Source organism: Microtus oregoni, unplaced genomic scaffold, assembly GCF_018167655.1.
Source record: "Microtus oregoni isolate MIOR12 unplaced genomic scaffold, Mior012 000077F_ref0000221, whole genome shotgun sequence".
Lineage (NCBI taxonomy): Eukaryota > Metazoa > Chordata > Mammalia > Rodentia > Cricetidae > Microtus > Microtus oregoni.
In genome coordinates, this window is record NW_024544029.1 from 5,945,747 (window position 1) to 6,014,639 (window position 68,893).

The following is a 68,893-nucleotide window of genomic DNA, read 5'->3' on the forward strand; positions in this document are numbered from 1 at the left end:
GGGAGCCGGAGTCGGGGGCGGGGAACCTACACGGACCACAAAACACCCTCTACCCCCGCAAAACACCCCACAATGCCCCCACCCTAACTGTGCCCTTAGCCAAAATGGCCCTTTTCGGCGACTCCCTAACGTAATGCGCATGCTCATCTCCAATTTTTTTTTGCTCCCGCCCCCTAGCCCTGACGCATGCGTTGTCGTGAGGACGATGTTCTCTGATTGGCTGGTCCGCGATTTTGAACCGGATCTGGCGGCGCGGTTCCACACTGCCGTTATTGAGGCGTGCCGCGAGCGGACGGCAGCCCTCCTGGGGCGCGGCGGCCGGAGAGTGAGTACCTCGGGCCGGTCGGGCTTGCGGGTGCGCGAGACCGGGAGCCTCGGTAAGCCGGTCCGAGGCCACGAGCGGGCGGCCGGGAGAGGGGCTGCTCTGGGCGTTGCGTTTTGGGCCAAGTCAGGGGCGTCCTTTTGAGGCGTGGCCGGAGGGGTGTGGGTGTGGTTCCCCTGAGGTGGTCTTCGCTTCTAGCCTGGCCTGGGAGTGGCTGGGACGGAGCTCCCTGTGACCCCCTTCGGAGGAATAGGTTTTTCCGAGGGGGAAAGCACTGGTGTTTGAGAGGTCTAGGCGGCCCAGAGTTGTCTCCCACGAGATTAATTAGAGCACCCCTAGTTGTGAAGAATTGGAACGTTGCAAATTCTGAACCTTGACGGTCTCCGGTTATCTTTAGGTCCCCCTTTAATAAGAATTCATTGCCCCGCTCTCACTGACCTACCGCCCTGAAGCACGTTTCTGACGCTGCCGGATAACAGCTTAGTCACAGCTCCACCGAGAGAAAAGTTAAGGCTGTTATCCGGTAGCATCCCAGTCGTGTGTAGGAGCGTTAGTGGAGTCACCATTTATCTTCTAAAGTTCTATCACACCTAAGTTAACTGTACTCTGTGTGAGTATGTGTGACGGTGTCCTCTGTAGCCCAGGCTGGCCTTTTGTGGCCAAGGATACCTTCGCACTTCTGATCCTCCTACCTCTGGAGTGCTGGGATAACTAACGGGCATTACAGGATAATTGGGAGGTCTCTAGTGTGGTCCCTCATTTGCTGTGCTGCGGCTCGTGCATACTAGGCAGGCATGGTGTCAGCTAACTGACACACTTCCTTAAGTTCAAGTAAGATCGTCTTCTACTTAAGTCTTGAACAAAAAAATGTGTTGATTGATGAAGCTGGTGTGCGCGTCAAGCTGTGGGTTGCTGTACAGAAAGGGAATCTGCAGTATTAGGTTTCAGTCTGCTGAGTGATGATGATCTCAGCTTTCGGGTTGGTGAAAGGTGGTAGACTTTTTTTTTTCTTCTGTGTAGCCCAGGCTGTCCTGAAACTATTTATAGGCCAGGCTGGCTTTGAACTCAGATCTGCCTGCCTCTGCTGCTTCCTGAGTGCTGGGATTAAAGACATAGGCCACCACCACCACGTCCGGTTCAAAGGTAGTAGACTTGTCACTCATGCCGAAATTTCATCTGATGTCACAAGAAGGTGACTGGATCTTTAGTGGAGCTAAAGATCACCTGAGATGATTTGGCTCCGGATCTGAGACGGTCTGTCTAATTCTCCACAAATACAGGAGTTCTAGTCAGCCTTATAGAATCCTTAACATTGGCTTTTCTTTCCTTTGGGAAAACATTTTGGCAATATTTATCAAGAGCCATTTAAGACTTTTATACTATGATCCTTTAATTAAAGGCTGTTGCAAAGACTCTCTCCTTAAAGACCTGAATACTGGTCATGAGGAGGTTCACTCATCAGTGACTGTCAAGCATCTGGCAGTGTTCTAGACACCAGTGGCTCTGCAGCAAACAGACAGTAAAGTAAGCAAATATAGTCGATGGGGACAAATCTTTGCAGCAAAATAAAGCTGCCATTTCCGAAAAGTTGCAATTTTAAATATTTATTTATTTATTATACAATTTTCTGTCTGTGTGTATGCCTGCAGGCCAGAAGAGGGCACTAGACCTCATTACAGATGGTTGTGAGCCACCATGTGGTTGCTGGGAATTGAACTCAGGACCTCTGGAAGAGCAGGCAATGCTCTTAACCACTGAGCCATCTCTCCAGCCCAACTTTAAATAGGGTAGTTAGCAGAGACTTCACTGAGAAGTAAGTGCAGATTCCTGGGTGTATGTGTGTGGGGGGGGCAGAGGTAGGGGGTATGACGACAGGACAGTGCCATGCTAGAGACTGCAGGCAGAGGATAATTGAAAAGCTATTTATAATTATCTAAATCCAAAGGGAATGAAAAAAGATAGTAGCCCATCAACTCATTTTATTTATTTATTTTGTTGTTTTGTTTTGAGACAGGGTTTCTTGGTATAGACTTGGTTGTTCTGGAACTGCTCTGTGGACCAGGCTGACCTTGAACTGACACTGACCCACCTACCTCTGCCTCCTGAGTGCTGGGATTATAGGTGTGCGCCACCGCCCCGGTGCCCATCAACTCTAGTGCTTAATTGAAACAAAGTGCTGGTAATCAAGACGTGAAATTGTGTGTGCCTTGCAGTGTAGCTCTGATAGTGCATGGTGGACAAAGGGTGTAGATTGGATGGCGAGGGCCTTGTTTCACTGTTTAAAAGGTGTCATTCCCCAACGTATATTACCATTGTGAGACTGTTTCTATGTCGGCCTGAGCGTCGCAGATGACGGAGTTGATTGAGATCGTTAGGAAAAGGCTTTGGGGATTAGTGAGACTCTAGGCGTGAAGACCCAGAAGATCTAACAGGACACAGAATGCCTGTGTGCTGAACTTAAAACATCACAATTTAGTTTTCCTTTCCCTCAGTTAGTCTTCACTCATGTTGAGCTCAAGGCATTGTTTACTTTTTCTATAGTTGATTTGCTTACAGGAACAGCTGGTCTCATGGTAGAAGCTCTTCTGCCAGTTGGATGGAGCCTTTGATACGGAGCAGAAGCTGGGCATTTAGGGAAATGAATTTTTCTCAAGTGCTGTTGAATCAACGCATCCTAATGTTGAGCTTGTCTTTGGGAGTGCCTTTCTTTTTTTTTTTTAGATTTATTTATTTATTATGTATACAGTATTGTCAGTATCCTGTTTGAATGTGTGCCTGCAGGCCAGAAGAGGGCACCAGATCTCCTTGCAGATGGTTGTGAGCCACCATGTGGTTGCTGGGAATTGAACTCAGGACCTTTGGAAGAGCAGGCAGTGCTCTTAATCACTGAGCCATTTCTCCAGCCCCCTGAGTGCCTTTCTTTTTCAGCAGGAACCCTACATTGTTAATTTCTTGGGAATGTCTAGAACAGCAATGTGTATGTATAATAATGTTTTTGAAACACTTTGTTGAAACTGGGCGGTGGAGGTGCACGCCTTTAATCCTAGCACTCCAGCCGGGCGGGTGGTAGCGCACGCCTTTAATCCCAGCACTTGGGAGGCAGAGACAGGCGGATCTCTGTGAGTTTGAGACCAGCCTGGTCTACAGAGCTAGTTCCAGGACAGGCTCCAAAGCCACAGAGAAACCCTGTCTCGAAAAACCAAAAAAAAAAAAAAAAAAAAAAAAATCCCGAGCACTCTGGAGGCAGAGGCAGGTGAGTTCGAGGCCAGCCTGGGCTACAAGAGTTAGTTCCAGGACAGGCTCCAAAAGCTACAGAGAAACCCTTTCTCGAAAAACAACAACAACAACAAAACACTTTTGAAAAGAAAAGAAAAACCCAAGCAATCTGCCATTGCTTTGTTTTATACTATATAATTCTCTTGATGCATCTAAAATACTTGATATATAGTTTTCTTAATAATGTTTGTAGGATGGGTATAGATGCTTTTTCTAGGATACCCTGCAGAAAAACCCGTAATGGTCTGTTGTTCTGAAGGACTGTCTGTCTCTTTGCTGGGTGATTGAAATTAAATTGGGGCCTCAAAGCAATAACAGCAAGCTGAGACTCTTTTCTCCTGGTGTTGCCAAATTGCTCCCTTAGGGATATGCACAGACCGGGACTCTAACTCAGTGACTCTCCACCTCGGGGCTCCCCATCAATAACAGCTGAGATTCCGGGCACCTTTTTGTTTAAAGTGCTACATAAACTGATTTCCTCGTTCCACACACGGGCTGTTGCCGCATTCTCAAAGGCAGTAGCCTCTGCCGTGGGAAGTGACAGCTGCTTTACAGCTGAGAGCTGCGCTCTGCTATACGACTGTTGTGTCCCTTCACATTAGTGCGTCTCCTAGCCCTGAAGCTAAATAATAAAGGGGAGGGCATAAACAGGAGGGTGGAAGTGTGGCCCAGCAGGAAAATTAAAATCATTCTCAGTCGACACTGAGAAGGACAAGGAGGCCTTACCGCTCCAAGTTACAATTGACTGAGGTATTGAGAGCTAGTAGTGATGCAAAGGGATAATTTCGTCACTTAGAAATAATTCCTGAGAGTCACTTCTGCAGGATGTTAGGATATAAGACTCCCAGCATATAAAGAGGAGTATATTTTGCTAGAACCAGATTTTATTTCTCTTAAGCAAACCTGTATTATAGGGGAGAAGAATGAACTTTCTTCAGAACTAAGAGCCTCATTGAGAACAGCTTGTTTGACCCTGTCAGAAGTTTGTCATCTTTTTCGGCCTGTATTCTAGCTGATGTCTGTGTTTACACACATAGACACATGAGTCTGCTTTGTGTGACTGTCAGGATTCGCAGGTGTCTGAGAAGATCTTTGGCATATATGGTCGATACTTTTCTGACACTTCAGTGTGTTAGGGTGGAAAGAAAATAGACTTTGGACTCAACACCTGCTTTTCATTGTGCACTCAGTATTTAGTCACTTCATGGTTCTGAGTCTAAATTGTCTATAAAATGGCAGCTTAGTTAATTAGATTCATAGAAGGAAGAATGTGAAACGTCAAGTTTAGTACTCAATTCACAGCAAAGGCATATATTACATATCATGTAGCACTATTTTAAAAAATAGTCTGTTTCTGAATCTCGTGATGCCTCATGTGGAGACAGTCTAGATGACTTAAGGGGAATCACTCTTTCAGAACCTAATTAACAGCCATCAGACCCCAAACAACACAGTGCACTTTGTATTTCCATAAGCTGTATTTGTTTGTATTTTGGAGACAGTGCTGTGTAGCCATGGCTGTCTTGGAACTCATTCTGTAGACCAGGATGGCCTCGAATTCACAGAGATCTGCCTGCCTCTGCCTCTCCCTCCCTAGTGCTCAGACTAATAGAATGAAAGGTATGTGTCCTCACGCCTGGCCCAGTGTCTTGGTTTTTGGACAGGGTCTCACTGAGACCTGGGGGTGAGCTCTGAGTACTGTTGCTTCCCCAGGGCTAAGATTCTAAGTGCACATCACCTGGTCATCTTAGAATTTCTCTTTTTATATCTTGTGTGTGGGGGGTGCACATGTACCACAGCATGTGTGTGTTTAACTTCATATTTGTCTGTGGGATTGAACTGGGGTTGTTAAGCTTACACAGCAGGGTCCTTGTCCTCTGAGCCACCTTGGTGGCCTGCACATAGGTTTTTACATGGTGCGGGGACCAGACTCAGGTTCTCATGTGGGTGTAGCAAGCACTTTATGGATGGAGTTATCTCTTTATGCCTGAATAATCGTTTATTTCTCAGGGTTTAGAAAGTCCAAGATGAAAGTGCCGTGGGATTGCTTGCTAAGGATTTCCTTTCTTTCCTTTTTTTTTTTTTTTTTTGGTTTTTCGAGACAGGGTTTCTCTGTTGCTTTAGAGCCTGTTCTGGAGCCAGTCATATAGACCAGGCTGGTCTCGAACTCACAGAGATCCGCCTGCCTCTGCCTCCCGAGTGCTGGGATTAAAGGCGTGCGCCACCACCTGCCGGCCCTTTCTATCCTTGATGACGCCTTTTTGTGACCTTGTGGCAGAAGAGCAATAGGGCCACCTACTTCCTTCAGGCCCCTCTTGCATGAGGACACTAGTACCTTAACATTCTAGTCCTGCTGCAGAGGGAATTCAGTTTCAACATCCATTTTGGAGGGACACAACCAAATCATAGAGGGAGTCAGGTCAGGTCATATTGTCATTGAAGATAACATTTTTGGTGGTTGTGCTTTGAGACAAAGCCCTGCCGTATTCCCCCTTGGCCTGGAACTCTAGTGCTTTTATCTCTAGTGCTGAGCTTGCTACACAAAGCACCACGCCTGCTTAAAATGAAGTTTTTGCCTGGTGTAGTGGTGCACACCTTTAATTTCAGAGGCAGATCTCTGGGTTTCCAGTCCAGGTCTCAAAAACAAGACTGCCCCCCACCCACCGTTTTCAGTATCATAATTGCTGCAGAATCCTGAACCCTTTAGAAGTTTTTATGTTCTGAGTTGCAGGATATACTTATGATGCTGAGATAGGAGAGCTCAATATTCAGTGTTACAGTTGCTGACTAGTGGCCACTGTTTTTACCGGGAGCCAGAGATCATCATTTGAATCAATCCCGAATGTTCTTCCCTGCTTCTGTTCTGCTGCACTGTGTGTGGACCTCTCCATGACTTCCACATCCTTCCTGCTGGCCGTAATGCCACTCTTACTTTGTTCTACTCTGGGGGAAGATGTTTATAATAAGTCAGTTAGTCTGGTTGCTTAGCAGCTTGCCACAGTTAGTTGCTTGGAACCAGATACATTGTTGCCAATTGAAGAGCATGTTCCAGCCCTCTTCAGGTTACACTGCAGACACACTTGGAATTGATAGATTTTTTTTTATAGCAGTTGTTTCATGACTACAAATGAGTATTTCTATACTGTTTAATAGAAAATATTTTTATGCTCATATATTCCTTTTCTGTGAGGTTTTGCTTGTTCTTTTTTTATTTTTTTACTGTCATAGCTTGCAGTACAATCTTACAAATATTTGCAAAATCACTAAAAACTCAAAATAGAGTTCTGAAGTTTTTATTTAGATCATAGAGTAACTACCTGGACAGAGCATCAGGGGTGAGAGGAATGTGAGGGTCTTCTGATGTGTTTTTAAGAATATTTCATTTTTAGGTGAAAGTGACTATTTTCTTCCCTTGATAATTTTTGTCACATTTAGTAAATGGCTTTCCTGATGACTAAAGAAGAACTTATTTTCCTAATCCATTCCTTGTTGAAGTCTATTTGGGGAACAGAGAGCTGCCTAGAAGGCTGGCCTGAGTTTTTAATGCTATGTTAGCAGGTCTCTGGGAGGAAGCACAAAGCCTGAGATTGTCTATACAGAGCACACAACAAATGGCTTTTGCTTTGCCCTTGTCCCTGGGAAGGTGCTGCATTGTCTCTGGCGCAGGGTGGGATAACATAGTCCTTCGCCTGCACTCAGTATAAATTTCCTCTACACAGTCCCTGCATGCATTCCAGCAGAGAACCGCACACTACAGAAATAATTCTTACGCTGCTGAGCTGGCGGTTTCCCACTTAATCTCTGTGTGATGTCACCTGTGCCATTGGTGGAATGTGCTGACCATTCCTGCCTTTTAAGAGACAGTTGTGACAGGGTATTAGCTAAAAGTGAGGTCAAAATAAACAGTTCAAGTTACATTATAGGTTTTCAAAGTCTGAAAGATTATAAAGTAGCAAAAAAATGTTAAATTAGATTTAAAGAACCACATTGGTTTGTGGTATTTATAGTCCACTGATATGCTCCTTCTTACTGAAAACAATTAGCACCAGAATCATTATAAGGAGTGGGCATTGGCATAGAAGTAAACAAAGGTGTATGTTGTCAGTGGTCCAATGGTTTTCTAGTTCATAAGTAAGCATTAAACATTGCAGCTTTGGTCTGGCACATGCTTGTAATTCCAGCACTTGGAATGCTGAGACAGCAAGATTGTGAGTTCAAGGCCAGCTTGGGTAACTAACTAGTAAGACCTCGTCTCAGAAAATAAACAGCAGGGGCGGGGGAGAGGCAAAAAATGAAACAAAACAAAAACACTAACTTTTTTAAAATACAGATTAGGGTCACAAAATTGTTGGTTTAAGATTCTTGAAATGGGAGCCAGGTGGTGGTGGTACGCACCTTTAATCCCAGCACTTGGAAAGCAGAGATAGGTGGATCTTCCATGACAGTTAGGGCTGTTACACAAAAAATCCTATCTTGAGCCGGGCGGTGGTGGTGCACGCCTTTAATCCTAGCACTTGGGAGGCAGAGGCAGGCGGACCTCTGTGAGTTCGAGACCAGCCTGGTCTACAAGAGCTAGTTCCAGGACAGGGTCCAAAACCACAGAGAAACCCTGTCTCGAAAAAACCAAACCAAACAAAACAAAACAAAAAAACCCTATCTTGAAAAACAACAAAACAAATAAACAAAAATCTTGAAATGGTGGCTTACCAATAGGAGAGTCCAGGTATTGGTAGATTGTTACTGAATTTTCTGTAAGGGGGAGAAGGCAGCTTCCTTAATGTATATTTGATTTCTTGGCAGAAGATGGATACTACAATGGTGAATTTGTGGACTCTGTTTGAGCAGCTTGTGCGCCGGTTGGAGATTATCAATGAAGGAAATGAAAGCAGTAAGTCATTCTGATCTGGTCTCTGGAGGATGGGGAGGGAGGACGGGTGAGATAAGAAGGAAACCAATCAGATTTCAGCGTTTGGTTTGTATGATGCTGACTGAAATGTATGAGATCTGAAAGTTGGTGTTCTTTCAGTTTCCCTAAGAAGACAGTGCTGGCCAAAGGGTGCTGAGCACTCGTTTCAAAGGACCATTAAAATTTATTCTATGTAACTCATTTTTATTTTTTTAGTTTTTTGAGACAGGGTTTCTCTGTGTAACAGTCCTGACTATCCTGGAACTAACTCTGTAGACCAGGCTCAAACTCACTGAGATTCACCTGCCTCTGCCTTCTAAGTGCTAGGGTTAAAGGTGTGCACCACTACCATCCAGCTATATTACTCTTAAAAAAAAATCCTGTGTATGTGGGTACCTATGGATGCCAGAAGAGGGCACAGGGACTTCTGGAGCTGCAGTTACTGGTGGCTGAGAGCTGTCTGACATGGTGCTGGAAATGAGCGCAGGCCTTCTTTACCACTGAGCCATCCATCGTGGTATTTTTTTTTTAAAGATTTATTTATTTATTATATATACAACATTGCTTCCATGTGTGCCTGCAGGCCAGAAGAGGGTACCTGATCTCATTACAGATGGTTGTGAACCACCATGTGGTTGCTGGGAATTGAACTCAGGACCTCCGGAAGAGCAGTCAGTGCTCTTATCATCTGAGCCATCTCTCCAGCCCCTCCATCGTGGTTTTTAAGTGAACTTTACCCAACTAGCTTGTTTGCTCACTTTCTTGCTTACCAAGGGTCTCTTTCCATAGAATAGTTGGTATTAATTATCAATTTCTTATTGATTCCATGAGTGTGTTGGTTTTTTGTTTTCCCTTTTTAAGAGGGTAGGTCTCATACTGTAGCCCAGACAACTGAAGTTGCAGCAATCCTCTTACCTCAGATTCCTGACTACAGGCACAAAGCTACCTCATGCAGATCTGCTCTTCATGCTTCCAGACAAGCTCGCCTCCAGTTCACTAGCCCAGACCTGCCTAAAATTCTGTTCTTCCTGCCTCAGCCTCCCAAGTTCTGCTGGTGTTGGAACTTACTGTGTAGACCAGGCTGGCTTTGAATTTACAGAGATCTGCCTGACTCTGCCTCCTGAGTTCTGGGATTAAAGGTGTGTGCCACCACTGCCCAGCTCTAAGATAACTTTCATAGTGCCCTACTTTCTAAAATTGGTCTGCTACTAACATAAGTTCCCTTATGACTCAATTTCTTTCTTTCCCCTCATCTCCCTGACTGTCCTGGAACTCTCTCTGTAGACCAGGCTGGTCTTGAACTCAGAGATCCACTGACCCCTGGCTCCCAAGTGTTGGGATTAAGATGCATGCCACCACACCCAGCTGACTGGGTTCTTTTGAATGAATTGGTATACCAAGTTGGAAGTTCATTCAGATTTAAAATTGCTTGTATGTTGTACATTTCTGTACATGGTTTAAATTTGTATAGGAAAAAATGCCCTCTCTACCTAAAAATCTGCTGACTTTATGTGAATGTGGCTTAGTTTTATCTGTAAACAGGGTTTGACCAGCAGTAGCCACAGCTTGGCATCTTCCAGTATGTTGCTGGTGGAGAATGATGCTTGTATATAGGTTGAAGTTAGCTCAGGAATTGAAGGCACTTGTGTGTATTGTAGAGTGGTCTTCACCAGCAGCGGGGGATAAAATGAATGCTGCTGGGGAGTGATTCTGTCATTGCAGATGTTTGAGCAGAGTCCCCTTTCTGCTTCAAGAGCTTGTGTGATCATTTCTGCTTTTACACTAGAGTATTTACTTCCCCTCAAGGCATTGTTAAACAGCAAAAGCAATTGGCTCTTTATTTTCTGATCAATATTTGTATAATTATTACTGAATGGAATTACAGGTCTTAGATATCTGTAATATTAATCTACATCTACTAGAGCGTATTGTAGCAGTTGTACTTGAATTTGCTGTGTAACTCTGGTTCAGCAATGTGTGACTGTAAAGGAGGCTGTTTTTGTTTTATGTGACTGTCCTGGTGTGTGACGGCTGCCCCAAAGGTATCCCTCTTTGATTGCTTTCTGTTCATGGGCTTTCAGCGTTTGTGGCATCCAGAGCTAGCTGACTAATGAGTTATACTCCATAGCAGATGCCCTGGGTAAGCCAGGACTGTGCAGCCTATTGGATCAGGCATTGCTTCCCTCTCAGGTCTTATCCAAAGTGACAGAACAGGTTTGTGCCTGGTCATGTTCAGATATGTTTGACTATAGTCTAGCAAGACTTTATATTTGGGATGAAGCTAACTAACTATAGGCCTGTTTGTTTGAGCAGTTGTAGTTTTGCTGCTTGGATTATTGAAGTTTTTACCTGTTCTCAGTTGAATTCATCCAGGTTGTGAAGGACTTCGAAGATTTCCGGAAGAAATGTCAAAGAACCAACCAGGAGCTGGAGAAATTCAAAGATCTGTTATTGAAAGCAGAGACCGGGCGGAGCACTCTGGACGTTAAGCTGAAGCATGCGCGTAATCAAGTAGATGTAGAGATCAAACGGAGACAGCGAGCTGAGGCTGAGTGTGCAAAGCTGGTGTGTACGCCTGGACTGTTAGGCTGATGATGGGCTTGGGAGACATCATTTGATAATGTTTCTCTTTATCAAATATACCCAGTTCCCCTCCACATAAACAACTGAATTGTTTGACATATTGCCTGTTATTAGAGATGAAACTGCAGCTGTGACCTCTGTTTTTTCAGCTTGAAATTAATACTTATTTTCTCCTTTAGATTTGAAACTGTTTTTCACTAGACATATTTCAAATGAGAGGTATAACAAAATGGCCAAGAATGTAGTACAGTTGGTAAAATGCTTGCCTGACATGCACAAGGTCCTGGGCTCCAACACTCCAAAAAAATTTTTTTTTAAGAATTAAAATGAGGGAGAATAATAATGAAATTCTAGAATCCTTATCAATCACAATTTATTTGCTATTCTGCAGAGGTGGGTGGGCATCTTTTGAGACAGGGTTCTACTGTACAACTCCTGATGGGCTGAAGCTCAAGGATGATCCTCCTGTCTCTGCTCTGAATACTGGGCTTAGAGTTGTGTGCCACCATGCCCATCCTATATTGTTTATTATAAATGCCTAGAATATTGTTCTCCTTTTATGAATTGGTGGCACTGGCCTGCTGTCATCGATACAGGCAAGGCAACTCTAATGCTTTATCATTGCTCTCTAACTCAGGATAAAGGGCTAGACGTAGTTAGTGAGTTGAACAATGTGACTGGCATACGACATTATACTTTTGATGTGGCATGAGGGGTCTGGTGCAAAGGAGAGCTTTAGCTGAGGGGACTAAGCCATCTTAGCTCTGTTAGATGCCTCAGTGAGCCTAAATTGCCTGCATTGCAGCTTTGTATCTATTTTAATGTATTTAGTTCCATTATTTAGAAAAACATGTGACTGCTTTGATCTATAAGAAAGGCCAATAATTGTACTGATAAAAACAACACTTGAAGTATTTTTGCTATGAGAAATCTATTTTGGAACTCTTATTCTATATCACTGTCCTTTTGATTAGCAGTTTGATCTAAAAATCTTATAACAGAGACCCCCTATTCTATATGGAGCTGATTTTACTCATCAGAAACCAGCCACAGCCTGGGCTTGATGTAAATTAATCTATTGTTGTCATGCCTTCCTGAAGGCCCATTTGCATAATGTTGTATTTTAATGCCGTCTGTCTGTCCTATAAATTTAAGTGAAGCTTTCTTCCCTGACTAGTTATGATGCTTTACTCTGCTTTGGTCTGTAGGAACAACAGATTCAGCTGATTCGAGATATACTCATGTGTGACACATCTGGCAGCATTCAGCTAAGTGAGGAACAAAAATCAGCTCTAGCTTTCCTCAACCGAGGCCAAGCACCCAGTGGCAACTCTGCGAACAATAGGTGGGGAGCTGCATCTGTTGTCATCTGATCACAAGCGGCACAGCTGTCAGAAGTCCTGTCATCTGACCTTAAATGTACTGCTTCTGGGATGTGTGCTGAACAAAGCAAAAGAGCCTCAGGAGTAGGGCGGTGGCGGGGCACATAGCCGCCCCCATTTGCTTTCATTATTTTTTTAAACTTTCCTTAGGATGTTGTTTCACCAAGGGTGCAGTTTTGATGTTGGTGTTAAATTGCACATCAATAACTGATCCTGTACATTGCGGAGAATGCTGAGGTGAAAGTAGGAGCTCAGCAGTGCTCACAGTGTTTGTTCTCCAGAGAGCTGCTGGGAGCCATAGTGTCACTGAAATAGTTTCAGCCAGGCTTTGCGTGGAATACTCCCAGTACAATAAGTAGGAAAAGACTTAGACTCTCAGGGTTATTTGTTTTGTTGGCTGTTGGTCCATGAGGAATCTTGTTTGGTAAGATAGGGTCTTAGGGTATAGCCCTGGCTAGCCTTCATTTATTGTTTATACTGAGCTGCCCTTGAATTCATAGAGATCTACCTTTCTCTTCCTCCTGAATGCTGGGTTAAAGCTATGATGCTCCTATGTCCAGCTCACATGGAATCTGTATAATTAAGAAGATATGGGAACTTTATTTATTTTTTTAAAAGTTTTAAAAAATTATGCGTGAGTATGAGGTAAGCATGTGTGCAGGGTGCACATGAAAACCAGAAAAGAATAGTTATAATAATAGTTGGTCCCCCGGAATGAGAGCTGTAAAAGATTGTAAGCCGCCTGATATTGGTAGTGTGAGGTCTTAATCGCTGAGCTATCTCTCACCCCCGGCCCCTGTTTTTTGAGGTAGAGTCTTACATATCCCAGGCTGGCCTTGAATTCTTTAGCTTGTGCCTCTCAAGTGCTACAGTTATTTCATGGACCACTGTATTCAGCTTAGACTTAATGTCTTAAAAAGTCAGTGCTGGGGGCTGGGAATGTAGCTCAGATAGTAGAGTACTTGTATAGGATGGTTCAGTTCTCAGTGCTTTGTAAACTGGACATGGATGTGCACATCTGTAATCCCAGTGTTTGGGGAGTAGGGGCAGAGAGTCAGATGTTCAAGGTCATCTCCAGTTACCGGAAGTTCATGGGACAGCCTTGTCGCAGAAAAAATATCAAACCAAAAGCCCAGTACTGTGTAATCTTCACTTGTAGGAAATCTCAGACTCAATTGGAATCAAATTGAACCTCAGTCTGCTTCTTTGTAGTATACACTCAGCAAGAAAAACCCCATATGACACTCACTTGCTGCTGCACTCACAGTGCTCCATGGAAATGGTGCAGAGCAGCTCACTGCAGCTATGGCTTCAGCTTGTGCTTGTCTGTAAACTCGCTCATGTTACCTGACCAGTGGGACTTTTCAGGGTACTGGTGGCTTTTATGTTTTATGGCGTCTCTGTCTAACACTGTGTTATTGTTTTTAATCCAGACTATCAACCATTGATGAATCTGGTTCCATTTTATCAGATATCAGCTTTGACAAGACTGATGAATCACTGGTAATAAACATTTGATCTCTAGAGTTTCTGCTTTTGTTAATCTGCCCTGTAGGAGCATCCCTGCTCCTCTCCTTTATGATTCTTTCATTGATGATTTGTTACAGATTTCGAACTGGCAATTTAAATTATAAACTCACACAAGCTATAAGACACTGGCTTAAATATTCATTTTCTGGAAGAATGTGAAATTCAGGATTTGCTGTGAAGTTGAATTTATCTGAAGTGTCTTAACTTGTTAAAACCCTAGCTAGAGGTAAAAGTTAGCAAGATTGACCAGGCAAGGTGTTTTAATTTTTGAGATTGGATCTCACTATGTAGTTGTAGCTGCCCTGGAGCTTGCTATGTAGATGCAGGTAAGGTTTATTTGCTGCTCCTGAAGTGAATGGATTTGTACTTTATTACCAGCATAGTTTGTTTTTTTGAGGGAAGCTTAGCCATCCTTCATGTATTAGAAGGAAACTAAAGTCCTTGGGCTAGAGCCAGAAGGATAGAATTTAAATTTCTTTGCATCATATTATTCTTTGATGAAGCAATGGTTGCTGTCTAAACTTGTTACCTTGCTTTTGTCAGTAGCAGAACTGGTGAAATTTCTGAATAAATGGTAATGTTTCAAAAACCTACTGACATTTGGTCTCTAATGTTCAGGAGACTGGCAGTCCACTGGCAGTCCATCGTTTCCATGGGAGGCTGGAGCCTAGGAAACAAACCAAAGCACAGGAAGTTGTTAGTGTTTGGGTTTTGATGGCAAAGCAAGTAGCAAGTGTAAAAACTCATAGTCAGTGTTTAACCAGAGAAGCAAATGTCCATTTTAAGGATATAAATATTGGGAAGCCACCTTTTGAAATAAAGAATTATATAGAGTAGGTCTGGGGTATATAATCAAGCACATCAGGTGAGTTTCTAGGAAAACCTCTACTGTGATAGCTGTTATAATTCGAGCTGATCAACCAGTAGCTGAATTATTTGATCATAACTGGGGAAATTCAATTCATGTTGCGCTGCTGTTCATTGTATGTGCTGCTTTCAGATACTGTGTTTTTAGGGGTAACCAGGATAAGGGAAGTACAGGTAGACACCAAAATGATTGCCGTGGTTACAGTAATGGAAGTGAAACTAGTCTGTAGTAAAAAGCATAGACTTCAAAGGTAAATTGTATTTAGGGTCAAGAAAGAGTGATATTGAGGGTTAAAAACATAAACTAGCTTCTTAGGGCCTGTTGGATGGAATATCCAGTTAGACAGTAGCAGTCACGTAGGGCAAGAGTCACATCTGACGTGGTCAGTACAGTGTCTTGTATTCTCTAGGTTCTAAAACTAATTAGAAGAATAATCAGGAATAAAGGACCAGGTGCCTGAAATATCACGACAGGGGTTGGTTCTCTGACCTTTTCCTGTCTCTGTGGCATTGGTTCCTGATTCTGTTACTGTGGCTTCAATATTTGAAGGAAGCCTGCTAACTGGAGCTTTGGAGCAAACTTCAAAGATCGTCCAAATTTCCCTCTCCTGGGGTTTTAAGTTAGGTAGTCTGACTTATTGATGTAAATTTATTTGTGTGGGATTTATGAGCGACCTAAGCAAAGAAAGAATAACATGGTCTAATTTCCAACAGGACTGGGATTCTTCTTTGGTGAAGAATTTCAAAATGAAGAGACGAGAAAAGAGGGTATGTCTGTGTTTTCCTTGCCTTCCTGGGTGGGGCTTGAACCCATGCTCCCATGCACACTAGGCAAGTGCTCTCTCTATAGCCACTGTCACTCTTGTAACACATTCACTAAGTTCTCAGGATGTCCTTGACTTACTGTGTAGTAAAGCCTTAAATACTCCTGCCTCCGCCTTCTAAGTGGTTGTTGGGATTATAAATTTATGCCATTAGGCTCAGATGTTTTACAGTTTATAAAATAAGAGTTTTTGCCAGGTGTGGTAGTGCATGTATTTAATTCCAGCACTTGGGAGGCAGAGGCAAGCGGATCTCTGAGTCCAGGACAGCGAGGGTTACACAGAGAAACACTGTCTTCCAAAAACAATTTTTCCCCCTGGCATTATGTCCCACAGTTGTGATAATAACACTAAGGAGATTGAGTCAGAAAGGTCATGAATTTGAGGCCATTCTGGGCTATTTATCAAGTTTGAGTCCAGGTTAAACTATATTGTGATATCCTATTTAAAACAAACAAAACAAAAGCAGGGCTGGAGAGATGGCTTGCAGTGAAGAGCACTTAGCTGCTTTTGTAGAGGATCTGGATGGTGTTTCCAGGTGGTTACTCCTAAATGTGTGCCACTCCAGTTTCAGGGGATCCAGTGCCTTCTTATAGCCTCCTTGGGCATCAGTCTTACATGTAGTGTTCACATATATGCATAGGCTACTCATAATATAAAAATAAATATTAGAAGAAAAACCAACCAAACAAAAACCTAAGAGTAATAGTTTTTCTTTTGGGAAATTTAGATATAAAACTATATTTCTGGCACATCTTTAGACATTGTTAACCAAAAAGCACAAAATGTAGGTCAGCTGTGGTGGGGCATGCTTTTAATCCCAGCACTTGGGAGGTAGGGACAGGTGGATTTCTGAATTAGAGCCCAGCCTGGTCTACAGAGTTTCAGGACAGCTAGGGTTACATAGAGAAATCCTGTTTCAAAACAATCACAAAACACAAAAGGATTAATGCTACTGGGGCAATACTTCTTTTATTTAAATTTTTTTCCTTTTTTTAAAAATTTATTTTATGTACATTGATGTCTTGCCTGCGTGTATGTCTGTGTGAAGGTGTTGGGTCCCCTGGAACTGGAGTTAACAGACAGCTGTGAGCTGCCATGTGGGTACTGGGAATTGAACCCTGGTCCTCTGGAAGAACAGTCAGTGCTCTTAACCACTGAGCCATCTCTCCAGTCCCTAATTAAAAATTTTTATTTATTGCTATTATTGTGTGTGAGGAGAGGGGGAGAAAAAGCACAGGCACGTGCATATCTCAGTGTATGTGTATTGGTTCTTTCCAAGCCACTGTAGGTTCTGAGAATTGAACTGAGATCGTCAGGCTTGCACAGTAAGCAACTTTACCCACTGAGCCATCTCATCAGTCCTGCAGGGGCCATAGTGATACTGCTTAAAGTAGTGACACAGGGCAAGAGTCTACTTTATTTCACGAGTCTGGGCTAGATCTCCATATAGTAGAAGAGAATATGTTTGGATTATTTTTGAGTTGTCATGTGAATTTTTATGCAGGACTTTTATGCTCTATTATAAGCTTCAGATGCAATGTGTATATAATGGGATATGGAAATCTTATCTGGGCTGACATGCTTAGGGTATTTGATGTGTTTCCAAAGACTTCGTGTCCTTAGATAGGATTATAGTTCCTCTCTTTCTGATGTTGTCTCCAAAGCTTGTCTCTTTTCTATAGCACTGAGAGCATTTTTGTGTTTGTTTAACAAACAGGCATGATAATGCGCATTGCTATTTGTTGTAGCCCTGGTTTTTAGGACTTGCATGTAGTTGCTGATAGGACTGTTGTGTTTTCTGAGCTTCAGTTCTACTTGAAACTAAAGTTTTGGTCTTTACTCCCTCTTCTAGCGCTCCAACAGTCGGCAGTTCATTGATGGCCCTCCTGGGCCTGTAAAGAAAACCTGTTCCATTGGCTCTACAGTAGACCAGGTAAGAGGAGTCAGAGCCAGAGAACTGTGACCCTAAATGTACCAGGGATTAGTGGCTTTGCAAGGTAAAACGACAGTCAGTATTGATGCAATGTTATTTTGAGAGAAGTTGAGTGTTTTTCTATGTAGTAAGATCCTCTCTTGTCCATGTCAATGGGCTTTGATTAGGAGCAATCAGTGTCAGCCAGGTGGTGGTGGCGCACACCTTTAGTCCTAGCACTCGGGGGCAGAAGCAGGTGGATCTCGTGAGTTTGAGGCCAGCCTGGTCTACACAGCAAGTTCCAGGCCTTTAATCTTAGCACTCTGGAGGCAGAGACAGCCAGGACTACATAGAGAGATCCCGTCTCAAACAAGAAAAAGATGAGAACTTTCAGCTATAGGTTTGATTGTATTTTGCTGTCCCCCTGCAGTGTTTAAGATTTTGACTTAAGGGCTTAGGACTGGAATAAGTCCTAACTCGGGATTTGGGGATTTTTAGCTACTGGAAAATGCCTATATAGAAACAAAGTTAGTTTATCTTTCATTGTGGCTTCTGTTTCAGGCAAATGAATCAATAGTTGCAAAAACTACAGTGACTGTTCCAGGTGATGGTGGACCCATAGAAGCTGTGTCTACGATTGAGACATTGCCATCTTGGACCAGGAGTCGGGGGAAATCAGGTCTGATGGATTTGTGACTAGTGCTGGCTGTGGAGGCATGCAGCTATAATCTATCTAATCACTTGGAAGCAGAGATAGATAGATTGAAATTGGAGGACAGTCTAGGCTTCATGGTGAGTTCAGGATCAGTTTGTGGATACGTGGTGAGACCACAAAACAGAAAACAGGGCTGGTGAGATGACTTAGCATTGAAGGATGCTAGCACCCAAATAGTGGCTTATAGCCATCTGTAACTCCAGACCTATGGAATCTGACATCCCTTTCTGGCCTCCTTGGGCACTACACACATGTGCATAGATCAACTGAGGCAAGCACTTATACACATAATTAATAAAATCTCAAAAGAAGTTATAAAGAAGGAAAGGAAGGAAGAAAAACCAGCTGTGTCTCATGTCTAAAAGTAAACCATGAAGTTCTGAGGTAGGAAGATCAAGCATAAGTTTGAGGCCAGCCTTGGCTACCAAAACTAAATATAAATAAATATACTGGTTGAAATTGAGGATGGGTTTCTTAAAAGCCTCTTGAGACAAGGCTACCCGCTTGCTGCTGCCCTGGTGTGTGCTGTCCTTTACTTCTGGCTAGGCAGTCAGTCTGGTGTACCACTAGTAGAAAATTGGAGCTTTTTGGGAAACTGTGTTCACTATTTATTACTAGTTATATTAATAGCAAAATTAAAAAGGAAAAATATGAAAATTAAAACAAAAGTGGGATTAAAATACAGGATGAAAATTTTTAGGACAAAAGTTTAAATTTGATTGTTTTCTAGGTCCTTTGCAACCTGTGAACAGTGACTCTGCTCTGAACAGCAGGCCCCTGGAGCCAAGAACCGAGACAGACAATTCAGGCACACCTCAGAATACTGGAGGCACACGCCTACATGACTTTGTCTCAAAGACGGTAAATCTGGGATGACTTAATTTTCTTTGAGGCAGTTAATTTGTTTTTGAAAATGGGCTCATTCTTGTAGCCCACCCAGGTTGGCCTCTAGCTCTGTTGTGCCTCCTGCTTTAACCGCCCAAGTGCTGGGCTTACAGCACCTCACCACCACTCCTATTTATCTTTGTATTTGGAGGGAGCAGATGCTATTTTGTATTGAGCTTGTTTATTTCTTTGTTTTCAAGATAGGGTTTCTCTGTGTAGCCCTGGCCGTCCTGGAACTAGCTCTAGAGATCAAGCTGGCCTCAAACTCAGAGAGCTGCGCCTGCCTCTGCTGAGAGAACTGGGATTAAAGGTCTGCGCCACCAGCACCTGACTAATGTACAGATTTTTAAGGCTACTTTTCTTCGAATTTGCTAAACCCATAGCTCATGTGACTCACATCCTAATCAAGACATTACATATTATTTTATGTCCATAAAGTTATCCTGCATGATATTGGTGATCTTAATGTGGGGATCAGCTCATTTGGAGCTGGAGTTACAGGTGATTGTGAGCTACCCAGTGTGGGTGCTGGGGATCTAGCTTGTGTCCTCTACAAGAGTGATGAATGCTCTTAATCACTAGTTGTCTCTCCAGCCCCATTGGCAACTTTCATGCTGGAGTTTCAGGTGTGAGCCACCATTGCCTGGCTTCATTCATCTGTTTAAGTCCACTGACATTTAGTATATTCATAGAATTGGGTGTTTGTCGCCATTGTCAATTTTAGAACATTTTCACCACCCAAATCTATACCTAATAGAATTTCCCCCACCATTCTGTGCTACATCAGTATCCAGTAGTCAGAGGCTACCATTATTCACACCACTCGTGTCTATGGATTTGCCTGTTTTAAGACGTCTCATGTACTTGAGGCCATATGGTCTGTGTACTTTTGGGTCTAGCTTCTTTCATTTGCTCATCATTGCTGTAGCCTGTGTGTTTCATTTCTTTTTATTTGATGAATGATGTTTCACTGTATCGAAAGCATATGCCACATATTTATCTGTTTATTAGTGGATAGACATTTAGGGTTTTCCATTTTCAGCTACTAGAAAGAAGGCTATGTGCACACATTTTATGTAGACCATTTTCATTTTTCTTTCTTTTTTTAATTAATTTATTTATACAGTATCCTGCCTGTAGGCCAGAAGAGGGCACTAGATCTCTTTATAGGTGGTTGTGAGCCACCACCTGGTTGCTGGGAATTGAACTCAGGACCTCTGGAAGAGCAGCCAGTGCTCTTAGCTGCTGAGCCATCTCTCCAGCCCGACCATTTTCATTTTTCTTGCATATGCATACTTAGAAGTGGAATTAGTGGGTCAACTACGGTAACTATGCTTAACTTTCTGAGGGGCCTCCAGACTTTTCCCTTATGTGTATTTTATATTCCTGTCAGTGTTATGTAAGTTTCGGTTTATGTTTTGTCAACACTTGTTACTAGCTGCTTTTAACAGTGTGACATTCTTTATTGGAGAATTTTAGACATGAATACAATGTGTTTTGATCATATTCAGCCCCTCTACCACTCCCCTAAACCCTGGACTACCCTCAACAGTCCCACTCTCAACTTCATGTCCTCTTTTTACGGAGTCTAATTAGTGTTTCCAGTGTGTGCATGGGTGTGAGGATTCGTACACTGGAGCGTGAGCAGCTTCCCAGTGGCCACACCTCTAGAGAAAATTGACTCTTCCCCTCTCCAGCAGCATGGATGGAGGAGGGGCTCACAAGGACCCACCCTAACTGAGTTAGTGTTAGTCGGTGACTATTACCTTTTTAAAACTTTGTCTTTGCAATGGTTTCATTTTTGTAGCCCTGATCTGCCTGCCTTTGTCCCCTAGGAACTGGAATTAAAGGCATGTGCCGCCATGACCAGCAGACAGTTGCTATTCTTAAAATGAAGCAAACATGACCTACTTTTGAGAATTTTTGTGAGAATTACATTAAAATGTGTAATGGCCTAAAACGTTGTTTTGTACATACTGTGTATTTAACACCTGTGATTGACAATAACTTTGTTAATTCATATCATTCTATTGTGTCTGCCCTGTTCTATCTTCAGGTTATTAAGCCCGAATCTTGTGTTCCGTGTGGAAAGAGGATCAAATTTGGCAAGCTGTCTCTGAAGTGTCGAGACTGTCGTTTGGTCTCTCACCCAGAATGTCGGGACCGATGTCCCCTTCCCTGCATTTCTCCCCTGGTGGGAACTCCGGTTAAGATTGGAGAGGTAAGACTCATTGAAGCCAGCTGTCATTTGTTTCTTCTTTAGTCTTTCAAAGGCATAGTCAGTTTTTATTTTAAAATTACTGATATCAAATAAAATTTCCCTCCATGAAAAATGAATATAAGTAATAAAATATTGACCCATGGCAGAATCTTGTTTGGATTTCTCTTGTTTAATAACCTTTTCCTCTCTTCTTTTTCCTCCCTCCTCCTTCTCCTCCCTCCTTCTCTTCTCCCTTTTCTTCCTCCTTTATTCCTCTTCCCTCTCTTTTGTTCTCCCTCCTCCCTCCTTCTCTTCTCCCTTTTCTTTTTTTCCCCTCCTCCCTGCTCCTTCCTTTCCTCCCCTAAGAAGATTTCACATGTACCCAGTGACATTTATTTATTATGTATACAACATTCTGTCTGCACGTATGCCCACACGCCAGAAGAGGGCGCCAGAATTCATTACAGATGGTTGTGAGCCACCGTATGGTTGCTGGGAATTGAACTCAGGACCTCTGGAAGAACAACCGGTGCTCTTAACCACTGAGCCATCTCTCCAGCCCATAAGGCATGGTTTTTTTTTTTTTGTTGTTATTGTTTTTGTTTTGTTTTTTTTATGACAGGGTTTCTCTTTGTAACATCCCTGGCCTTCCTGGAACTCTTTTTATAGATGAGGCTGACCTGGAACTCACAGAGATCCACCTAATGCCTCCTAAGTGCTGGTATTAAAGGCGTGCACCATCACCACCTGGTTTATATGTTTTAAACTGTAACATTTTAGTATTAAGAACATATACACTGCAAAATTACTTTAAAGATCTATTTTATTATTATGTATATGTGTGTATGTGTCTTCGAGTACTGAAGCCTCTCTAGCTGGAGTTGTAGGCAGTCATGAGCCATGTGACATGGGTACTGGGAATTGAACTTGGATCCTCTGCAAGAGGACTCTAAACTTCAGACATCTCCAGTCCCACTATGAAATACCATAGCACTAGAAAGAGTATTTGAGACTGGCCCGATGTCAAACCCGTTGTTGGTAAGGTACAGTTTGTGTATTGTCCGTGTTAACTCTGGAAGTCTTGTCTGACCTCATTCTGGACGCAAACCCGTCATCTTCTCATCTTTAGAAGGCTGTGTTTTCCCTGCGAATAATTCTCATATAGTAGTTTTTGAGAACATAGTCAAATTTCATCATCACATAAAGTAACCGCTGACCCTTCTATATCTGGCTTTAGATGTTGATATATAATTGGATGCAATGGGTTTGCATTTCGTTGAGTGCAAAGCCAAGATGCGAGTGGGAAAAGACTTGTTACCTGTATGTAGTAGGTAAGGCAAATATTGGGATCAAGTTTTTCCCGAACAAAGGAAAATGGTGATTTTACTTATGGAGTCTAAACATATTTACGTTGGGGTCAGCTCATTCCAAAAGCACCCCGAGTTAAGGAGCACATTCCTGACTGTGCTCTGTTTAAGAAGAAAAGCTAGAGTACGCATTTTTGGGGGGTGTGCTTCATTCAAAGTCATGATTGCACTTATGTAAAAGATTAAAGTATGGTTAAGAGCATTTGCTGCTCTTGCTGAGGACCCATGTTTGGTCCCTACCAATTTATACACTGGACATGGTGGCTCGTGCCTGTTATCCCAGCACTCTAGTGATAGTAGGAGGACCAGAGTTTTAAGGTATGTAGCAAGTTTGAAGCCATCCTTGGCTACAAGAGATCCTGTCTCAAAACAAAAACAAAGAGTCTTGGTTAATTTTCCTACCTTCATGTGATTTATATAAATCACACTTTTTCATGGGCAAGTAATAATGCCACCAACTCTAAGAACTTCCTCTTCTTTCACTCAAAGACAAGAGACAATAAGCAGCGAAGCTAGGCATGCACTCTGCTAACTGAGCCACACAATCCCTATGAGAGTATTTTAAAATTTTATTACTATTTAAACTATGTGTGGGGTGGAGTATGTGCACCTGAGTTCAGGTACCCTGGAGGCCAGAGATGTCAGATTCTCCTGGAGCTAGAGTTATAGGTGGTTGTGTGCCACCTGGTATAGGAGTGCTGGGAAGTAAGCTCAGGTCCTCTGGAAGACAGTTGCTTCCAGTTGCTCTTAGCTGCTGAGCCATCTCTCAGCCCCTGTGGTGGTTTAAAAGAAAATACCCCCCCAAAGGGAGTGACACTCTTTGGAGCTGTGGCCTTGTTGGAGTAGATGCGGTTTTGTTGGAGGAAGTCTGTCACTGGAGGCAGACTTTGAGGTCTCATATATGCTCAAGTCATGCCCAGTGAGACAGACCATTTCTTGTGGCCTGTATATCATGATGTAGCCAGCATCATGTTCGCCTGCACACTGCAATGCTTCCACAATGATGATAATGGACTAGACCTCTGAACCTGTAAGATACCACATCAATTAAATGTTTTCCTTTTATAAGAGTTGCTGTGGTCAGCCAGGCAGTCGTGGCCTTTAGTCCCAGCACTCGGGAGGCAGAGGCAGGGAGATACCTGTAAATTTGAGGCAGCCTAATATACAAGAGCACGTTCTAGGACAGGCTCCTAATCTACAGAGAAACCCTGTCTCAAAACACCCCCCCCCAAAATAAAAGAGTTTCTGTAGTCGTGGTGTCTCTTAATAGCAATAGAAATCTTGATTAAGACAGCTCCCAAGACTATTTTAAAGTGTACTTTGAGAATAGGAATTCAAAAACTGATATAATTTCCTTGTTTAATAGCAACTCTTTAGATGGTCTTCCTCTCTTTGTCTCCGTGGTGTAAATAATAAAGATCGTTTTTTCCAGGGAATGTTGGCAGATTTTGTGTCCCAGACTTCTCCAATGATCCCTGCGATTATTGTCAGCTGTGTGAATGAGATTGAGCAGCGAGGCCTGACTGAGGTAAGAGTGGACTCCTAACAGGTAAGCTTGCTATTTGTGTTAGTAGTTTGGGAGTTCCTAACTGTTGTCTTTTATAATAGGCAGGCTTATACAGGATCTCGGGTTGTGACCGGACAGTAAAAGAGCTGAAAGAGAAATTCCTCAAAGTGAAAACTGTACCCCTGCTCAGCAAAGTGGATGATATCCATGCCATCTGTAGCCTCCTGAAAGACTTCCTCCGAAACCTCAAAGAGCCCCTTCTGACCTCTTGGCTAAGCAGAGCCTTTATGGAGGCAGCAGGTGAGGGCGTATCTTCACTCCCGACTGTGATTCCAGAGCCGAGCTTTGTTCACACAGTTTACAGTGCCTGGGATGTAGTTGGTGCTCATGTAGTTGGTGGGTGAATGACTGTATAAGAGATGACTCAGTGGCTAAGCACTGGCTGCTCTTGTAGAGAACCTGGGTTTGATTCTCAGCATCCACGCGCTAGCACCTGTAACTCCAGTCCAGGGGAATCTGACACCCTCTTTTGGCCTCTTTGGGTATGACGTGCATTGTAGTGCTCAGGCTTACATGTAGGCAAAGCACCCATGCACATAAAAATAAGGGGAAGAATTAAACTAAATAGGACTTAATAGGTGTTTTCTTGTTGCTCCTTGTTTTTCAGTCAAGTTTTAGGTTGTCCTTTTGAGCTCAGAACCATCTAATTCCTTTTCCACCACAAATCTTATTGGTAGCCTGTAAATACACCTTAAATTTGATATTTATCACAAGACATGGGACTTAACTGTCCCTGGAATATGCTAAGAACATGCTAACAGATTGTCCTGTCTGTCTGTGCCCTCTACCAGGTAATCTTTATACAGGAGCTGGCATGGTCCTTTATACTCTAAGTTAATTGTTGTTTCTTTCTCGTCTGTTATTTTCATTTTATTTTATCTTATTACTTTGGTTTTTTGAGACAGGATTTCTCTGTGTAGTCCTGGCTGTTCTGGAACTCACTCTGTAGATCAGGCTGGCCTTAAACTCAGAACACCTGCCTCTGCCTCCTGAGTGCTGGGATTAAAGGCGTGTATCACCATGCCCAGCTTTCCTATCAGTTTTAGACTGAACTCATCCTTAACATGGTTAAGAAGACCCTCTATGACTTGCCTCCTGGTTATGCCTCCAGTATCATTTTCCATTATACTTTCCTTCCTCTTTTTGAACCCTGGAGTCCTGGATTTCTTAGCATATTCCTACCTCAAGTCCTTCACGTTTGTTATAGTTTTAGCCCCAGCAGTTTCTCCTTAGGTGTCTCTGTAACCTTAATTCCGCCCTCTCTCCTCCAGTTTCCTCACAAACACCTTTCCTAAGCCAGGTTTGATGACGTAGTAATTCCAGCATGTGGGAGGGGGGCAGGATTGAGACCAGTTTTGGCTGCATGGTGAGTTTGACACTAGACTGCCTGAGACTGTTACAAAAACTAAACAAACCCTGCCTTCCAGCATCCTGCTTGCCTTCTTTTCTTTATCTCACATATCACTGCCCGACACATGGTCTGTTGCTTGTTTCTTTCTTTTTTGACCAACTCTTCCAGTACACTGTTTATTCCATGAAACAAGGCCCCTTTTTGGTTTGCTTTAGCCTCACATTTAAAATAGCACCTGGTAGCCGGGTACTGGTGGCATGCGCTCACCATGGCACACCTTTAATCCCAGCACTCGGGAGGCAGAGGCAGGTGGATCTCTGTGAGTTCAAGACCAGCCTGGTCTACAGAGCTAGTTCCAGGACAGGCTCCAAAGCTACAGAGAAACCCTGTCTTGAAAAACCAAAAATAAAATAAAATAGCACCTGGTATATAGTAGGCCCTTAAATGTCGAGTGAATGAATTCCTTATTGATGGTTAGCACTGCGGTTGCATGTCTTCCCAGCAAATAAGTTGCCAGCTGCTTTCTCTTACAGCAGTGGTGATTTTTTCTAGGAAGTTCTGGCTTATATTGAACTGCTGGCCAGTGTCCTGCTTGTTAATGAAACTGGAGTCTGATGCTGTCATGAACCTCTCAGAAGTTTCAGAAACTCGGTGTATAGATAAACCTTTGTGGTCGATAACTTGGAAGCTGCTGTCAAGGGGAAGAGTCTGGTCTTCTTAGTGCTTTCTTTTCATTACAGAGATAACAGATGAAGACAACAGCACAGCCGCCATGTACCAGGCTGTCAGTGAGCTGCCTCAGGCCAACAGGGACACATTAGCCTTCCTCATGATCCACCTGCAGAGGTCAGCACAGTAGGAACTTGTCTTAGGAGTTCAGAGAAGATGATGTGGGCCCTGGGAAGTGTGGACTGAATGTTCTTATACAAAAGTTATAAGTTGGTTATATTTAAGGGAATAATACGTTTTTAACTTTGTTTGTTTGTTTGTTTGTTTGTTTAGAGTGGCTCAGAGTCCAGATACTAAGATGGATATTGCCAATTTAGCTAAAGTCTTTGGCCCTACAATAGTTGCCCATACTGTGCCTAATCCAGACCCAGTGACAATGTTCCAGGACATCAAACGTCAGCTCAAGGTAAGGGTGCAAGTGCATGTGCACACACACACACACACAAGCATATACAGAGGTATATAAAATCCAAGCTTTTGTAATGCGCTAGCGTGGCATGATGGCAAAAAGATAAGCCTTGCATGCTGGGCACATGCACTGGCAGGCTGTGTCAGGAGGATTGTCACAAGCTGGAGGCCAGCCTGGTCTACATTTCAAGTTCTAGGTCAGTCTGTCCTGAAGAGTGAAACATAACAAGAAGGAATACATGAAGTAAGCCTTGCCTTTGCTGCCCGTTAGGTGGTGGAGCGCCTGCTTTCTCTGCCCCTGGAGTACTGGAATCAGTTCATGATGGTGGAACAAGAGAACGTTGACATCCAGCGTGGCAATGGAAACTCAACACCACGGACACCAGACATTAAAGGTCAGTTCTACACTGTGCTTGCTTTTTCAGGGCCTTGGCCATATGCCCATTTCCCTGAGTTTGCTCCAGCTTTTTGGAATATTCGGGACTGGGTGAAGTAATGAGCACCTTCAAAGTCCCAACACTTGAAAAGTAAAGGCAGGAGGATACAAAGTCATTCTCTGCTACATTTTGAGTTTGGGGCCATTCTGGGTTACATGAGACCCCTTTCCCAATTCCTCTAATCAGCCACCCACCACCATTATATTTATCTTGAAAATTCCAACAGTTTTTCACAGCTAAAATCAGTACTACACCTAGTACCATGAATATACCCTAAGGGTTATTTCCCGTTTTAGGTTTGTTGGAATGTTTTACTGATCAATTTTATTTTTTTAAAAATATTTATTTATTATGTATACAATATTCTATCTGTGTGTATGTGTGCAGGCCAGAAGAGGGCACCAGACCTCATTACAGATGGTTGTGAGCCACCATGTGGTTGCTGGGAATTGAACTCAGGACCTTTGGAAGAGCAGGCAATGCTCTTAACCGCTGAGCCATCTCTCCAGCCCTCAATTTTATTTTTTGAAAATTGTCATTACATTTTATTTATTTTTATGTTTGTGGGAGTATATTCCATGGTATGTTTTGTGGGGATCAGAGGACAACTTGAGGGAACTGGTTCTCTCCTCTCACCATGTGAGTCTAGGGATCAAGGCCAGGTCATCAGGATTGGCGGCAAGTGCCTTTGCCCCTGAGCCATATCCCTGACTTCCCATTAGATTCTTATGCCATTTATGTGAGTAGAATCATTTTATTCCTATCACATAGACATATTAAAAGATTCTTTTTAAGAAAAGTGTTTTGCTAGTTCCAGGACAGGCTCCAAAGCCACAGAGAAACCCTGTCTCGAAAAACCAAAAAAAAAAAAAAAGAAAGAAAAGTGTTTTGTTTCTTCTTACATGTGTAAATTTCAAGTGTTCAGATGTTAGATGTATGAAGTTTGATACTTGAGAATGGTCTGAATCAGGAAGTAAATATCAGCTATTCATTGAGTAGTTATTTGCATAGTTCAAAAGATTCAGGAATGAGTTACAAAACAAGGGCTAAAGGGGCCTGTGAAACTGCTAGATGTCCAGTCTCCAACCTTCAGAAGGTAGTCAGTGTAAACATCCATCTTGGCAGGTACTTTGTTTTCCCCCTTTCTCTTAAAAACGTATCTGAATTTTACTTGAAGTGAGCTTACTGGGGCCTGTGACCACTCCTGAATTTCAACTTGTCAAGACTCCTTTATCAAGTTCGCTGTCACAGAGATTGTACAACCTCTCCAAGAGCACTCCCAGGTATGCAGAAGTGTGTGTGTGTGTGTGTGTTTGTATACATGTACCCTCATGTATGAGCTACAGCAGCATACTCTGTAGGAATGTGTGATTCCTAGGAATTGAGCAGGCAGTCTCAGCAGCCCTAGAATTCAGGAGACTGACACAGGAGATTTGCCATGAGTCCAAGGCCAGCCAGGGCTATATAGTAAGGCCTTATTTAAAATGGATGAATGGATGGATGGATATAGTAAGGCCTTATCTAAAATAGATAGATAGAGACAGACAGACAGACAGACAGACAGACAAAAAGAATAATTGAACTAGAAGTAACCAGATGTTAAAGGAAACTTCCTGTAGAGGCTGAATGAAGCTCTCCACTGTGAGCCATCATATTGAGTGATCAATAGCACCTTTAAATAGCTCTTAGAAGTTTTCTGTAACATTATAATTATTCAGTATTTTTTTATAGAATACTTTTTTTTTAAATGTGTATTTGTGTGCGTGATATATGTGTGGGTATTGTACCATGGCACCCATGTGGAGGGCAACTCTGTGGAGCTGGTTCTTCCCTTTCGCCTTTATCTGGGCTCCAGGGATCGAGCTGAAGTCTCCATGTTTATATAGAACGTCTTTCCTCATGGCACCATCTCACTAGCCCTGTAGAATACTTCTGGTTCATTCTCTCTAATTTGTTGTTTTGTTTTGTTTTTAGATTTGGGAACAAAAGCAAGTCTGCCACCAACTTAGGTCAACAAGGCAAATTTTTCCCTGCTCCGTACCTCAAGTAAAGCCATTTCTGCCTGGTGTCCCAGCATTTACTGACCACAGGACACACGTGTTTATTCCGCAGCCTCCTTTTTATTAGTATTTTAGCCTTTTTTAGGCTTTAAATAAAGTTTAATGTGCATGAGTTTCTTATTATATAGCTCCTGTTCCTCTGGTGACTCAGCAGCACCTGTACTAGTTGTTGGGAGCTTTCAAATAGGAGATCTTTACTGGGCTGTAAGGGTAATAGGTATTGCTTTTGACTCTGGCGGGGGTGGGGAGTAACCCTGTGGCTTAAAGCCAAAATACTGCTCATAAAATGACTTTCCTTTAGTGTCACTTAGACAATGACAGAAATCCTACCTCGTGGGTAAAACTGAGTTGTCTCAGGACAAGTTGCAGAACAGGACAAAGAGCTGGACCGAAGCTGCAGGAAGGCCCCCTCTCAGAGCCCAGTCCCTGTGCTCCTTTAGGAACTGAGCAGTGGCATGGAGCCCTCAATGGGGTTGATAGGCACTGACTTGAGTATGCTCACTCCGTTTGGGTTCTTATGTCTGCGTCGTAGACAGTGCGCAGTGTAATCTGCAGTCCTGCATCTGTAGTCTCTAGTCAGCTTCTCACTGGACTTTTGGAGTTGCTTGGGGTCAGAGCCAGATTGATCTAAAGCTAAATGCATTCTGGTGACTGACCCTCTCGTTTTGTTTTAAAAGTCGGTGTGTAGTAAGCTAACAATTCAGAAGACTGTCAACATTTTCATATGACAAAAAAGCTAGTTGCTTCTGTCTTTGCACTTTGGGTGGTGCGCTTCTCCCGGGAAGCAGACACATGTATGTGAATGTTGGCTTTTTGATTAGCATTTTTCCAGTGTGTAAATGGCTTCCTTCTCTAGGATGTTTTCTGACTCAAAACTAACTCTTATCTGTAAGACATATATTTGGAATATGATGTGAAAAAAATAAATAGTTTTGCGAAATGAATGTGATGTTGGTTTTCTTGTGCAGGATGGTAAAGTAACCTTGAGCACCTTTCAGAAAATGTCTTCCCTTAAAGCGTTTTGAGTTTGTTCATCTCTATTTCCCACCTGAACCTTATGTCTGCCTGTAGGTCTTTGTTTCTCCTTTTTTCTTATATTAAGTCTGTTTTTCTAAACTGAAGTCCTAGATTTGTTATCTTCTTGTTTGAAGAAAGCATTTTAGACAAAAAAATAAATAAATAAACTTTTAAAACTAGTCTTTAGGGATCAGAATGGTGCAGATTTAGAGAAAAAAATTGCGGCTGGCTGGCTGCCTGGAGCCTGCTTCCCTGCTGGAAGTGACTCTGGAGTGAGCTGGGCTGATTAACTGAGGGCACCTGCTCCTAGAACTCTGAAGCTCTGAACAGAATGTATCCAAGATTGAACGCAAACAGTCCGGGCTTAATATGTAACAGTGGAGAGAGGAGGCAACCTACTGGCTTTTTTCCCAGGAGGGGGCAGCTCTCACAGCAGGGCCCATCTGCCTCAGCAAATTGACAGAAGATGGGTCCCATCTCCCAGACTCCCTCCTCACATGTGCCTGCTAGGCTTTTTTTTTTTTAAACTTTGTCCTAGATGGTACCTCTTTTCTTCTGTCTTTGCACGTTTGTACTTCTGTAGCATCCCTCCAAGGCACACTTGAAGTCACTAATGTAGAAGAAGCAATGGATTGTGTAGTGAAGGCGAGACCACCCTATGCAGGAATTGATGGCCCGTTAATGAAAAAGAAAATGGTTTTGTGTGTCAATTGTTGGCAGCCAGTTGCTCAGGTTTTGAGCTAAGCCAGAGGACCTTGGCCATGAAAATAATTTTGATTTCTAGCAAAGGGAGTGCACCCACTTTTAGCTTCAGCACTGCCTCACGTCTAATAGGTCGACTAGTAAGGGCCTTTTTAATTAAAGGATCCAGTGCTTTGAAGTGGCTGGACCCTTATCTTTTGTGTCTAACCTTTTCTCATGCTGCCTCTTTGTCCGTCTTGTTTTAGACCATATCTCACTGTGGCCCAGGCTGGCCTAGAGTTACTTCAACTTTGATGCTAAAACTGAATTGTTGTTTGTGTTTATTTTGGAGGCAGTGTCGCACTCTGTATCTCTTGGGCTTTCTGTGTAGACCAGGCTGCCCTAGCATTTCCGCTTCTCTAACTATAGACACGCCACCATACCACGGCTAACGGAACCTTTAAATCTTAAAGCTCACTTTATGCACAACTCCTGGTTTGACTGACAGCAACAATTTGTGTTCATTGCTGGGTGTTTAAGCATGTCTTCTTAAAATGAATTTGTATCTGGGCTTGGTGGTGGCACACACCTTTAATCCCAGCACTCGGGAGCAGAGGCAGGTAGGCCAACCTGATCTGTAGAGAGACTGTCTCAACAAGCAGTAAGGTTGAATTTGTGTTGGGTGTTGGTGACTTACATCTTTAATTCCGGTAGACAAGAGGCAGAGGCAGGTAGGTAGGTCTCTGATTTCCAGGCCAGCCAGAGTTGCATAGTAAGCCTGCCTAAAAAAAGGAAAGTGTGAATTTGCCATCTCTATGAACAGAAAACACTGGGTTTTATTACCATTAGGATGGGTAGCTGATTTGCTGGAGAAGAAAGTCATTTTTGGCAGCAAACTAAAAATGTGCCAATGCAAAGAAAGGGTTCTTCATGCCAAAATTATTAGGCAGCCCCAAATGACAGGCAGGAGCATAACGACTTGCTCTTTTTCTTTCCCCTCCTCTATCTCCTTTTTTTGGGTGGGGGATGGGGAGGCAGGGTCTCTATGTAGTTCTAGCTGGCTCTCAAGTGCTGGCATTATAGACGTGTGCCGCATGTCTTGTGCTATTAAAGGGAGCACTTTATGGCTTCTCTGTGTCGTGTTAGAATTGTACTCTTGTGTCTTGAGGTCATTATTCAGTAAAGTAAGAGTTGAACACAAGCGCTGTGATACCATGACGGAGCAGTCTGATCACTGAGTGGTTAACAGGCAGGTAGTGTATATGATGTGTCTAGGTGAGCAGAGAGCAGTTCATGTTCCAGGGAGGACAGCAGCATTGGCATGAAGAAGCCATCATGCTTACTCACAATAGACACAGCTTAAAACCTGTTTTAAGTTGTTTATTTGTGGCATTTTCCATTTGATATTTTTGGGTCATGGATGACTAGGGAATTGAAACTGCACAAAGTGAAGCCACAAATGTGAGTAGCTCTTGTACCCATGCATATGTGCATAGCCTCATACATTATTCTACACATACAATGTGCCCCGTGTGGGCTCTTGTACCCATGCATATGTGCATAGCCTCATACATTATTCTACATATACAATGTGCCCCGTGTGGGCTCTTGTACCCATGCATATGTGCATAGCCTCATACATTATTCTACATATACAATGTGCCCCGTGTGGGCTCTTGTACCCATGCATATGTGCATAGCCTCATACATTATTCTACATATACAATGTGCCCCGTGTGGGCTCTTGTACCCATGCATATGTGCATAGCCTCATACATTATTCTACATATACAATGTGCCCCGTGTGGGCTCTTGTACCCATGCATATGTGCATAGCCTCATACATTATTCTACATATACAATGTACCCCGTGTGGGCTGTTGTACCCATGCATATGTATGTTGCTGCATACATTATTCTACATATACGATGTGCCCCCTGTGGGCTGTTGTACCCGTGCATATGTGTGTGGCTGCATACATTATTCTACATATACGATGTGCCCCGTGTGGGCTGTTGTACCCATGCATATGTGTGTGGCTGCATACATTATTCTACACATACAGTGTCCGTTTGGGGTGTATTGTTCTGTTTGGAAAACAGTGGTGTTCTTAATGGTGCATTATTTTTTTCTAGGGCTTTCAACACGAATGGGAAAGAGCTATTGTGGAAGTCCAGGTTTGAGAAGTGAATGTGATCACAGTCAGCTCAACTCACACAGTAGGTTCTCAACCAATGAACTTTAATATGGTCTTAGTGATGACTCAGCTTTAGCCATTGTTAGGATTCAGAGAAAACTTAAGCCTGTGGAGCTGGGCCTATTAGCATTATGCTTTTAGTGTACACAGAGTTTGGAGAATGACCACTTAACCTAAGAACTTGGTAAAGTTTTTAAATATGCTTCCTGTAACTGGTATGTTTTGTAAACAATGGAAGGCGCCAGGCCAGGAGCTCCCTGGCTTATGTAACTCATTAGACCTTGATTCTCAGAGCTGTATTTGTTGATGGTTTCTATTCAAGAAGTCGGTAGAAGACAGCCAACGTCACCAGTAATAACCTTGTAGTGTGTAAGAGCTTTGTCCTCTGGCCATGTAGGATGGGAAAGAAGGCCACTTTGGGGACTCATGGTTGGAAGTGGGGACTTGTTTGTTTGGGTTTTGTTCATTTTTGATTGTGAGTTAGTAGCTCGCGTACCTCATGCTGGTCTCAAAACTTGCACTGTAGCTGAGGATGACCTTGAACTTGGAATCATCCTGCCTCTGTGTCCAGAAGGCTGGGATTACAGCTGTGTACCACCACACCAGTTTATATGGCATGAGGGCTCAAGCCTGGGGTTTCCTGTGTGTACATGCTAGGCAGTCACTCTGTCAACTGAACCAAATCTCTAGCTCTCATTTTGTTTTTATCCTGCACTGCTCTCCCCCACACAGTTGGCCATCCTGACTCAGACACAAGTGGACATGTAGGCTTCGGGTGAGGCACTTGCTGATTATTCCTGCTCATCTTCCTGCTGAAATTAAGGACAGAGTCTCCTTAAGATCTCTAGGACTTAAGAAGTACTTTCTTTAAGTTTATTTGCATTGTGTTTTGAATGTTGACCTATATGCATGTATATGCACTAAGTGCATGCAGCTGCCAGCTGAGGCCAGGAGAGGACATCAGATCCCCTGCAAATGGGGCTGCAGATGATTGTGGGAACTGGGAATGAAACCTTGTTCTCTGCAATAGCAGCAAGCACTTTTAACTGCTGAGCCCTCTCTCCAAGACTCTAGGAAGCTTAGTATAGTGATTTACCCCGTTTGTGTCCTGTGACTTGACCTCAGCATGCTGTGTGAGGGCAGAAGGTATGGGTGCTGTGTGTCTCAGTTGGTAAGTTCAGTGAGATGATTTGGCCCAAATGCCTACAAACTATAGTTTACCTGGGAATTCCATCTCTTAGTCTCATGTCAACAATTGTGGATGCCATTGCAAACTTCTTATTAACAGAGTCCTGCTAATGGTATTTAATACCTGATAGTGTAAGTTGCCTTTACTTAGGTCCAGTATTTGTATCGTCAAATGGTCAAATAGTAAATGAGCAAAGGGCTTGGTGGCATAAGTTTAGGATTCTAGCAATGTAGGAACCTTGGCTATTTCACGGCTTGACTGAGATTGTGAGTTCTGGGTCAGCCAGCCCAGGTAACTTAGTGAGACCATGTCTCAAAATTTAAAATTAAGGAACAGGACTGGGGTATATAACTCAGTGAAAGAGTGCTTGACTAGCCTGTTTGAGACCTCAGTGGTTCAGACCTCAGAACTGCCCAAAACAAACTACAAAAAAACAAAACTGGCTGCTCTTCCAGAGGATCCATTCCAAGGATCTACACAATGGCTTAAACTGTAACTTCAGTTTCTGGGGTCTCCGAGGGCAACAGGAACATGTAGTACACAGACATACTTGCAAATAAAGCACCCATGCACATTAAATAGACAAAAAGCTGTAGTGAGAAGTGGCCAGCGATCATTTATATTTCAGAATTTTCCTTTCTTAGGATTGTAAGAACTAGGTCTCATTCCTGAGCCAAAGAGATGCTTTGTAAGTCGCACTCAATCTAGCTAGAGTCAAGACACTGCTAACTGTATGTGGATATAGTTCAGCATTCTCAAGAGGTGACTCGGAAGGAGCAAGGGCAGCTCATACTGTAGGAACAGAGGATGGGGACAGATTTCGTACTGGTTGGGGTATTGCTCGGCAGAGTGGAGGACTTGAACTTGGTAGTCCTGGGCTGTTTTCTGTCTAGGAGAATGAACAGGTATGCGCATGTGAGGTTGGTCCTGGTGCTCGTCTGTTCTCAGGCCACCCGTGCGTGGCCTCTGTGCTATGAAGCTGAAAGCCAAAGCCAGACAAGTGTGAGCAACGCTGTCAGCCAGCGGATTAGCTCTTTGGCATTCCCTCTGAGTGGCATTAGCTCGCACTCCAACTCATGTTTACCATCTGGCTTTGAGTAAGACATCTTGGAGTGCTCTCTCCAGCAGCCTGTGCTGTGCCAGGGCTTTCTGAGGGTTGCTCAGCTTTCCCCCTCATCAACTCTGGGGCCTGGTGCTTTCCACAAAGTCCTCAGTCTGTTGTGTCCACATGTGTGAATGCCTGGCATCAGAAGAATTCATTAGACCTTAGAGATGGGGAAATGAGCTTCAAGCATAAGCAGTCAGTGTGCTTAATGGTCCAAGGTCTTCCTGTTGTCAAAACTAACAAGTGGCTTTGTCCTCAGGTGGGTCGTTCCTACACAGAGGATGCACTCTGCCTGTGAGACAATATGCTAGGAGATGCAAAGGGGCTGGGATTTCTCTCCTCCCTTTGGAATGCAAAGCCTGGGGGTGAAGATGCTTAAAGGGAGCACCTCCTTTCCTCCCAGGGAGCTGGCTGCTCTCCCTCCTGGGCTAATGTGCACTGACTAGGGCTAAATGCCTGATGCTGCTGGATGGCATCCAGCCCCTCAGCAAAGCAGCCACACTGGAGATACAGCTGCTGGCATTAAAGGGCTAAGTCCTCTCCAGCTGCTCTGCTTTAACGGGACCTCCCGCGGTCAGGCAGCTTAAGGGAGCTGTCTTAGCTGGGTTAGAGGAAATAACTAATCTCTACATCTTCTCATAATACTGCTTGGAGGCCCTGGGGAAGATAACCTGGTGGGGTGGGAAGTGGCTGGATAATGGTGTCAGAGTGCTTGGCTATTATCGTCTCAAAATCGCGGTCCTGGAAGTGCCAGAGCAGTAGTGAACCTCCTGAGATCTCTGGCCACAGCAGCTGCAGTCCCTGTACCTGCACCACATCCCAGCTCCCAGAAAACCTAAAGCACTCTGGCCCAGGCACAAATGGCTCTGTGGAGGATAAAGGTAGGAAGCTAGAAGACCAAGGAGGCAGGAAGAGGCCCTGGCACGTACCAAAGAGTGAAAACTGGGGGAGATGAGGGAGGTCACGCAGATGTGTCTAGAACTTGAATGGGACAATTGAGATGGTGGAGCTGGCGCAAATCCTGCCAGCTGGACATTGCCTGCTATGCTTTGGGCAGCGTGTTGGCTACAGAGAACTCCAGTGAGCTCTAGCACTGACAGAAGTGTGACATGGCACGGACAGAGTGACTACAGTGAAGCCAGCATGCTCAAGAGCATGTCACGTGTGCAAGGCCCACTGGTGTCTGATTTGAACAGGGATGGCAAATCCAGCCTGGGAGCATTCACCATCTTCACATTTCAGACAAGGAGCGGCTGCGGTGATGAGAGAGGGCATCCTGCAGCTCACCAGCTGCAGAGCGCCGTGTCTCTAGCTAAGGTGCCGAGCACTAGAGGAAAGGACCTGGAGACTGCTCTGCAGTGAGCCCCCCATGTAAGATGGGGGTCCCTCAAACCTTGCTTTTCTGTCCTCACCCTCCTCCCCAGACCTAGGGATCAAGATCTCTCTTCCCTCATCCCCAAAACTGCACACAGCTGCCTACAGAGCAAGGCAGGAGTTAGGAGGGTGGGTGGCTGATGGACTACCACTAAGCTTGCTCCAACCCAGCCTTGAACAGATCTACAGCTCCACTGCCATGGGCCATCGGGTTGAAGAGAGGACGTGGAGGACATGCTGGAGCTTCCCTCTCTTGCTGTCCTCTGTCTTTCCCCACCCCAGACTGCAGGTCCTGTCTACCGCAGAGGCAATGGCGTGGCTGTCTGCTCAGAGGTCCAGGTGTGAAAGGCGCCCCTCTCTATCCTTGTCTGTTTACTTGTATGCCCCCTTCCACTTTGGATGTCAGACAATAAAGTGGAAATATTCTGCTATATAAAAGAATTATGGGTCTGTCTTGCATTGGTTTGTCTTGCCTCTATAAAAAGGATTCCAAGGCAGGGCCTGGATAACTTGAAAACTGTCCGTTTAGTTAGGGTTTCTATTGCTATGACCATGGCAACTCCTATAAAGGAACACATTACAGTTTCATAGGTTCAGCCCATTATCATGGTAGAAATGGTGGCATGCTGGTAGATGTAGTACTGGAGAAATAACAGAGTTCTACATCTTGCAGGCAACAGGAAGTAATCTGTCTCCCTAGGGGTAGCTTGAACATAGTGACACTCCCATAGTGACACATTTCCTCCAACAAGACCACACCTCCTAATAGTGCCATTCCTTTTGGGAGCCATTTTCTTTCAAACCACCACACTGGTATAGCAATAGATGGGCAGTGGGAGGTGGCCATCCCACTCAGAGGAAGACTTGAGGCCTGTCAGGATGCTTCCCACTTGGCCTTTTGTTCCTATTAAATCCTGATTTAAAGAACCAAGATTTGAAGGAGAAATGATCATTTCATTGATTATAAAATGTGCTTCAAAAATAAACTGTTAAGGGGGCTGGAGAGATGGCTCAGTGGTTAAGAGCACTGCCTGCTCTTCTAAAGGTCCTGAGTTCAATTCTCGGCAACCACATAGTGGCTCAAAACCATCTGTAGTGAGATCAGGTGCTGTCTTCTGGCTCCAGGCATACATGCAGACAGAATACTGGGAATACTGTATACATAATAAAATAAATCTTTTAAAAAAAATAAACTGTTAATACCTTGGGAGACTCGAGGCATCTTATGGACTTTTTTTTAAAGATTTATTTATTATGTATTCAGTGTTTTGCCTAAATATCTACCTGCAGGCCAGAAGAGGGCACCAAATCTCATTACAGATGATTGGAATTACCATGTGGGTGCTGGGAATTGAACTCAGGACCTTTGGAAGAGCAGTCAGTGCTCTTAACTGCTGAGCCATCTCTCCAGCCCCCAATCAATAGACTTTTACAATGAATACTTTGTGTTTTCTTGTTGGCTCATAAAATAATGACATATATTCCTATATCCCATGTTAGTTTGATTAGAAGTATAAGCTGTTTTGTTAGTTGGTGACCTACTACCTTGCCATGGTCAAAGACATGTTAAAACAGTTCCTATATGTGGTGGTTTGAATGATATGCCCCACATAGGGTTGTGTTTTGAATGCTTGGTCCCAGGTGGTGGGACTGTTTGGTGACCATGGCCTTGTTGGAGGAGATGTGCTGCGAGGGGGGGGGGGGTGTGCTTTAGAAGACTTTAGAAGCCTGTGCCATCCCAGTAGCTCATGTCTCATCATGGCAGCTCTCAGCTCCCATTCCAGCACTGTGACTGTCTGCCTGCTGCCGTGCTCCCACCATGATGTTCATGGACTATGAACCCACAAATAAAATGTTTTCTTTTATAAGTTGTTGCTGTCCCTTCACAGAAGTGAAGCAACAGAAGTGTGACCAAGACACACTAAGCTAGTGAATGCTAAGGGTGAACACGTGGAGATTGAACCTTGGGTCTTAATCCTTAGCACCAACTAACAAGCAAACCCCAGGGCATCCCTTGTCTGAGCACAGCTGCTCCAGGGAAAGTGGAGACACTAAGATTCTCCACACAACAGTAGACAGGCAAATGTAACTCAGGGCCAAAAATGTATCCCAGACATTATCCCCAGAGCAAAGACTCAAGTAGGGAGAAATACTGTTGGACGGAGGTCAGTGACGTTAACAGATTATAGTCGTAAAATGAGCAGGGCATGAGTGTCTCTTAAGATCCTTGTTTAGTTTGCTCATTGAGTCCAGGTACCCAAGGAAGGAACCAAGCAGACTGTGATGACTCGATGCCTGTAATGTCATCACTTTAGAGGCTGAGGCAGGAGGATTTTTACAGGTTTGAGAACTGCCTGGGCCACATAGTTACATGCTGCCACTAAATGAGACTAAGAAAGAAAGACCAAGGGAAAGTTGTGACTTGGGAAACCAATGGGGGGGGGGGGGGATGAAGCCTCCAGCATGGGACAAGACACTAAAGCCAGGGAAACTTGTCCTGAAATTAGTAGACTAAAAATATAATTTTGTTTTAAAAGGCCTTCCTGTGACAGTTACTCAGATAATCTTGAAGAAAGGTGTTGAGGGCCAGGGCATTGGGGTGGAGTGTGTGGGAGCAGAGGAGGAGAGCCGGAAGCTGACGGTCTCTGCAGTCACCTCGGGGAGAAATTGGGAGGCTGGCTCAGTTTCCAGCTGGAGAAACATTCAGCCTGTGGCTCTCATTGCCCTGGTCGGAGTTCTGGCCCATCTGCAGGTTGGGGTGGGAGTCAGGGTCCCTGCGTGACTCTGAACTTCTCCCTCCCTGAGAGTCACCACATCTTCATCTGCCCTAATCAGAGCTCTGAGATCCCATTGTTCATTTCTGTCTCTTTTTTTTCTGTCCACTGCAGTCTAGTAATTAGTGCCATCAGACTCCTGTAAACCCTTCACTAACAGTGCCTGGCCTCCTCAGCTTTGCTGAACGTGACTGTGCCTTGTGTGGCTCTCCCTGAGAAGTGATTGCAGATCCTGGCAAAGCCGACCCCCTGCCACAGCTGCCCAGAGTGGCCACAGCGTGGCTAGATGCTTGCCTTGATTAGCTCTTAACTTCCTCCCTGCCTTCTCTGACACCGCTGCAGCCCAGCCCTACTCCTTTTCTGTCTCCCATCAGGAGTTCAAGGTCACTGGCAAGCACATTGGTCAACTTGTAGTCATTTGATGGCAAGGCTATTGCTCCGTGCTGTACCTCAAACCTCAGATCTGGAACAGGTTCTCTGTCTGTTTCTTCTCTCATCACTGCTCCTTTATTCCTAACTATCCAATTCTGTACAGTTTGTTGTATTGAAAATGTTGGAAAAAGCCCAGTGTAAGTGCAATGAAAAGACCAAGAAGAAACATTCACATACTGTGAACAAAGATTGCATTCCTAAACAGAAAACACCCCCAGACAGCGCTCTTAAAGTCACCACCAAAAGGAAGTGAAGCAAGGGGCAGTGTCCTAGATGATGAACTACCAACTGACCCTTCAGCAGGAAGAGGCTGGGCTTCTTCACGCCCAGAAGGTCCCTTCTTATAACTCCTGAAAACAGTCAGGTCATACAGCAGGACAATGGATGAATTAGACCTGCTGAGGGTTGCCCATCACTTTGGGTGTATGTGGGCTTTTGTTGCTCTCTGTTGGAGACAGAGAGTCTCTGTTGTCCAGGCAGATCTCCAGCTCCAGACTCAGATTCTCCTGCCTCAGCCTCTAGAGTGGCTAGGAGTTCTTATGGCTTATACTGTCGCCTGTGGGATCTTCCTCCAGCCATCATGGAGAGATAGTCCTCCCCTTCACCGTTAGCCAGTGTTGAGTCAGCTGACTGACGTGAGTTGTTCAGTTGTTCACTAACGCCAACAGTCCTGCCCTTGGCTCCTGGGAGAGGGTCCTGTGAGAACATGGACTAGAAAGGGCTTTGTAGAAATGGTTTTATGAATTACTCTTCAGATCTCTCCAGACTTCCCACCTAGCAGAGTTATAAACCCAGGAGACCAAGACCATTTTAAGGAGTGGGAATTAGCTGGGGTGAGGGGCTGTCTGTGAAGGAAGAAGCAGCCACATCCAAAAGGGCTGTGTTTAGTTGTCCTGGGGGATGCAGGGCAGAGCCCCCTGGAGTGAGGGGCTTGAGTTTCTTCTGAGGCCCCAAGCTGACTTTAACTGTAGTTGATGTGGGTCCAGAGGTTGGGTGTATCTGCAGCCAACTGTAGGCTATCCTGGAAACTGGCTCAGGTTCCCACAGGCTGTAAGGAACTAGGATTGTAAGCCAGCTCAGAAAAGCCTGTAGGTGCAGAGGTCTGGAGTCTTTGGTGGGAAATGCTCCTATGCTTTTAGAGCCCCCAAGTCTAGATGTCCCCTCTAAGCACGCTGGAGTCTGTTCTGGGCCTTGCTGGTTCACATGTAAGCCTTAGGGTTCTGTAGGGCAGGCATATGTGGGGGCTGGGCTGACTTGGCACCCATGGTGTAGCCAGCCCTCCTCCCCTGTGTGTTCAGTGCTTCCCATTTTACCTCCCGTTCCTCCAGGTCACCAAGTCCAGGAGCAATGTGTCCTGCTCTCTTTTATGAGAGTGTGTGTGTAGCTGAGACATGGTTAGAATAGCTCCGGCAGGCCTGGAGCTCATGAATATCCTCCTGCCTCAGTCTCTGGAGTACGGGGACTACAGGTATGCACCACGACATCTGCACCACGACATCTGACTCCTGTTGTTTCTGCTGCAGGAAGTTCCAAATCCTCACCTTTTCATTTAACCACAATCCCACCCAGCACCCTTCAGTCTCAAAGCTCCCCCGAGCCCGCCTTCCCAGCTATGATCACCCCAATGTCCACTTTTCTGCTCTAAGTCCATTATCATTTTATTCCTCTTCTTGTTGTGACTTTTTACCTTTCCTTTGGAGTCCACTTCACTTCCAGAAACACCCGCACACGCCCTTCCACGGCTCGGCTAAGCCCAGGGTATGGAAAGGAGGCAAGACCTTCTTTCGTCACAGCCCTGGCTTTGCTGGGAACCACACAGGAAGCAGCCTTGCTCATGTGGGTGAAATGGCATCTGACTGTTAGATGTGGTAAGAACAGGTCTCAGATAGCCATCCTCGCGGCCTCTCTGCTGCTGAGTTGTCCAGATGAGGAAATGAGTCCACATGCCAGAGCCTGAGAACTTACATTCCCTTGGGAGGTTAAGGCAGTGCCTTCGTTTCAAGTTTGAGGTCCCTCGGGTTACAGAATAAGACCCAGCCTCAAACCTTCTAACCTTCCTGTTCCCACCTCCTGAGTGCTAGGATAAGATGTCTGCCACCACGCCGCGTTTATCTGGTGCTGGAGGTCAAACCCAGGGCCTTGTGCATGCTAGGCCAGCATTGGGCCAGCGAACTACCTTCTAGCCCTGTCTTCTTTTCAGCCTCGGCACACAAGAATACCTGAAGCAAAGTGGCTCTCTTGGAATGCGAGTCTCTGGTTTGGTCCCTATCTTTCCTTAGACCTGGGGACCAAAAGTGTCCCCAGCCTGGCCCCCTCTGGGCTTTTCTGGTTGCACAGTATGGTGTCAGATGAAGCCTGTCCTCTTTATACCTGGAGGTGGCAAGCTAAAGACCAACAGTTGTGGTGGGGGTGGCAGTGGGAGTGGGAGTGGGGGTGGGGGAGGCAGGGGGCTTCCTGCCAGCCAATCGGAAACAACTGCCTAGGCTCTGGGCTCAGATCATCTGCCCCTGCTAAGACAATCATCAACATAAAAGGCTAATTGTATTAATCACCAAGGCACCCATCCTGAGTCCCCCTCCCCTTGGAGAGAGTTATGAATTGCACTGCAGATGGCTCCCCTGATTGAAAGCGGTACTCAGCGGGAAGAAGGGCCAGATCAGATTACACACCATTAATTAAAAACTTCCCCTGACAAACGAGGGCCTGCCTGGTGGGTCTCTGTCCTCCCCAGACCCCTTGTCCCCAACCAGCCCCAGGGACTGTGTCGGTGATGCCTGCGTCTCCAACTGGAACCGCTGAGATCTGGAGTGCCCAAGGCCAACTCGTCCCTTGTCCCTCATCTAAACAGATGGCCTGGTGTCCTAGAAAAGCCTCTGGAGGAAAGGCTAACCTTTGCTTACTTATTCCGTCCGACCTTCAAGCTCTTCGACTTTAACCTAATTACTGACTCCTCCTTTCTCAGGAAGGCCATCTCTAGTCCTTCTCTACAGAAGGGCTGCTAAAGGATTATCAGTGAAAACGGTTCCCAGCTTCCGGCAGGCCACCCCCTTGCTCTTTTGGGTTCCTAAATTCGGTAATCTCTTCAACCACCACGGCCAGCAGAGGAACGATCTGAGGGAGGAGAGAAGGCAGTTCGGGTAAACAGACAAAGTAGCCAGTGTTGGTTCAAACTTTGGGAGTCTGATGCCAAGTAGTTTATTTTTGGCATATTTTAAGCACAGCACAATTTGGTGAAATTTTTCCTGGTGATAATTAGCTCAATCTTGCATGCACAATAAAGCTTAAGACATGACTACATTGAAATTCTTTGTAAAGTACATGTGACACTTTCCATAAAGATGGGTTCTATAGAGTGACAAATTCACAATAAGGGTCTTGGGGGTGGGGAGCGGATCTGGTGTGGTCTCGCAGGCTACACAGACAGTGCAATGGTCACCAGGTTATTAACCACTTCCACGCCCAGCCTTCTGGGCAGATAACAGGTTCTGCATCCCTCCCTTTGAAGGAACAAGCCTGTGTGTTTAACACTCCTGGTTCCCCCAGTGCATATCTGTGAGCTCCAGGACCTCTGTGCCTCCCACACCTAAATTCTGGGATGCCACCGCCGCTCCAGAGTGGTAGGTGGAGACGCTAACTGTGACTTCCACCCTCTTCCCAGCCCCTGTGTGGAAGCACAGGCTTCTCAGCTGCTGTCATTTCGGCCCATTTGGAGCTCCACATTCTGAATTTTCCTCTTCTTGATCAATTACTGCCTCCTCTCCCTCCCCAGCCACCCGGCTTCCGTCATTCATTCATCAAACTTTTATTGAGCACCCAGTGTGTGCTTGGCTCTGGGGCACAGAGATAATTTGTCAAGAGGCTTAAAAGCCTACTGCAGGAGTTCCCTGCCACAACCTTCTCTGAGCCCCTGCCTCTTTCCCTCCAGTGGCTGCAGCTCCTCTGAGACCCCAGAGAGCTCTATTTTAGAAAATTCTAAGCTGAGAGCTGGAGACCTTAGGGATCTTTGCAATAAAGTCAAGTGACCTTTGGCAAGTCAGTCATGTCCTCTGTTCACACGCTTGTACACAGATGAACACAGCCACAGCCACACACACACACCTGTCCCTATTTATAAAAGGGCATAAGACACCCTGGGGCTTCGAGATTAGGAAGATGGCTGAGGAGGATCAGCTTGGAGAGGTGGATAGTTCTCGGTACCAACGCTACCGCAGCATGCAGAAGACCATGGATGCAGATGCTGGGTCACGGGCCACCGCTGCAGTAGTTCCAGGTCCACCCATTGCCCTGCCCTTGCAATGTTTCGGCAGCCCCTCCCTCCTGCAGCCCAGCTGAAGACAAGTGCTTATCAATTATCTCGCTTTCTTTTCTTTTTTTTCTTCCTTTTTTTTTTTTTTTTATAATGGATTTGGCTGCTGCATCTCAGGGTACCATGGTGATGGGTGCCATAGAGATGAGAAGAGAACTGACTTGAATTGGCTTATCTCTTCATGCCAGGGTCCCTTCCTAGCCCCACCCCCACAAAGCTCCCAGGTCAGAAGACCTCAGAGAGAAGGCGGGCAGGGACCTGGGAAGCAACCCAGTGAAGGAGAGCAGAAGCTGCTTTCTCTCCCTCCTTCTCCATCATCCCCACTTCCCTCTTCCTTCCCATTACCAACAGCAATTGTATTCAAACCCAATAATTACAGTAACTGCAACAATAATCATCATTTATTGGAGTTGTTCTACGAGCATTTAACTCCCCAAAGCATCTACTAACTCGCTGTTGCCACAGCGCTCTCTGCAGGAGGAGTGTGCCCATTTTACAGTGTATAAGCTAAAATTCAGACAAGATCCCCACCACCACACGACCGAGCTCTTATTAGAGGCAGAGAAGATGCAGAGCAGCCTTTAACATCTACCAAAATCAATTCAACTCCCAGGATCTTTCTGAGGTGCTAAACCTCTAATCTCGATTTTCTGGGTCATTCTGTGGTCTCATTTAAGAGGACTTATTTAAGAGCTTCTTTGGGTCCTATGATGCTGAGAATCAGACTGGAGAGGCTTCTGGCCCGGGATGTAGACTTTAGTACAGGAGTAGAGGTTTTCCTGTGTCTACACTGAGGGGCCCCAGGGGAAGACCATCTGGCCCAGAGCGCCTTAATGCTGTTCCTTGCTAACCTAGGATAAGGTTCCTCTGTCTCAGCTGGTTCCACAGTGCGGGGTGCGGACCTTCCCGAGCATTTGGAAAGTAGGAATGAAGTCCTTTTAGGAAAGTGATTTCTGTCCTCAGGAAATCCCACTTCAATGGATCCCCAAACCACTCTGAGAGCAAAGAAACCCTGTTAGAAGGTCAGGCTTCTCAAAGAGTAGTGTTCCCCTCCTTTCCTCAGTGGAAAAATTTGGGGCTTCCTAAAGCTCCCTCATCAGAATCCAAGCAGAAAGACTATATGGGTCCCAATTCCCCTTTCTCCAAGATAGGGATCCAGAGGCCCAGGATGCCACGGGGTCCTGCTGCCTCCCTTCACGCTTGTCCTAATGGAACCAGAACCAGGATCACAGGAGGGAGAAGGCGTTACAGGTGTGGGGGGACTGGGGACTAGGGGGGAAGTGGAGGATCTAGCGGGAGGAGGGGACCAGCAGGAAGTGTCCAAGAGTGGGTGTCCGGGAAGAGGGTCAACAAAAGCAAAGTATGGATGAAAAGGACACAATGAAACACATTACTTTGTATGTAAAATTATAAACACCAAAAGAAAGAAGAAGGAAATGCAAGGAAGATCTTGGAGAATTAAATTAACTGGATGGATTTATTTCTATATTTTTTCTATTAATGCAGAAGCCAGTCATGGTGGTGTGCCCAAGTCCCAACTATTTCATAGGCCAAAGGGGAAGACTGAATATAAGGTCAGCCTGGGAGAAAGGCGGGGAAGGAAAAGAAGCAACCGTTTTGCCAGGGATAGGATTGGTACCTACTTAGAATAAGTGACCAGTCTCCCGATCCCCCCAACACCAGGGACACCTCAAGCCAGGTCATACAAGGCAAGCCGCCCGAGGGGCCAGGGGCTGGGCAGTGTCACACGCTCACTTCTGTGTCCTCTGAGTTCGTTTGGGATTCTTTCTTCTGGGGCTCCGCATCTACCACTCCCTCCACCTTGGTGGTGCCCACGAGGATGGCCAGTCGCTGGGCCACAGTCTTGGTGTCAGGGAACAGGATGAAGTTGTAGATCAGCGAAGCCAGGACGGCCCCTGTGAGGGGTCCCACCCAGAAGATCTGAGGAGACAGAAGTAGGTGGGAGCCATCAGTAACGCAGGGTGACTTGAGAACTATGCGCCCAGGGCTTCCTTCCTCCCCTGGAGGATGCAGCCAAAGCTAAAGCTGGGGCTCCAGTCCTCTCCCACCGCTCCTCTTCCCTCTCACCTCTCCTGTTTTAGCCCTGACTATTGCTGTTTCTATCTCTGCTTCTGTGTGGTCTATTTCTGTTTGTCTTTTCTTTATTCAAGTTTGAAAATTGGTCCAGCTGGAGAAAGTGAAGAAGGAAGCAGAACATAAAGCCTGGGCCAAGGCTGCAGCTCCTGCCCTGGCCCACTTCTTGCCAGTCCCTGGATACTGCAGGATATTGGAGCTGAAAGAGCCGGGATGCTCACCTATGCTTTTTAAATGCAGGAAAAGCTGTACTCCTGGATGGTCTAAATGCCCTGGTGACGAGAGCGGCTGATTTTTCTCTGTGTGGATTTCCTAATGGTAATGCCTACTAGCTCTAGTCCTCTATACCCCACGCCTAACAGTGGAGGGCTCACCCAGTGGACCGCGAACTTCCCGACAATGACAGCAGGACCAAAGGAGCGAGCTGGGTTCATGGAACAGCCGGTGAAGTAGATCTAGGGAAGACATTCAGGATCAAAGTATGAGGAGGTCTGAGGCAGCCTAGGGGAGGACATTTCCCCCCACCCCCCACCTCGGCTAGCCCTATATTACAGGGCACTCACTACCTCAGGCCACAAGACATGAGGAGCTCAGGGAAAGATACTTCCTGGCCTTTGGAGTCCTGGAGTTTCTCCAGGGAGGACTCCAGTATGTGCACACGCAGGGTGTTCCTTTTTTGCTCCTTACCCCAATGAGGTGGCCCAGGGCCACAGAGATCCCAATCATGGCAGCTGGGGAGCCCAAGGTCTGCCGACTGTCCATGGATGCGAAGACACAGAGCACCAGCTGCAGCGTCAGGATCAACTCCACGGCCACCGCCTGGCCGGTTGACGTGCTATTGTGGACCTGGGCAGAGAGGAAATGAGTGTGCCAGAGTGGATGTGGGCTCCGCCCGCGGGACAGTGAGACTCCCTAGGTCTAGTCTTCTCTCAGCCCCAGAACCTAAGGTCTGAGCGGCCAACTCCTATTACATCTGGATGCCTGATGCCTGTGGAAGGCGCCTCTCCCACTCTGCCATTGAGGGAGGCCTGTGGTTCAGGGGGACAGGGAAGTAAGGAACAAGAAAGTTGAGGACAGATGGAGGAGGCCTGTGGGCAGTAGTGGAAGCGATTGCGGGAGGGGAGCAGGGACCTGGGAGATGGCAGAGGGGAGGCCACAGCAGAGCCAGTTAAACAGTGTGGGCAGGGTCCCCTCTCTCCCTCAGTCCCAGCCCCACCCCGTGCCGGCCTTTAGATGCCTGGTCCTTCTGACTCCCTCTCCTCCCTGTTCCATTCCTGCCCTGCCTAGATGAATGCCCAAGTCCATTCCTCTAGAACCCAGAGACCTGCTCGGAGCAGCTGATGAGTGCATGGCTACCTTATCCAACCCCTCCACCCCGCTTTGCTCCTGTCTGAACTCCCACCCTTACCACCTGTCTCTCTCTCTCCCGTGCCCTATCACCTGCGTCATTCTTTGCACCTACCACGTTGACTCCAAGGGTCTCTCGGACACCTCCTGGAGTTACCCCATAAAGAAGAGCGGCTCCAACGGTGGCCCCTGCCAGCTGGGCGGCAATATAGGCCATAGCCCGAGGCAAGGAGATATGGGACCCTACGAGGTAGGCCAGCGTTACAGCAGGGTTGGCATGGGCCCCGCTGGTCTTCCAGGAGATCTGCACAGCTGTGGCCGTAGCCAGGTTGAAGGTGATGGCGATTTGCAGCACAGAGGGAAGGGCCACAGGCCAGGGCAGTACAGAGCCCACACCAAAGAAGACATACAGCCCCGTGGCCAGGAACTCAGCAAACAGAGCCTTGCTGATGGCTGTCCAGAGTCTGCCAGCCAGTAAGAAAGCCCTACAACACAGCCTTGGCTCCATGTCCTGTCACCCTGTGCTTCAGGCCTGCCACTCCTGCTCCTCTCTGATTCCCCTGTCTCGTCAGGTCTCTTGTCCCCGGTCTCCCTTTCTGTAGTGGCCTGCACACTGCTGTTCTCAGGAGCAAGCTGCTCGGGCTGACGGGGAGCCTGCTGAGGGCATTATGCGTGTCTTGGGGTGGGAGGTGCAGAGGGTTGTGCTCACGTGCCTGGCTCCACCTTGGGCTCACCTGATGGGGAGAGCAGGCCAATAAGGGGGTGATACTGGGCATTGAGCTGGAACCTTCCAGGACAGCCAAACACTGGCTGCTAAGAGAAGTCTAGCCTTGAGACCTGGAGATTCAGAATGGATGTCAGGTCCCCAGTGGCAGCTCAGAGACAGCAGGATCACTGAGAACCCGAAGTTCAAGGCCTGCTTCAGGGTTTCCCATGTCCAACCATATAGTCTCTTCCTCTGAAGAGGTGGGGGTGTATCCTGTGCCCCATAAACCTAGCTATTAAATTAAGGTCTTTCCACCATTCCCACCTAAAGCCTCACTCCCATGTTGCAGATGCGAACAGAGTCAATTTTGCTGAGGGTATGTGGTCCTGGGTGTGTGGCGGGAACCATGGAGTTCGGATTCACCATATAGTCCTCAAACTGTGCCAGCTGCCACATGGGGCCCTGACCAGTTCTACTGTCCACCGGGGAGTTTCCTCCAGCCCTTCCCCCTCTTCTTGCCTCTCTCTCTTCTCTTACCCGCCTGTCTGCCTCTCTAGCCCTTGAACCCTGTGATTTATCAGGTCAGATGGTTTTCTACTTTTGCGCCTGTGCTGGTCCTAAAGTGTCACCAATGCCTAGACAGTATCCCCTCGTTCCCCAGCAGCTTCTTCCTGTTTTGGAACTAGCTCTTGTAGACCATGCTGGCCTCGAACTCTCCCCAGCAACTTCTTTTTTTTTTTAATTTTTTTTTATGATTTATTTATCTTTATGTGCATTGGTGTGAAGGCGTCAGATCCCCTGGAACTGGACTTTCAGACAGTTGTGAGCTGCCATGTGGGTGCTGGGAATTGAACCCCGGTCCTCCGGAAGAGCAGTCAGTGCTCTCAACCGCCGAGCCATTTCTCCAGCCCCCACCCCCAGCAGCTTCTTAAACAAAGGTCTTCCCTCTGTGGAGCTGACCAAGCAATACTCTCACCCTGCCTCACCCTGCCCTGCCCTGGCCCCTGGCTGCACTTGCCACACACAGACGGCTCTGGCTCTCCTCAAGCTCCCCAGTCTGTCTCCAAATGCATCCATCCCCTCCTCCCTCTTCTTTTCTCCAGTTCACTTTGGTGGTACCTAAGAAGTATCCTTGGCCCTTCTCCCCATAAAGCTATCGAGCCCTGCTGGTTTCGAATCCTGCTTGCATCCGGGCTGTGCCCTCCTCCTGCAGCCCGGCAGCCATCAGCCAGTTGGTGTCCTCACTGTGACACTAACTAGTCAACTCTCCACACTCCAGTCCGAACTGAGCTTCACAAAGGCGGTGATCAGCCGGCTGCGCTCTGCTGAAGTCTCTGCTAGGCCTCTGCCACCCTCTTTGGCCAGCATCCTGGGGTGAGCATCCTGCCCGTTGCTGAGACTCTTCCTCTTCTCGGAGAGCCCTCAACGCTCTCTTTGCCTGGGTAACTCCTAGCCCATCCCCGAGGCCAGCTTCCAGTGTCACCTGCTTCTGTCCCGGGTAAGGACATCTCTGTGTGTTGTCACAGCACCTAGGAAGTTTCACACAGTCAGGACACTGTTGCTGCAGAGTTGATGTGTCTCCCCAGCAAGTGCTAAGCCCTTAGGAAAGGAATCACATTTAGTTCGTCGCTGTACACAGTGTCTCGCATGGAGACTGCCTATACTAGATACTCAGTAACGAGCAGGTGGCTGTCACATTGGCTTCATTCTGGTCTGCTGTTCCTATGGCTGTCCTCCTGCCCGCTCACAGGACTGAATTCTCTGACATCTTCAAATGACCACAGGCTCTGCCACGCCTTCCCCCATCTCAGTCCCAGGCAAGCCCTTCCCTGCCTCCTCTGTTCTTCCAGCTGTCCTGGCTTTCCCTTCCTCTCCTCAGAGGAACCTTGGTTTCTCACTGGGCGCAGCATGCTCTTGCCAGCGCCCCATTGCTAGTCCCCGTCCTTGCCTCCATCCCCTCTCTGTCTGGTCTGAGCTGCCAGGCCCAGCTGGCAGCACTGGACGCTGTGCGGGCACAGCCGTTATGGCCGGTCTCTGCCTCCTCTGTGACTCTCCTGCCCCCTCCCCAGCTTCTTGTTGACACGATGCCTGATCAGGAGGAATAGGGGATGCCAGCTGGGAGTCAGCTCCAGTCTCCTTTAGGCTGGACACCCTTGACCCCAGAGCGAACCTGCTGGGGCCAGGCACCCATGTGCCCCTGGCCTCATTGGAAGCGGAAGCTCTGCTCAGCTAATCCTGTCTCACTGGCCCCAGAAGATTCTCTTTCCCTTTTATGTTTGTTTTTTCAAGACAGGATTTCTCTGCATAACCTTGACTGTCCTGGAACTCGCTCTGTAGACCAGGCTGACCTCGAACTCACAGAGATCTGCTGTCTCTGCCTCCTGAGTGCTGGGATTGGTGCGCTCTCCCATTCTTAAAATTTATTTTCTTTACATTTTTATTTTATTGTGTGTATATGAGTATATGCACAGATTGTATTCAGAGGACAACTTTCTGGAGCCATTTCTCCCAGGTGGGTCCTAGGGATTGAAGTCATGTCATCAGGTTCGGTAAGGTGTCTCTCCTCACTGAGCCATCCCCCTGCCCATCTTCACACCTCCCCCCACTGCACAAACTCCTTGTTTCATCTGACTTCCCGTAATTTTGGGTCAACTCAACCTGTACCTCCCATCCTACCTAGAAAGCTAAGCCTCCAGCCTTCTTGCCCGCTTCCTACCAGCTGAGGGCTCAACCATGGCCCACACCCTACCCAGCTGCCCATGGCTCTAAACAAGAGGTGGCCTTTCTCTTATGCCAGAGATCCTTCCAAAATGCCACAGTGGTCACATCACCCATCAACCCTTCAACGGCTCCCCTTTACCTCAATGACCAACATGCAAGGAGAGATTGCTTCCTCCTGCCCCAGTTCCCACCCCCGCCTGTCCTCTTCACTACAGCTGGGCCAAACATTTACAGTGTCTCTTCTGAACCCTCCACGTTGGCGAGGCATTTCTTCTGTCTCTTCTTCAAGATGGTTCTCAAGTGCAGTTTCCTTGAGAAGCCTTCCTTGGTGTTTGTCCCTAGCAGAATCTAAGTGAGCAACAGAGAGATGTAGGATTGAGCAAATGGGGGAGACTGAGGGGTGCCCTCAGCGTACCCCAAAGGCCTGCTTCCCAGCCCTCTCCTGGGCTGTGCCTGGTAGAAGGATGCCGTTTACCAGCTGCCACGTCTGACCTAGCCTGGTTCTGGATGTGTGCCGATAGCAGTAGTGGCTGTGGGGAGAGTTTTGGTAACACAAACAGAAGTGTGTTGAATATTGCCACGTGAACTGCGCCCTGACCAGCTGCTTGGCTTCTGTGATGGCACAACCTTGCTTTTAAATGGGTATTGTTCTTATGACCCCCACGGGTTGGGAGAGGTTTCTGAAGACACCTCAGGAAAGTGCCTCCAGTCAGAGATACTATTGGCTCCCACTCCCTCACCTCTGGGGCACGGCACTGGAGAGCAGACACAGAGAAGGGTTTCGACTGCTGTGGCAGGTCAGGGCCAAGTACCACCTGCAGCCCTACTCTGCTGGCGGAAGGTAAAAGACACTAAGTGCCCTGACAGCTTCTTTCCCAAGATCATACAGGACAGACCTCCTTGGCTCCCACTCAGCCTGGGACAAGGTCTTTCACCTCCTGCGGTCAGGCAGGCATTGTCCAGTTCCTGGTTTTCCTGCTCAAGCCAGCACCATCCTGGGCCCAAACAGTCCCAGACTCTAGTGCCAATCTGAGCTCACTCATGCTCAGAAGTCTTTTGTCCCAGCTCCACACCTGGCTGCCTGCTGCTCCTCCTAGATATAAGCTCCCACTGAAGCCCGCTTAGGCCGGGGGAAGTGGTGTATGTGTGGGGGGGAGGCGAGGCCAGCAAGAGAGAACTAAAACATCATCACAAGGAAGGGGCTCAAGCCAGTCTGTGTCACCTCACTGGCTCTGACCAGACTGACAGGCTCCAGGTCACTCTTGACGGAGGAGGGGGCTGAGCTGAGGGGAGCTGCAATCGGATCCTCCCCACAAATTCTTCCTCCTGCCCACCCACCTAAACTGCCACCTCCTACCCACCACCGTCCAGTTTTAGCTCAAATCTTCTTCCATCTATCACAGCACCTTGTCCATCCACTGCTGATGGGAACCGGCAGCTTCCGGAGAGAGGAATAGACGCAGAGGAAGAGCCTTCAGCTGGAGAGTATGGGCTCTCCGTCCATGCCACCTTCAGGCAGAGAAGTCTGTCAGAGAGCTGACAGGGCATGTGTGTGCTTGGGTGGATCTTCCACAGGTGCGCTGGCTGCACACAGTACATGGAGCCTGGCTCTTTGAGCGCACGAGTGGCCAGGGTGGGGATGGAGGCGCCATGACTGTGTCTTGCATACCCATGCTATGAGAAGAGGAACACACAGGGAAGATATAGCCTCCCCAAGCACAGCTGCAGGTCAGTGCCACAGCTAGGAGCCCCAGAGATGGATAGGATTAGTGTATGTGTGTGTGCATGGCTCTTTGTCAGTTCAGTGTCAGATGGGCGATCACACACAGGTGCACAGCGCCCCCTCCTGGCAAACCTGCCTGCCCACGGCTCTAACTGGATCAGGCAGAGCAGTAACTCCTCTGCCTCGATGCGCCACCCACGCTGAGGGTCTGTCTCTTGTAGGCCCCTGTTCACCCTGTCACAGGTCCCTTGGGGCCTGTTAGACAGGAGAGTGCAAATCAAAGTTGTCTGAAAGCTGAACTGGTGTTCTGTTGCCCTCTGCACCTCCTCCTGGGTAGTGAGGTACTGGGCTGGCGAGGGGCTACTCCCTGGTTACCTCAGAAACCTAAGCCTGGGACACCCTCTTTGTGCTCTTGAGCAGCCTCGTCTCTGCCTGGATCCAGAGTCCAATCCCAGGGAAGAAGTGATGTGTGTGGATTTGGTGGGCGAGTCTGCCCCCTGCTGGTTAGAGCTGGCACTTGCAGTCAGCACCCTCACTTGCAGGAAGTGGGAAAGAGAAGGCAAGATGCAGTACGCGCGCGCGCGCGCGCGTGCGTGTGTGTGCGTGTGTGTGTGTGTGTGTGTGGTGTGTAGGGGTAGGTTCTGTGTTCAGTTGACTGGTGTTCCATGGAAACCTGTGGGGCAGGCAGGTTTGGGTCCGGCAGTTTTCACTGCCTTTCAGACCTAGGCTGTTTAGGGGGTAGCCTGGGTGGGTTGGCCTCCCAGCCTGGGTCTGCAGCTTCTCTTTCCCATTCCTGCTGCCTCTGACCCTGCTGAGGCGAAGCTGAGGAGCAGCAGACTCAAGCAGGATCTGGAGAGCAGACGTCCCTACTCTCTCAAGAGGTACGATCCTTTCTAGGGTCTAATTCCCAGTCAGGATCTCACTTCTCCTCATGGCAACCCAGGGGGCAGGGAATTAGATCCCAATTCATGGGCTCCTCATCCCAGAGGTAGCAAGATTTGAATGTGGGGCCGTGTGGTGGTGGTGTATGCCTTTAATCTCAGCCCTTGGTGGGCGAGGCAGCCTGGTCTACAGAGACAGTTCCAGAACAGCCCTGGAACTCAAAACAAACTTGAAAAACAAAACAAAATCAAAAAAGATTTGGAGGTGGGTGGCCAGTTTCCACCCTGGATTCTAACCATGGTGCTGGGTTGGGTGCTGACTACTCATGGGTCTTTACCCGCTCCTCACTGAGAGGCCATTGGTACTCCTCGCCCTTACCTCATCTGGCTCCTCACAACCCTGTGAGGAAGCATTTGGATACATTTTACAGGTTAACAATGGAAGCTCAGGAGTTTCCCTAGTGTCAACAGCAACTGGACAAGCAGGCAAGGACAGGAGGGGTAAGGGGGTGACAGGATCCCCTCCCCACCCTGCCAAAGGCAGAAGACAGAAGCCCCGAGGAGCTGGGTGGGGAGATGCTGTGTGCCTATGAGGGAGATGGTAACCTCTGAGCACGGGCTCCAAGACGCCGCCTTTCAGAAACACTGGAGTCCCAGAGAAGGAAGCTCCAGGCTGGTGCTCTCAGGACTGAGAGCCTCTCACCCCTTTGGAATCTCAAGAGCCTGGGTTGGTTCCCTCCCCACCCTACCTGGCACACCAGGCCCTCCTCAAGTGGCAGGGACTTAACATAGCCGAAGGGATAGGCAGAACGGGCGTGTGACTTGGCTATGGACCCTCTTCTTGGCCCTCCCTGGTCTCTTGTGCTGTTTCTGTATTTTTCTGTTTCTACATGTGGTCTCGCCACCCTCCAGCTCTCTGGTCCTGCCCGCCTCCCCTAGCCTCAGCTTTTCCGTCTGGAGGACTTGTCTGACAGTCTCTGCGCCCTCTGATGAACATGTGTGTGGGTGTGGTATCACAAAGGGAGACATGACTGGCCGTCGTCCCAAGAGGTTTCTAGAGGGAGATGACAGCAGAACATGAAGATTGATGGTTTTACTGGGAAGTGCCCAACCCCAAAACCAGCACCCCCCATCCTTGACCAAAAATAAATAGGATGGCATTCAATGAACCATCTGTTCCTCTGCTGAGGGGTTCTGGGGGATGTCCCCTCTGCCCACATGGGGGCTGGCTTTGGCACTTGAGAGGTTGGGCTGGGCGACAAAGCAGGCTGCTACCACCCCTTTCTGTTGTGGTCCTGGGCAGTCTGTGAGCTCGGTACTGCGGTCACAGTCTCTGAGGTCTGCCCTGTGGCATTCATTCTGAAGAGACCCTGTCCCTGTCAGACTCCAGCCCCTGGCCCCACCCGAGTGTCCCGCTGTGGGCTTCTGCTTCCATTTCTATCGTCAGCGTGGGTCCAGTGCCTCTTCCCCACCAAGAGGGCGGTGGGAAGGATGCTTGGAGGTCTAGTTTTCTTCTTCTTTGCCAGCAGTTCAGGGATGAGGGACTGGCCCCTGCCTGTGCTGGTCAGTGTGCCGTCAGCTCTATGGTCTTTTTCCGCTCTTCCCGATGGTCTTCCCAGTCCTCGTCCGGCTCGTATGTGCCTTTGACGACGGCCACACGATCACTGAGGCTCAGGGAGGAGGGGAAGAGCAGGTAGAAGTAGAGGATGGCAGCCAGGACGGCCCCCACAATCGGCCCCACCCAGAAGACCTGCAAGACAGGGTTAAAGCAGAAGCTGAGCCCCGAACTCATGCCTTCCTCATGAGGACACAGACACACAGACCCGGAAAGGAAATGGACTTCCAGGTTTCCAGTCCTTAATGACAAAGTCATGGACCACAGACATGCAGACCCTCCAAGGAGGCAGGCAGAGCCCAGGACAGACAGGCTTCCTAATCCCAGTCTAAAGAGAGGCAAGGCAACCTTCCAAGTAGACAAACAGAGCTCCCAACACGATGTCTTCCAAGGGGCAGAGCGGAGCCAGCAGTCCCCTGCTGAAGCCCCAGCAAGGCTCTGCCACCCTTTTCTGCACTCTAAGCCTGGCTGACATACGGATACAACACACTGTTCAGAGGGACAGTCCCAGAAAAACATGCCCCCAACATCTCCACTTGGACAGATACACACACAGATGCCCGTTCCACTTCTAGAGAAGTGTTGGTTCACTCCACCCGTCAGGCTTCATTTCAGCCCATTCTGTGTTCCCTTCTCCTTCTAGCCCCCAGGTTCTGGGCCCATAACATCCAGAAAGTGCGATCACTCCTGGACTTTCAGTTCAGCTCCCTGTGTTTCCAGGCCTGTTAGGGAGCCAGGGGAGGCCCACACTCACCCAGTGGGAGGGGCTGAACCGATCCATGACCACCGCTGGACCGAAGGAACGGGCTGGGTTCATGGAACAGCCGGTGAAGTAGATCTGGGTAGATGGGGGTCACAGTGAGGAGGGCACCGTCCCTTCCCCTCCCACAGAATTCTGGCTCTCTCAGGTCACAGTGTAAGGACCACCCACATCTCAAAGTCGGGTTTTCCAGTTCCTAGGTTGCTGACACTGTTCACACAGCCCACCTGACCATCAAACCATGCCCTCCAGACCATGTCCTCTTCCCTTCTCAGCCTCTTTTGGGCCTAATTCTCTGACCTCACCCTCCCTTCCACTTAGTCGCACTGTTTCTCAGTCCAGAGAGGCTTTTGGGGGAGTTCAAACCTAGGGCACAGTAGGACTACAGTCCAGAAGCCCCAAGACCAGGCCTTAACCTCTGCCGGGTCTCATCTTTCTGGAGGAGTCGCTGTTCTAGGGCTCCATATTCATCCTGAGTGGCCTCTCTCCATGACATCCCAGCTTGTGTCAGCACTACTCACCCCCACAAGGTGGCCCAGTGTGACAGACAGGCCGATGGACAAAGCTGGGGAGCCCACTGGGCTGGTACGGCGGGAGTCAGTGGAGGAGAAGATGCAGAGAGCCAGCTGGAAGGTCAAGATCAGCTCCACCACTGTGGCCTTGCCAGGCGTTGTGCTGTTGCTGAGCTACAAGGAAAAGCTGGATTAGGTCCCTGCTGCCTTCAGGTTCTGTGACGGTTCTGGCCTTCAAGGACACCTAGAACCTGAGTTCTTGGAAGCCAAGCCCTCTGCATGAACCAGACAAGCCATTCGTTACAGAAACTATACTTCAATGTGCACAGGCTTGAAGCTCAGGCCTGTAGCCAGAGGGTAGGGTGTCAGCGAGTTTTCCTGAGCACCATCGTGTCAATGGCTCTGCCCAATCCCCAGCCCCCACAAGCTGGCATTTACCCTCCCTCCTGTGGGCAGCTGCCCAGTTTGCCTCCTGCAAACTGCCCCTGGCTTCCTATCCGTGCCTGACCCGCTGCTGGTGCCAACCTCAAACCCGTCTCTCCAGTGTGGCTGACTCACGGCTTGACAATGGCCGCGAAAATCCTCCTCTGTGTTTGATTAATGAACCCAGTTCACATGGGACAGGGGGCTGAATCTAGGGCTGCAAAAATGGGGAGACAGTAGGGGGCAGGAGCAGGGGTTACAAAAGGGGGAGCCGGTATTTGGGGAGTGTCACATCATAGCTTCTAAGTGTAACACTTGCTACGCTATGCCCACCTCCATGTTATGGCTAATATATTGGAAGCCCATGAAGATCGGGGTTACCCAGACTACGATTACGATCCATTTCTCTTTGAAGGTTCCATTAAAAGTAAACGGCCAAGGGGATGACAAGCAAAAGCTCACAGGTGAACCTAGAAGCCGAGGGGATGTTTCGGCAGCCATGGGGAGCAAGGCCAGGCAGAACAGTGTAAGAGGAGGGGCAGATGAAGTAGAGCGTGAGGAGAAGCTGGGACAGGGGGCACAGCTTGGCCAGGAGGTTGGTTGGTAAACCTATTTTTCCTGGTAAAGTTGTTGTGCGCCAGCCTTTTGGTTGTACCCATTCTCAAGATGGAGAAGCATCGAGGATCTGGTCTTAATGTCCCCAGGGTCTCTGCCCACGCCTCTACCGTCTGCTAGGCACTCACCGCATTGACGGCCAGGTTGCCCCGCGCATTGATTGGCGCCAACCAGTAGAGGATGCCTGCCCCAGCAATGGCGCCCACCAGCTGGGCTGCCACGTAGAAGATAGCACGAAGCAGCGAGATTTGGTTGCCTACTAAGAGGGCCAGAGTAATGGCCGGATTGATGTGGCCACCGCTCACAGGCCCCAGAGCTTGAGCCAGGGTACCTATGGCCAGGCCAAAAGCGATGGAGATCTGCAGAATGGAGGGCAGCGCCGAGGGCCACTTGAGTGCCGAGCCCAGGCCAAAGAAGACGAAGATGAGGGTGGCCAGGAACTCCGCAAACACGGCCTTGAAGAAGGCCACTGAACACACCTCCTTCTTCATGGTGGCCTTGGGTGCCCGGTGGCAGCGGCAGCGTCGCAGGGAGGCCGTCGGGGCGGCGCTGGCAGCGGCGGGCCTCTGGTTTCGGGGCTCTGCGCGCGGTGCGGCGCCCACTCCGTGGCAGGCGGCCTGACACGGGCAGGGCAGGGGTGCGCTATATAGAGGGCGCGCGCCCCGAGGCGGGCAGAGCGCGGGGGGGCTGGGGGCGGCTCCCGTGCCCAGGGGCCAGCGCAGCGCACAGGGAGCGAGCCTGGCGGGCGCGCGCTCGCCGCCCCCAGCCCCGCGCGCCCCCGACCCCCCGCCCGCAAAGCGGCGGACCCGCCCGGGCCACGTGACCCACGCGGCGGTGTAGACCGGCCCAGCGGCCTGGGTCGCGCGCATCGTGCGCTCCGCGCTGCTCCCGCGCCCTCCTGACCGACGTACGTGCCCGGGCTCCCTGGGCTGCTGCCTCCCGTCGCACAGAGCTCTGGAAGTCCCTCTCGTCGGCCTTCACCCGCGGCCCGGGACGGCTGACAATCTTTCCCTTTTCTGCTCCTTGGGCTTTTGGTCCAGCTCCTCCTTTTCCTCGCACGACCAGGGCATCCTGACCCGGCTTCACCCACGGCCGGGCCAGAGTGATGCGACACTATGAGGACAGCGCCTCTTAGCTCCCTATCCGCCCGTGGCGGGGGCGGTCCGGCGATCGTGGGCCTCTCCCCGGTCCAGCCCGGCGGGAGCGGGGGCGTTGGGTAGGGAACACAGTGCCAGCCTGCCCTGCGCTTGGCAATCCTCGACGCCACGTGTGGCAGTGTCGGCTCTAGGCAGCAGACTCTAGGAGACATTCTCCATGGCAGCCCTTGGGAGCCCTGGGGTGGTGAGCGATTTGGGCTTAGGGAAGAGGCCCTGAGACTGGGGTCAGAGTGAAGGGTCTTGGCCTCTCTTGTTTCCGACCCAGAAGTCCCTCATTTTAGACCCCCGCTTCCTTCTCTCTTCCTCCTCAGCCAGACTCTTTAGGTCCATTTAAACCCTCATTTAGTTTTGGTCGCTCTCCAAGTCGGCTTCTAATCCGTGTTGGTCTTTCTTCCAAACGTGGCAGTCTCGGTTTCTCTCTCTCTCTCTCTCTCTCTCTCTCTCTCTCTTCATTTCTGCTCCCTCCCACAGTCTCTTTGCCGGTTCCTTTTTTTCTATCCCTTTTTGTTTTCTAAGTCACCCTCTTTCTGCCTGTCTCTCTGACTTTTGGTTTCTGCTTTTTCCTTCCTTCCTTTTACAGTCAGCCTGGCTATCACTGTTTCTGGCTACTCTCTATTTCACCGTTCTTAGTCTCTTAATCTGTGGGTCTTTGTTTTTGCCTGTCTCTATCTCATTTTCCTATGTCTGACTCTCATACAGTTTGTCTTTCTGGTCCCCACTCCCACCGCAATCAAGTGCTTCCACATTCTAGGACTGGGTGACACATTTTTCTAGTTCTCTGCTCCCTCTTGTCCCTTATCTCTCCCCTCTGGGCTTCCAGACCTCCTCTGCTGCCCTCAGCCCTCGCCAGGTTTGGTATGTGTGGAAGGACAGAGAGCTTTCCAGGGCTTGGGGACAGGGCAGGGACCCACCTCAGGGCCCCACCTCAGGGCCCCCTCTGCCCTCCCCATTCATGCTTGAGCACTTTGCCTTGTGCCAGCCATAGAGCAAGGCTCAGGAAAGTCATCTCATGCTATGATCCATTTAAAAACCTCCCAGGGCAGTTATGTCCTAAGGTGCAGCTGGGAGAGAGAAAAGATACGCATGTCCAGCAGAGGGTGAAAGGAGGCGCCTGCAGAAAAGCAAGACCCTGGAGGAGGGACTTCAGGCCAGGTGGCAGCTAAGAGGCCAAAGAAAACAGGGTCCAAAGAAACCCTGCTATTGTTTCCCATTCTGCCTGGCATTTCCTGCTGAGCGACTCCTCCCCAACGGCTCCAGTCAGGTGGACTGTTCTTTTCTCTGTAGAGTTGCAAGGCTATGCCCCCAGCAGGGCAAGGCAGCTGCAATAAGGATTTTCTTTAGGGCTTGAGGTTCAGACTGGAGAAGGGCCACAATCGCTTCAGAGACCTGGAGGCCAGACAACCCCACCCCCTCTCTGTAGTTTTTACTTTGCCTTCCCTAGGCACCGCTCTCCTTTTTTAAAAAATTAATTTTTTATTTTTCTTCACCTTTTTTGTCCAGGCACTGTCTTACTGAATCCGTAGGTCTCACATTCTATTTTCCCCGAGTGGACAGAAGTCAGAGCTCCTGGTAGTCCGGCCATCAAAGGGCGTTCCTGCCTGAGAATGAGAGCCTTATTCTTCCCCAGCTAACAAAGGACCGGGAAGGCTAAGAACTTGCTTTTGCTGGGAAGATAGCTCAGTGGTAGAGCCATTGCCTAGCATGTGTGGGGTCCTAAGTTCAATTCCCAGTGCTGGGGAGGAAAAAAGTTAGTTTGGGTCAGGCATGGTAGCTCACACCTTTCATTCCAGCCTTTGAGAGGCAGAGGCAGGCAGATCTCTGTGAGTTCGAGGCCAGCCTGGTCTACAGAGTAAGTTCTAGATCAGCCAGAGACTACATAGTGAGACCCTATCTCAAAGACAAACAAACAAAAGAACTAGTTCTTGCCATTTTCTGGATTAAAATATAATCTGGAATTGTCTCTTCTGTGCTAATTATTTAATTCCAAGCAACCTTGTGAGAAGGCCAGAACTCAGAAGTCACTTGCTCAGCCTGGCACAGTGGCCTGGGATAGAGACCACAGACGTGGTCACAAGGAATGGCCTTGGTGTAACCAAAGAAGGCCCCATCTGTCAAGGTTCCCCCAAGGGCAACCGGTTCTGTTTCCAAGGATTGCGTCTGAGGCCTTTTCATCTCTCTAACCATCAGGGTCACCAGGTCCCTTACTGGAGAAACGATGGGAGAGAGTTTCTGGCAAAATTATGGAGATATGGGAAGAGAAAGAAGCCTATTACCCCAGAGTCTGGATGGAGCCTCTTACCAGCGGAGGACCAAAAATTTCAACACAGTTGGCAACTTTTGCTTAAAGCTTTCTCCTTTTAATTTTTTTTAATAATAACCAACTAAAATTTTATTGTATATGTTGGCAGTGACTAAAAATGTATTTCAGAGTTATTTTCAGATATATTTCTTTTTTTTAATAGTAGCACTTTGGTTTGATATTTTTTAATTTATTTATTTATTAAAGATTTCTGTCTCTTCCCCGCCACTGCCTCCCATTTCCCTCCCCCTCCCCCAATTAAGTTCCCCCCCATCCCGAAAAGCAATCAGGGTTCCCTGTCCTGTGGGAAGTCCAAGGAACCGCCACCTCCATCCAGGTCTAGTAAGTTGAGCATCCAAACTGCCTAGGCTCCCACAAAGCCAGTGCGTGCAGTAGGATCAGAAACCCATTGCCATTGTTCTTGAGTTCTCAGTAGTCCTCATTGTCCGCTATGTTCAGAGAGTCCGGTTTTATCCCAGGCTTTTCCAGACCCAGGCCAGCTGGCCTTGGTGAGTTCCCAGTAGAACATCCCCATTGTCTCAGTGTGTGGGTGCACCCCTTGCGGTCCTGAGTTCCAGCAATACCACTCTTGGAAATATACCCAAGAGAGGCCTTATCATACAACAAAAGTATATGCTCTACGATGTTCATAGCAGCATTGTTTGTCATAGCCAGAACCTGGAAACAACCTAGATGCCCTTCAATGGAAGAATGGATGAAGAAAGTATGGAATATATACATATTAGAGTACTACTCAGCAGTAAAAAACAAGGGCTTCTTGAATTTTGCATGCAAATGGATGGAAATAGAAAACACTATCCTGAGTGAGGTAAGCCAGACCCAAAAAGAGGAACATGGGATGTACTCACTCATATTTGGTTTCTAGCCATAAACCAAGGACACTGAGTGATCCTAGAGAAGCTAAATAAGGAGAACCCAAAGAAAAACATATAGGCATCCTCCTGAATATTAACCTTCAGCAGGCGATGAAAGGAGACAGAGACAGAGACCCACATTGGAGCACTGGACATAAATCTCAAGGTCCAAATCAGGAGCAGAAGGAGAGAGAGCACGAGCAAGGAACTCAGGACCGTAAAGCTTTCTCCTTTCCCAGCCACAAACCCCCAGTTTTCTAGCCTCTCAGGGAAGATGCCATTTACAATAAAAAAGGCTTGTGAGACGTGGTGTCTCCTGGCGTTTTCTTATCTCACTGTGATCCCACCCAGGACACCTCAGGAGCTCCTTTACAATCTGTTATAGAGAGGGGACTCAGACTAGCACGGAGTCAATAATCCCAACGCAATTAACATTTGCTTAAGGCTTTCTCCTTCCCAGGTTACAATTAAACCTGTAATTTTCTAGGAATCCCATCAGAAACTCCCTTTACAATAGAACAGCACATCCCAACCTCCTTGCGCAGCTTCCAGTTTTACTTTTTCAGACCCAAGGCCTCCCCAGAGCCACTTCCAGAGACACCCTGAAATCACACTTATTGAAGAAAACCAGTTTCTCGGCACCCCGTTGAGCGTCACCAACGCGCCCTATATGGCTAGCACTCAGACATGTCACTGGCGGTCTTCACTGAGAAGCCGGTGCCCATACGCTCAGCTGGTCCTCGTTTTTCTTCTAATAAATGTGTCTTTTAATGAACTCCAGCCCTACTTTGTGCTGGCGTCTCCTGGAGTTCTTTTCTGTGTTCGAGCCAAGGATCTGTTCTGAACTAAGATCAAGGGAACTCAGGTACTTGTGGGTGACAATGGGGCTGGGATTCTGTCCCTGCCACTGCTGTCAGAGGTACTATATTTTAGAATAGGGGCTGGAGAGATCGTTCCCTGGTTAAGAGCATTGGCTGCTCTTCCAGAGAACCTGGGTTCGATTCCCAGAGCTCACATGGTGGCTCGCAATGGTCTGTAACCCAGTCCAAGGGATGACCTATTCTGGCCTCCATGGGCACCAAGCACATACATGGTGCACAGACATATATGCAGGCAACATGTTCATAACACATACGATAAAATAAAAGTAATAATAAGAATTGTCTTTGCCCTGCACACTCAAGGTCCTGACCTTCCTGTTCCAAAGGATGTTCCCTATTTATCTGGGAAGAGTGTCTTCCTACCTGTGGCCGAGGGGCTAACATCTCTCAGAGTAAGGCTCTTCTCCCATCTCTCCTATTATAGGGACCTCTGGAAGGAGAAGGTTGGGGTGGAAATGTTAGGAACCTGGGACTGTCTCGGGCAAGTGGACTGAATTGATCATTTTTAAGCTGTGGGAGAGAGGAAGCATTTATTGACAAATGAGCATTTATTGTTTCCTATATGCAGAACACCATTTGACAAGACCAAAAAGGAAGAGACAGTAAGAGACTGCCTTGCCTCCGAGGGGCTTACACTCTTCCTGTGGGCGTGGTGTACCTTCAGGGCCACAGCTTGTAGACACAAACATCAGAGCAACTTTTGGAGGGATGAAGTCATTCTGCACAAAATGGGAAAGGGGGAGGATGCCACCGGGACAGTCCAGAGCTGTGTGTGTCCCCAGCTTGGGGACCTGCAAGTCTGCTCACCTGCCTCTATGCAGTGCTGTGTCTGTCTAGTTTGGGTGTGTCTGACCTCCACCTTCTTGACTGGGTGCTCTTCAAGGGCAGAAACCACCCATGAGTCCTTGTGGCAATTCCTCTGACCCACTCACCACCCACTTCAAGACCATCTGTCCACTACATGATGGAGACTTGGACTGGGCTGAGTGTTCTGGTTTTAGTCGGGGGCTCTCAGGAAGAGATTGGGGTTTGCCTCAGAGGAAAGATGTGGGATCTTGTGTAAGACAGCCTGGGTTCAAGTCTTGGCTCTGCTGTGTATTACCTGTGTGTCTTTGGGCCAACCTTTAGGGCCTCAGTTCTAGAATCAAGTGGGAAAAGGAGCATTTGCTCTGCCTATCTCACCAGGTTGGAATGTTGAGGGGATTGTGTGGAAACAGGAAAGCCTTACATGGCTGGGGACTGTGACCCTTCCTGAACTGATGGAAGGTCTCCATAGATGAGTTAAGACATAGGAAGTGGCCAGCCCTGGTGCTGGGACACAGAGACACGTGTCACTTATTCCCTGATTCTCCTATCATTTAGGCTTCAGTCTTGGGGCAGATGTGACTCAGGAAGTGGTCCAGATACATCCTTGACCTTCAAGAGGGGTGCGTTGGGGTAAGTGGAGTGGGCATGGGGTTCCTAAATCCTTTGAGCTTTCAGGGCAATGACCGAGAGGCGGCCCCAGAGGTCACTGACGCCACTCTTCGGAAGCCATGAGGTCAAGTCACTGTCAGCAGTTGTTGGGGTATGGGAGGGTCCTTCTCACAGCGTGCATGCCCAATGAGCCTCTTCTTGCCTCCAATGAGAAGTTTGGTCAGGCAGACACAAAGGTCACAGCTACAGAGATTTTGTTTTGATCTGGTCACGTGCATGGGGTGTTGGAGTGAGGCTGGTGCTGTGGACAGATGCAGTCAGAAGCCTTGAGAGTGTGGGGTGACAACATGGACAAGAGGTGTCAGGCGTGGTTGCAGCGAGAGGAAGGGTGGCTGAGGGAGAAGGTGGAAGCCAGCCAGCACGCAGGCAATGAGGAAAGCTCAGAGCCTGGACCAGGAAGCGGCCAGCGCCAAACCTGGCTCCTTCTGTCTGGACCTTGGGGCCCCAGGGCTCCCGTTTGCTCTAACTACCAATTACACGAAGTAGAGAAAGCTAGAGGTCTGGCTTTTCTGCCCTCCCCTCCTGGAGAAGGCGGCGATAATGAAAATGAGCCTAATAATGGAATCACAGTTCACAGGGCATCTTTATATGCATAGTCTTACTTAATCCCAGTTAAATCTCATCTGAGAGCAGATGCCCTGCTCTGGCTTAGAAGTCTGGGTTCCAGATTCTGGACCTGCCTCTGCCTGCTCCAGTAACTTCCTTCCTCTGATCCAGGAGAGCGCAGACTGCAAGGTCCACACAGTAAGCGTCAGGCCGTGGGAGCTGGCGGCGTGGAGCACAGGGAGGGAGGAAAGGAAAGAGGGAACAGAGATTCCTACGGGGGAGGGGCAACAAGTGAAGGAGGGGTGTTGCTTGGTGCCTGTGGTTGCATGCCTGAGCACCTTGCCCTACCAGCCATAGGCATGTGCTGTGTGCCAGGCTCCCGGGCTCCCTTGCGAAACCGAGTGTCTCCTTTCATGCAGTATCTAATTGCAAATCTCCCCTCTCAGGACAAAAGCTGCGGCCGATGGAGGGCTTTTGTTTTCTTTGCCCAAGTGGTAGACTAATCTTTGGGGGGGCTCCCTGGGGAAGAGAGTCAAGCAGCACCCTCTCCCCGTTGAAGAGCCCTCCCTTGGGGTAGAAAAGGAGTCCTTGGATACCCAGTCCTCCCTTCTCCAGAGGTTATGTCTAGGGGACTTGTTCTCTAGTTGACAGGCTCCTTACAGCAATGAGTCCTGACAAGTCTTTGGGCCGAGGACTGTTAATTTGGTAGAGTCTTCCCAGGGGGTCGAGGATGAGGTTGGAAACAAGCTGCCCACTCCTTCCTGGACCTGACTTGCTAGGAGGACTCTTCCATAGCGGAGAAAGTGGATTTATTGCAGGTGTCAGAGTGGGCGGCCAAAGCGGGAATGAGAAATCCCAGCCCTGTATCACCATGGGCATTCAGGGTCACACTCAGGCACATGCAGACCCTGCACGTGAGGAGAGAAGCACGCGGAGATGGACGAGCACTTTTACACCTGAACAAAACCAGATACCAACCACAGGCCCCCAAGGTGGTCTCTACCCACGTTTCCCCTGCACCAGGTGCGGGCTCTCCAGAGCTCTCCTTCTCCCGCCCGCCTGCTTTCCCTCCCCACTAGCTTGTTTTCCCAAGTTCCTGGTTCCCTGCAAGAAATGAGCCGGATGGTCGCTGGGGCCAAGACTTCGGGGTGGGGGTGCTGCCAGGTTCCCGGGAGAGCCCCTTCTTGAGGCTCACCGCGCTTGCGGGCGCTGGAGCAGCCACTGCACCGGGGGCGGACGGTGCGCCGGGGGGAGGGAAGGGGCGGGCGGTCGCTGACTGCGCTGCGGTACGCTGCGCTGCGGTGCGGGATAGTGCGGGGCGGGGCGCTCAGGCTTTGCTCCCACGCGGCAGGCTCTGCGGGGAGTGGAGCTCCACCGACTGCCGCCGCCGCACCTCGCGCTCCTCCCAATCAGTGTCGGGCTCTAGGCCCTTGAGCACCGCCAGGCGTTCCTGCAGGCTCTTGGCGGAAGGGAACAGCAGGTAGTTGTAGAGGAGGGAGCCGAGGATAGCGCCCACCAGGGGTCCGATCCAGAAGACCTGTGCGGAGTGAGAGGAGAGGTTCTGGCACGGCTCATCCAGCCCCCCCCCCAACCCCATGTACACTGCTGTCCAGGCTGCGTAGGATCCGGCCGTCGGGTGCCTCTGATACCGTCAGCATGAGCTGCCAAGGGCCACTAGTTAGTGTAGGGGGTGAGTGGGCAAATTCTTAAGCCTGCTGCCTAGCTGGGAGTCCGGATTTTACCACTTGTGTGAACTTAGACAACTCACTTTCTCGGAACCTGTTTCTTTTCTTACAAGAATGTCCACTTCCTAGAGATGGGGCAATTAAACGGGCAAGGTTTGCAAAGCTCTGAGCAAAGGGCCCAGCACATACCAAGCTAACTGTTAAGCATGAGTATCATTTACTGGGTCCTGAATGCCAGGCACTATGTTATGGAGATAAACTCGCTTAATTTTCCCCAAGAAAACCGATAAAATACTGACTGTTATCTTCGTTGATAACAAGGGACAGGGGAAGACAGAATCTTTGGCATGGCTCTGAAGGGTGAAACAAATGTTTCTCAGGGCCTCAGGACAAGTGGAGAGGGATTGAGAAGTCCACTCCTCCACCCCCCCATCTTTTATAGCCCCCTAGTGTCTCCCTGGGATGATTTCTAGGAATGGGGAAGTCAGGGCTTTGGCCATTACCCAGTGGTCATCAAACTTGCCCGTGACGACTGCCGGAGCCAGGGAGCGTGCTGGGTTCATGGAGCAGCCTGTGAAGTAGATCTGCAATAGGAGGTGGGTGCGGGGTGCGGGGTGGGGGGGTGGGGGAGGAGGGGGTAGAGAAAAAAGGAGACTGAGAACAGGGTGGGACAGCCTCACCTCCACCCCCTACCAGTGCTTGGAAGCTTGGACTCAGTTTAAGGTGAACCCATGATGAAAGGGGGCATGAATGGTGCACACCTTTCATCCCAGCACTCGGAAAGCAGAGGCAGGAGGATCTCAGTGAGTTCAAGAATAACCTGGTCGCCGGGCGGTGGTGGCGCACGCCTTTAATCCCAGCACTCGGGAGGCAGAGGCAGGCGGATCTCTGTGAGTTCGAGACCAGCCTGGTCTACAAGAGCTAGTTATTCTGGGAAACTGTCCCTCTGGGGAGTTGTATGCGTCTATCTCCACAATGTCCCATGTGGATGTTTCTTTGGGGGACATGTATGTTTTGGTTCCTGCAGGGTGGCTGGAACCAGCAGCCGTGACTTACTCCAAGGAGGTGGCCCAGGGTTACAGAGAAACCGATGGAGAGAGCAGGGCTGCCCAGGTTGTCACCGCGCCGCTCATCCGTGGAGGCAAAGATGCAGATCACCAGCTGCAGGGTCAGGAAGAGCTCCACGGTCACCGCCTGGCCTGCTGTTGCGTTGTTGTGGAGCTGGAGGGGGGCGGTGAGTGAGTGGAGGGGAGCTGCTCACTCTGCCTTCCCCCTCTTCTGTCCCCCTGCTTCTAGCTCCATGGAGGCCCTAGGGTGAGAGCCAGAAAACTGCCCCCTCCACTCTAATTGCAACCACTACCCCTTCTGGATCCTGGCCCCGAGGCAGGGCGGGGACCCTGGACAGCCTGAGGGTGGGAGGTGGATCCCAGAACTTAACAGGCATGGAGGCTGAGATCTTTGAGAGGAAAGATGTCATGATTCAGATTTGGGGGAGGGGTCTGATTGCAGAAGGAAACTTTGGGACTGGTAACAGAACAGTCTGTTTCTCTAGGTCACCCCGATGCAATGGGATGTGGAGGGGATCAATCTTCCTGGGGTCCCACGGTCAAAGAACATATAGTCTTCACCTCTACCCATTGCATTCAGAATTCTGTCCCCAGGGCTGCAAATCCTGTGGAGGTGGGGTGGAGGGTGGGTGGTTGGGGGTGGAGGGGTAGGGGAGGGCGGGGTGGGGGCTCTAGATGCTGAAGGTGGGGTGCCCATGGTCAGTGCAGCTCCTGCTGTGGGAAAGAAGAGAACTTGGGGTTGAACTAAGAGGCCGTTTCATAACCTGGCCACACCCAGTGCTGATTTCTCTCTGGGTTTGTCATCCTGTGCCCCACGCCCTGCCCTCTGGGGTTGAGCACTGCACAGGGAGGGCTGGTGACAATTCCTAAGCCCCACATTCCTTCTCTAGGTCCTGAGCTCCTAGCCTCAGCTTCAAGGTCTTTCTAGGGTCTAGCCTCAAGCTCTGCTCTGCTACAGCCTCCTAGTGACAGGAAAGAGGGCTTGGAACTGCCGCTTCTGAGGCTTCTGTTTGCTGGGGGACTGTTTGCTCTGGTCTCAGTGTCCCATTCTGTACAACGAGGATGATAAGACCAATCCTGGAGGATCAAGGATGACAAGGGCAAGCCTCTAAC

At 47.9% G+C, this 68,893-nt stretch overlaps 4 protein-coding genes across 5 annotated transcripts in view; 1 reads left to right on the plus strand and 3 right to left on the minus strand.

The window, feature by feature from the left end:
• Window positions 1-264: 264 nt before the first annotated feature.
• On the plus strand, window positions 265-30,262 carry Racgap1 (Rac GTPase activating protein 1). Of its 2 annotated transcripts, none has more exons than XM_041642619.1 (17): window positions 265-325; window positions 8,399-8,486; window positions 10,864-11,069; window positions 12,296-12,432; window positions 13,903-13,972; window positions 15,581-15,634; window positions 17,543-17,623; window positions 18,164-18,281; window positions 19,048-19,178; window positions 21,259-21,423; window positions 24,202-24,297; window positions 24,378-24,576; window positions 26,428-26,533; window positions 26,690-26,822; window positions 27,096-27,219; window positions 28,439-28,544; window positions 29,236-30,262. In XM_041642619.1, the coding sequence occupies exons 2-17, from the start codon at window positions 8,402-8,404 to the stop codon at window positions 29,309-29,311; spliced, it is 1,887 nt and encodes a 628-aa protein (XP_041498553.1). In that variant the 5' UTR covers window positions 265-325; window positions 8,399-8,401; the 3' UTR covers window positions 29,312-30,262. The 2 variants fall into 2 exon arrangements, with proteins under 2 accessions (XP_041498553.1, XP_041498552.1); XM_041642618.1 differs by having other exon boundaries at window positions 274-377.
• A 15,878-nt stretch (window positions 30,263-46,140) lies between these two features.
• On the minus strand, window positions 46,141-48,346 carry Aqp6 (aquaporin 6). The gene is made up of 4 exons (XM_041642727.1): window positions 47,954-48,346; window positions 47,179-47,337; window positions 46,866-46,946; window positions 46,141-46,338 (listed from the first exon to the last, which is right to left on the minus strand). The coding sequence occupies exons 1-4, from the start codon at window positions 48,344-48,346 to the stop codon at window positions 46,141-46,143; spliced, it is 831 nt and encodes a 276-aa protein (XP_041498661.1).
• A 6,601-nt stretch (window positions 48,347-54,947) lies between these two features.
• Aqp5 (aquaporin 5) lies at window positions 54,948-58,435 on the minus strand. Its single transcript, XM_041642765.1, has 4 exons — window positions 57,923-58,435; window positions 56,766-56,930; window positions 56,239-56,322; window positions 54,948-55,619 (listed from the first exon to the last, which is right to left on the minus strand). Exons 1-4 carry the CDS (start codon window positions 58,283-58,285, stop codon window positions 55,434-55,436), a joined length of 798 nt encoding a protein of 265 aa, XP_041498699.1. The 5' UTR covers window positions 58,286-58,435; the 3' UTR covers window positions 54,948-55,433.
• Window positions 58,436-66,259: 7,824 nt separating this feature from the next.
• Window positions 66,260-68,893, minus strand: part of Aqp2 (aquaporin 2) — a 4,506-nt gene continuing 1,872 nt past the window's right edge. The window contains exons 2-4 of the mRNA XM_041642724.1: window positions 67,770-67,934; window positions 67,217-67,297; window positions 66,260-66,565 (exon numbers count right to left, since the gene is read on the minus strand). Coding sequence (XP_041498658.1) covers window positions 66,356-66,565; window positions 67,217-67,297; window positions 67,770-67,934 — 456 coding nt within the window. The 3' untranslated portion in view covers window positions 66,260-66,355. The remainder of the gene's footprint in view (window positions 66,566-67,216; window positions 67,298-67,769; window positions 67,935-68,893) is intronic.

Bases quoted from the DNA above. Each gene is read 5' to 3' on its own strand.
- Aqp5 (XM_041642765.1), bottom strand. From the start codon at position 58,285: ATGAAGAAGGAGGTGTGTTCAGTGGCCTTCTTCAAGGCCGTGTTTGCG. The intron at 56,323-56,765 runs GTGAGTAGTGCT...CCATCTACCCAG, and splicing joins CACTGGGCCACCTTGTGGGG to ATCTACTTCACCGGCTGTTC. The intron at 55,620-56,238 runs GTGAGTGTGGGC...CCTGTCTTGCAG, and splicing joins GGTTCAGCCCCTCCCACTGG to GTCTTCTGGGTGGGGCCGAT.
- Racgap1 (XM_041642619.1), top strand. From the start codon at position 8,402: ATGGATACTACAATGGTGAATTTGTGGACTCTGTTTGAGCAGCTTGTG. The intron at 11,070-12,295 runs GTGTGTACGCCT...TTTGGTCTGTAG, and splicing joins AGGCTGAGTGTGCAAAGCTG to GAACAACAGATTCAGCTGAT. The intron at 28,545-29,235 runs GTATGCAGAAGT...TTTTGTTTTTAG, and splicing joins CTCTCCAAGAGCACTCCCAG to ATTTGGGAACAAAAGCAAGT.
- Aqp6 (XM_041642727.1), bottom strand. From the start codon at position 48,346: ATGGAGCCAAGGCTGTGTTGTAGGGCTTTCTTACTGGCTGGCAGACTC. The intron at 46,947-47,178 runs GTAAGGAGCAAA...TGTCTTCCCTAG, and splicing joins CCCTGGGCCACCTCATTGGG to ATCTACTTCACCGGCTGTTC. The intron at 46,339-46,865 runs GTGAGCCCTCCA...CTGTCTCCTCAG, and splicing joins GGAAGTTCGCGGTCCACTGG to ATCTTCTGGGTGGGACCCCT.